We start from the raw sequence: 60,948 nt of genomic DNA on the forward strand, positions 1-60,948 counted from the left end.
CCAAGCCGACGCGGTAGCCGCTCGGCCATCGCGGCACTGTGAATTTTGTATAACCAATTTATACTCTTGTATTACTTTATACAAAATGTGATTGATATTATATTATGTCACTAACAAACATTGAAAACACTTTTTAAACTTTAAATTGCCTGTGAATAAGATTGGCTGGGATTTTAGGGCCTTAACTATTTTTGCTGACGCGATTTCAGCTTGGCCGATATTTTGCAAGAAACAATGTAAGAAATATTTATACCCACTTAGCTTTATCGTATAATATTATAATATATGGTGGGCTGACTTTGTTGCGATATCAGCTACTATTACAAGTTATTATAAGTGATAATTTGAAACGTTATGTTAATCTGATAATTCAGTTATCCGGAAATTCATTTTATACTTTTTACAGTGTGTGTAAACACAAAAGTTCATTACTATGAATATTGAAGAATAACATCGACTGCCTCATGAAATAATACACTATGGCCGGTTCGGATTAGTCGAGTAATTTAGTCGGCTGGCGAGTAATTTAGTAACTAATCATAATGTATGAACAGACAAATTTAGTCGAGTAATTTAGTAAAATCATTATTTAGCCGAGTCGATCCATTTTGTTCTAATTTTTCGGTCGAGTGGCGATCCCCACTACCTCTCACTAAATACTAAATAAGCCACGAGACAAGTCTGAACACGTTATCTTTAGTCAAGTTCATTAGTTGTCATAGAATTTATTCTCCAACTCTTCTAATATACCCATTATAAATGAAGTTTTTAACTTATTCATTTTTTGAACGTACATAATTTGAAAACACTTCGAATCAGATTTTTTTCTAGTAAAATTCTATTGGTTATACATTTCTCAGAAGTGTTTTTAAATTATATAGTTATGTTCAAAAAAAGAATGTTACATTCTTAAATCTTCTGAATTATTCGTTGAATAAAAAAATAGTTAATTATTTATATTTGCCTTGTTACGTTGTGCTCTGTTCATTGAATCACAATTAAATTATAGGTAAGTATACACTTACTCAATTAAAAATTTATCCAAATATTTTTGATAGTCACTCGCAAGTTTTGGAAGTTGTCAGGTGTATTTTTAAATCTATCTGAAACCGTGGACTCGCAATATTGTCCATTGAAGCAGAGATTGCATTTAAATTAGATTTAGTGGTATATATCTCTTTTCGAAATGTATCCATACAACACATTTATTAGTTATTGGTGTCATGAAAGGATGATAAAAAAATGGGGTGGCATTTTGGCGCTGCCTAGGAGCTGCATTTTGTCTTGGGACGTCACTGATCACATATAAGTATTATAGATTTATATTTCTTGTCAATAGTAATTGAGTATTTTGTTGTTTGTTTTAAATTTGTATAATCATTGTTTTCTTTTATTTTTCCCTCTAAATTATGGCACATTGGTCGGTAACACCGTTATAGTAAATTACGATGATACTGTTTTTCTGAATACATAAATACGACAGCATTCTAGGAACAAAGAAACTACTAACGGACGACTGAGAAACTGATGTTCGGAAATAGGAATAGTGGCGGATTTCCATACAGATCTGTAGATGAAGATCTTAATTATTATAGTATAATGTACATTTTTCACAATCCAAGTGTTAAAATTAATATTAATGATTATTATATATTTTAATAATTACGGGTGCATAAATATTGTGTCTAGACTGAGAACTCGTCACAGAAAATATTTCTATGATATTTCTTCAAATATTTACTATGTCTCTGGGGTTGATCCTACAATGGAGAAAAAACCCTGTAGACACAGCTCTTTATACATCTTAAAAATTAAACCATAAAAATAAAAAAAAGTGATTTCGATACAAAAAATAGTCCCCGGAGCAAAGAGTCGATGTAAACACACCACGGCAAGAAAATACACAGCCATAAACCCGACTGACTGCTAATCTCCGGAGGCTTTTTTCCCCAACGGTATTTCAAAACTGTTTGTTTTTCATTTTTATTCTGAAATATGCTTACATATTTTTGGTCACATTATTTTATTGTTTGCAATATTTTACCTAGTGGTTATATGCAGGCCTACCCCGTTTATATTATATGGATTGCACTAGGCCATAGTGACTAGGGCGACCAAAAAAGTATGATTTTTTTTCCGTTTTCTAAAATAAACATACAACTGACATAAAACTACAATGGAAATAAAATGTATCAAGCGTGAAATTGATGATCTTTGTCGATTATTATTCACATTCTCATTGACACCCTGTGGACATCATTCGACAGATGTAGGTCACTTGGCATAATCAGGGTCGTCATTATCGTATAAGAAGAGAAGTATCGGAACTTTTTGATATTTCCTTCAAAAATAATAATCATGATATAATACCAAATTTAAGGATGAATATCAAACATAATTTGAAGCAAAAAAAAACAATAATTAGGTGCAAATTTTTTGAAAATATCATTGATCTAATCTCACCCCATTTCACGCTACATATTTACTACGGTATGCATTAAAAATAGTTCGTGATACTGAACATAGTAAAAGGGTTGAATGTTACACATCGTCTCAAAACAACTATTGTCAAAATATTAACCTCAAAACAGTGTAGGTATTTATATATATTACAATTTACGTTATATACTATAACTATATTATTTTATTGTCGAACAAAAAAATATTTAAAATCTATCTCTGAAAATAATGGTTTAATTATTGCAAATATTTTGATGCATTGTCATCGTCAATCAGGATTTAAATATTGCAACTATGGAAATGTATCGAATTATTCGATACTGACAACAAAGTATCGATACCATAGAGACATATACATATATATAGGTACTACACGACGACTCGTTAGTAATAAAAGTGATCTAAACGTCCAAATGCCCAACCAAATTGAACGGTCTGGAATTGGTAGGTATAAGAAATAATATTAGAATAAAAAATGTTCAACATAAATGCGAGAAGCAACGGATAAGAGGCTGAAAAGTTTGGGGAGGCCGACATCTTGTGAGAAAATGTTAAAATATATTGATCTCTTCGTATAATCGCTGGTAAAATACTGTAAAAGAATTTAGTCAATAATTTTATATATACATATATAATACCTAAAAAGAACTGGATTATACCTATCAAGTTTATCGATTTGAAGATCCTAATAATATCATGGCCACCACATGGGGAGGGGGGGGGGCTGACGGAACTCGAGGCTGAAGGCCCGTAAATAAGTCGCCCGCGGCGCTATATTACTTCACACTTATTTATATTAAAAAATGTATATTTGTGCAATGCAATTTGATTGATATAATTAAATTATGATCTGTATAGTTATATTTTGTAATAATTATTTAAAGTGCGTTGCCTGATTAATAAAAATGGCTATTTATCCAATAACACGCATGGTCGCAAGCTACTTGGATATCCGAAACGAGGGTCGCGATCATAATATGAGGCCAAGTGCCGACAACTCAACAATTCAACTGGATGTATTTAAAAATACAAAAAACACTTAAAGAACACTACTGTGGAACATCGCGATGGGTAGGGGGGGCGCCAAACATCTTGGCCTGAAGGCCCGCTTCAGGATGTAATATATACTTTAATAAACTATTAATTTAACTAAAACTAAACTTTAATTAAAACTATTAATTTATTACTTTTCAAAATATTACATGACAAAAATAGATGGAGATCGATTTGTAAAAGATAACGTGGGTCAGTAATTAGTAGGCTTACAATTATTATTGGCATAGCAAGATTTTAAAATTAGGGATTTTTATGAAATAAACTTTGAAAGTGATCGGTGACATGTTTTTAACGTTAAAATAGAAACGCGAGGATAATATTAATTATTTGTCTGAAATGGTACTGAAAAACAGTTCTAGAAAGACTTTTATTTATAATATGTTGATATATCTGGGGTTTCCGCGCTCATGAGCACATATACGCAAGATACAGAACATTGAGAAACGAATAAATTATCAACAACAATATAAATTGTATTTAAAAAATTAAATGTATTTGTAAAGAGAGGTAAAGAATCCGTTTCTGAAGGCTTGGGACTCAAATTTAATCCCATTCCTGTTATATTCAGATGCAGTTTTTCAATTAGCGATACCTACCAAATAAAGATCTACCTAATGTTTAAAGTATGTAAGGTAGAGTAAGAGGGCGTCAGTCAACAACGTTATTTTACTGTTATCGAAGTTTTCTCCATATTATGTATGTTTGTTATAAATTTAAAACAAAATGCAATCTACTATATGAGTTTCCTCAGCAATCAAAGGCGAAGGGAGAGAGTTGAGCTAGAAGCGTGCTTTCGCTTCCGTCATTTATTTTTTTCGATTTCCGCTGGCTCCACACAACCGTAGCGGCAAAACACGGTAAGTACTTACTCGCTTTTACTTGCATGTAATAACTTCAAACAAAACACTTACTTAAGTTTCTAAATTAAGTTTTGAAATCTGTATTTTATTATATTATATATTCTAATAATATTTTGTATTAGTGGTAAATTTAATCTAGTAACTTTGGCTTGGTCGTATATTATAATATAGGTACATACAGTCTAACATGGTTATTACGATCACAGAAATAGCGAGATCTCGGATATAATGAGGAAACAATCGTTGTTCTGTTACAGTGTCAAAACTGTTAATGTGTCAATCGTTTAAAAAACAACATTTTAGACCCTAAGCAATAAAATCCGACCGGGCAGTTAATTAGACCGATGCCATCGGGATCGGATTACGTTTATGACACTAGTTAAGTGTCTTAGTACATAATTGGTGTTTTCGCCGACAACATTGAAAAAGTATCCACGCATATAGTTGAAATTGTATGTATCAAATTCAAGTCAGTAGGTACCTACCAGTGTCGGCGGCTCAGCACTTCATTACAATAAACAACTTCTTTTGTAGTTTATGAATGCCATGCTTGTTTCGAGGACGATGATTTTCAGATTTTTTATGTTCTATGCTTAAATAGAACGTGGCGCAAAAAATGTTATATAACGATATATCGAGTAATGCTTGTAACGAGTAAATTCAGTCGGTCCCATCTTCCTCGTAATAACCAAGTTCGACTGTATTTAATCTCTGCCTTTACAACACTTTGTTTTGTCGTTCACAACTCATTCAAGAATCCAAAATAAAATTCAACGATATACATAATATGAATTCAAATTTATTTGATATGAATTAAAAAAAAATCGAAAATTGAAATTACCAAACCCACAATTGGACTAATTTTGTTGTATACCTACGTATTTTAAATTACTAAATATTGGATTTAATTATCAAAGTGTCACAAAACTGTCGCATGAGCTGTGAAATGCCATGGAATTTTCATCCAATACCAAATAATTAAACGTATATCTGAAAATAAGGTACCTCTTACTTAGGTAGGTACTTACGTTATTGATAGCGATATTAATATTTTATGAAAATCTAATAACGAATTATACTTATCTACTCGTAAAACCAGTACCCATTAACTTTTATGGAGATTAAGCAGATAGACAGAGAATTAGCGTAGTTTTCAGGCATTTCTTCTAAGTAATGTAAGGCCTCTACGCGTCTACGATCCGCTACGTGGCGTAGAAGGGTGGCGCACGTGAGCGCGTCTGGGGATATTACGTGTTTTCAAAAATATCTTAAAGATATCTCTATCAAAGAATTGTAAATCTGCACGATATATTATTCAATAGTGGGATGAGTGCTATTTTTGATTTGTGACATTATGTTTAAAAAACATGATCAAGTTTTACTAATTTACCCTCAAGACTCACTTTTCCCTGCACCATCCGCCACGTCACCACACTGTTATGCAGGCGTATACCGTGGCGTAACTAACGTTAGGCGCCCTCAAAAGTTAAGCTTAGAGTGTCCCAGGAGCAACTTCTCAAGACATTGCTTAGTGTGCACTAGAGTGATATAGTAAATTACAGTCAATTCTCAATGAAAAAAGTCCTTCTCGCTCGCCGTTAAATGCCGCAAACTATTTGAAGGTGAAAAAATTTCCCTTCTAAGTATCAAGCCGCAATGGCCGATCTGTCTAACTAAGGATCGCACTGACTTGAGAAGCTCTTCGCTTTCAAACGACATGATATTATGGAGATACTCTCAGAGGATATGATTGGCATCGTGCAATTCGCCAATTAGGCCAAGCTGACAAAGCTTGGAGGCAAAACCACTGTGTTCGGTAAATAGTTAGGGAGTTCAATAATCTGGAGCAAACTGATTATCTCCATTCGCCACTTTATATTTGGAAAATAAATGCGTCTGCCCTTGGAAAATAAGGTCCATCACCCCCTGCCATGCACGCAACGTACCGGCCAAGCGACTAGAGTCTGTCTTCTATAAGCTGGCGTGCCGGTTTCCCTTCCGCTTCACCATCCATCTCGTTCCCCTCCCATTAAAAACTTGAACAGTTGAACGCGATGGCACAATGATTTACGTGTGACGTGTACGCCATTCACGTATTAATATTGACAGGGGCGGTAGGTAGGTACTTCATTAAAAATAGTTTCTGTAATTTTTAAACTACTAAATAATTGATATGTATTTAAATATAGAATGATTTCAATGAAAACATCACATACACTTGAAACCAACATCTTCTATACTATAATTTCGAAAATATATTTGGATATTTGTATGTACCGTCGCGTTGGTTTTTCTTTATACAAATCCAGTCGGATTTCGACAAAATTTGGAGAGTAGGCGGAGGCCGACGAGCCGGAGTGCGTGGTGGGGTTCTCGAATTTCAGATTTATCCCGCTTCTTCTTCTTCTTCATTCTATCTTATTTTATTCGTCCGATTGCGATGAAGCTTTGGTGAGTTGTTGTGTGCACACCTACGAAGGTTTCTGAATTAGAAAAACCATCATATTCTTCTTCTTTATTCTATCTTCTTTTATTCCTATGGTTCCTATACCATTCATCGGATTGCAATGAAACTTTGGTGAGTTGTTATGTGCACACCCGCAAAGGTTTCTGAATTAGAAAAACCATCTTCTTCTTCTTCATTCTATTTTCTTTTATTCGTATAGTTCCTATGCCATTCATCCGATTGCGATGAAACTTTTGTGGTTTGTTGTGTGCACACCCGCGAAAGGTTTCTGAATTAGTACAACTATCGTCTTCTTCTTCTGTTCGTATGGTTCCTATACCATTCATCCGATTGCGATGAAATTTGGGCAATTGTTGTGTGCACGCCAGCAAATGTTTCTGAATTAGAAAAACCATCTTCTTCTTCTTCTATTCGTATGCGTGCCTATACCATTCATCCGATTGCGATGAAACTTTTGTCAGATGTTGTACGCATACCCGCGAAGGTTTCTAAATTAGTGTTATATAAAATACAGTTTGTTTGTTTGTTCCATCCAATTTTAAATTTTTTACTACATATTAATATCATTTAGGTATAACGTTTGCATATTTTGATTCGATTTTAATTTAGGGTTCTTTTGTTTTCTGTTGAATTTTCGTTTGTTTCCCGTATACGGAGACTTGAAATTCTGTGAAGTAGGCACTAATACGGTGATAATACATTTTATTAAAATTTGGGGGCGGTCTAATACTCCAAACATCGAGTCTCCATAAAGCATTCAACCAATCGATCTCAACCAGTTAGGAAAAAATGGGTGTCCTCGATATAATTTTCGAGATAATGAAACCTAAACATTGCATTAGTGCTATTGTAGCAAAGAGAAAGTAGTGGGTAATGGTGGGGAGAAGGGAACGAACTACTAAAGGTGATTTGATTTTCATAAAAGGATATTATAAATTCAGTATGTCAAAATAAATCATTGTTTTTTAGTAGGTACTAAAATGGGTCTTATTTATAAACAGAAATATGGGACCTACTGCACTGGTCTACTTCACTCTTATCTTACAAAAAATGGTGGTTTATCTCAGAGGCGTAAAGTGATGGGAGGAAGCGTGCAGTGATAATTGGATTAAAAATAAACTTTTCGCAAAAATATATTAAATTATTTCCATAAAAAGATTGAGAAAACTTTTAATTAATCCAAAAAGTGTCAATTTAAGGCACGCGGGATTGAGTAAAATATGCTAATCGGAAGCGAAATATACCAAGATGTAACAATTGATTGGAAGCTAATCAAAACTTTTTTAAATGAAGGAAAGAAAAAAAATCGATGTTTAAAAGGGTGTTTTTAATTAGGAACTAATGTACCCACTTCTTCAAATTTCATTATGTAAGCAGTGTTTCCCAAACTTTCGACAACATTGTGTGTGTACCCCTTCTATAATTTCGTAACACTGAGTACCCCTCGTCAAAAAAAAATGCATATACTTTAATAACAATCAAAATATATTTATTTTTTCCTTTTTTAGTACATAAACAAAATAATAATAAACGAAAAATAAAATTCATTCATAATAAAATATAAATAACATTCATTCTAATCAATGAGAAGGATGAAATTGTTTATGCTGAGACAGATCATCATAATTTGGTTCCCTGGTTGTTAATTTTAATCTGATATGTGTTCCACATCCAAAAGCCTGTTCCTTTTTTTTTACTTAATGTCTACAAATGCTGAAATATCAACTTCACATAATAATATGAAGTTGGAAAAGGCAAGATGTATTTTAGGACTTTCTCTGTTAAAACTAGTTACACATGTTGTATTTGCAACCAAAATGATGTTTAAGTACCTACACTCCTTATATTTATTTTTCAAGAATCTGTCTGAAGCTAATTCTAACAATAATTGCTCTTCTTCCGCATGCGATAAACCTTCTAGCATGGATGTTGTATTGATGTTGCACTTGTTGCACTAGGCGCAGCCAAAGCCCGATACAGCGTGTACCCCCACAAAACTCTTCCCGTACCCCAGGGGGTACGCGTACCACACTTTGGGAAACACTGAAGGGAACTAGTTAAGAATAAAAGAAAAAAGGTATTGGTAAAAATCAGTAATAATTTATTATATAAGTATATAGTTCATGGTAGGTACATAATATTATATAAAAAGGCATTGATCTTAACATAATATAAGAATAATTGACAGAAAAAACAGATTTCATTGTACTTATGTACATGATTATAAAACAGAGCACCATAGCTATTCTAAATTTAAATTGCGCAATACACAGATTAATATTTTCTTACAAAAATGAAATGCAAAAACTGATTAAAAAAACAATTATTCAAAGTGGATCATGGCATCAATGCAATTAATTAAGTCTTTCCTTCAGAGGGAACACATATTTTTTTTCAGAAGACATCTACGAAACGAGATCTGGCTACAATACGTTTTGCAAAACACAGAGTAGTATTAGACAGAGTAATATTTTTTCATTAAATTGTTTTTTTAATTTTCATACAGGTATCCGTGTATAATGTGTCATGAACATCCATGAAAATTATATTTTTATCATTATATTAAATTTATTAAGTAGTACATAGGCATTTCATCGTTTGTTAAAAATATAAAATCGGTAAAAATGTTGTTCATGTTAAAATCTAAAAATATAAAAATGCAAAGATACTTTCAAAATATACAGATTGAGCTGAGAATAGATTTACAATGGTGTAACTAGACACATGGCTTTATGAGAGGCAAACAAAGATTGTAATGAGCCGTTTTGTCCCAGAAATCGTTGGTCTTCCAGCTGCACCAGCCTTTGGAGATGATAATCGCTATGTCTTCATCCCCCGTATAATGAGGGTCCAATATTAAATATCGAATGTCCCCCGTGTTACTGCTGTATTCAACTCCAAGAATTGTGTGAGCCAATACTCCACCACCTAGTCGAAAACACATATAGATTAAGATCTTATAATGCATGTTATTTTCATAACACTACACAAAACAGCTTAGGGCAGAGGTGGCGAACCTTTTAATGCTTATATGCCAAAAACTAAAAAGATATTTGTGATAATGGGTGGCATGCCAAAGTATTTATTTATTTTAAATTTACCCAGGAATCTATAAAATTCTTTCAAAGTTAGAGTGGAGAGCATTTTTTTCTACTTCTAACCATTCTTTTTTTACCAAGGAATTTATAAATTCCATTCAGAAGCTTTTCTTTACCTCTTCCGGGGAAATTGAAAAAATTTCTTCCCAATCAATCATCCGCATTTTTTGGGTGCTAAGTCGACCAGGACATTCGGCGTGCCAATTGATCAGGTTTTACATGGTTCTACAATTCGTTCACATACCACCAGAATTCCCCCGGGTGCCATAGGTTCGCCATCACTGGCCGGAGATCAAATATTGTCAACCCTAATATTCTTAGTTTCGAGAAGAATCAAGTTTGAACTTCGTTCAAATCTATGAATAACCAAAATGAATCAAATAGGAATAATTTAAAAGCAAACATAGAAATCCTTTGCATAATAATATATTAGTTATCAAAATTGGAGTACCCATGTGCACAGTCTGCTAGAAAATTATTTGTGATTGACATTATTTAAACCCAAGATAGGTATAGAAATATCTTTAGGTGAAACGTACCATGTCCTAAGCCAGGGATGGCGAACCTATGACACGCGAGATGATTTTGCATCACGAGTGAATGTTTCATTTTGAAGAGAAAAGAAATTACTATTTTTTATGTATTTAAAAAATAATGACGACATAGCCCTGTGTATTTCCTTCGGTTATTCATATTATGTTTACCAATGCGCAAACGGAAATGATGAAATTCATGCATAAATGACAAATCGCATTGTATAAAAAATAGCAGACAAATCCTGTTCAACAATAGTCATTATGTTTAATGTAAATATTCAATTGCATAGGTCGGTCCCTAGGATCGGGCAATTAGAAATAAAAATATTCAATCAACAAACCTTATGAAATTAATTATCGGCAGTCATTCAAATATAATAACTGTTTGTTATTTTGCTCAAACATAATCTCTAAAAATGGAAAACAGTTCAGTGATGGAGAATATAATATGAAAGAATAGTGGTTTAAATGCTTCCACAATCTCTTTAAAACTTTTGAAAACAAGGAAAAAATATTCAAATAATAAAAGATATGCGTACGGCTAGAAACACTGTGTAAGATAGAATATCAAGAACCCAATTATAATTTTAAATATAACTTTTTTAATGGAATTCGGAAAAACCATTTTTTTTTCACCATAAAAAAACTGCTGGCATGTCTGGCAACTGACAGCCGAAAAATATTATTTGGGAAATTTTGGCACGCATACGTAAAAAGGTTCGCCAACCCTGTCCTAAATTGTTCATTAGGCACGATTTAAAATTGTTTTTTTAGGTATGAGGTGATTTAAAAATGTTTTTTTATGTATCAGGTGATTCGCATAGTTGTTATAGATAGGTACTCATACTGATGCTTAACCAAAATGAAAGTTGACACTTTATTGACCAAATATGTATCGCATGAATGATAAACATTATCGAGGCAGGTTTCACATTAAACGCCGGATTACAGAGCAGAGAGCCATTCGCTCGGCAGTTCGGTGCCCGATTTTTACTGTGCAAATATGTGATAGAATTATTTCCTATAGAAATCCAATAATCCGGCATTTCCGACAATCCGGCATAGGTGAAAAAATATGGGTGCCGGATTACCGAGCGCCTACTGTAGTATTACTTACTTAATAAAAGTGGAATCAGTACGATAAAATTTGCGTTTTATTTAAATAATAATTATGAATAAAAAGTAATTGACTTAAGTGATAGGTACCTATCATGATGGGAGAGCCGTGCCTCTGGAAATGAAACAAAAGCTCAGGTCCGTATGATTGCAATTCACTTCCAGAATTGGCAAAAATAATTTTGGGCTGGACACCTAAAAGAGTCTCCAAAACGAAGCCCACTTCTGTGGAGCCGATCCATTTCTTGGACCCTATAAAGGAAGACATCTTGTCCTTAATGTTGACAAGGCACTGCTGAATTTGTTTATGTGTAGGAATTGGTTCATTTGTATATCCTTGGAACCTAAAATAATTCAGTGTAGTTAATTGAATAGCAAAACAATATGGATACAATATATGGTACATACATATATGGGACTGTCAGACAGAGATCTTCACGAACTTTATCATTGCTTTTCTTCAACAAAACGTCACAATTGAGGATCTCCTTCCTCTCCCCTCATCATGAACACTTGTTCTACCACTCGAAAACTCAGCACAACACTTCTTTACATTCCGCTGGGTCATCACATTACCATAAATGTGAGACAACGATGGATTTCAACACGGTGGACTCCCTCCCGGTTGAGAAAGCGAATCATTGTGACGCATCTCGCAGGCGGCGGGATTCGACAGCGGAGCGTCTATCCATAACATCCACGTCGCCGAAAATGAATAAAGGTCTATAATTCTTGGACAACCCTCGTAGTAAGATGAAACAATTTAATGACAGGATTTGTGAAATATAACCTATTTTGAATTGCTTATAAATTTTATTGCAAATAAAAGAATAAGACATTCTTAACCTTTGTGTATATTCAGTATTGAATAATAAATAATAATTTTTAACACATAAGTTTATTGAGGCTTTTTCGATATTTATCTCATTGAAAGTGATTGGGAATCCAAGTTATGTACATATAACGGTTGGGATGTTTCAGAGATAGGTTACAAATATTGAATACAGAAAGATCACACACCTAAACCAAGAGAACAATGTTTGCAACGATCTGTATGCGCAGCCCCAGCCATCATCATCAAAGTCATCCTGCATGTAATGATGGTAAGTATAGTTTCCTCGGACAACTGCGACAGTAGTGTCCGGTTTCACGCCCACTCGGGTAGTCACAAATTCATGCGGGTTTAGCAATGGCAGACCTGCTGCTTGTCTCTCAAACCTATGAGCGTTCCCTCTGCGGAATGAAGGCCATGTCTTCGGGATAGCCAATTGATCATGAAGCAACTCACGTTCTGGTGCTAAAAGAAATCGCAATAAACAAATTGAGCATAATATGCACAATTAAACTTACTTCCAAATGTCATATACCTACCTATATGCATGTAGCAATTATGTTTACAGGTCGGCGAGCTTTTAAGACAGAAATTTAAACATAAATCAGTGTATGGTACGTTAAACATCACTTTGTGAGTGGTTAACAACTAATTAGAGTAAATAATATTTATTTCACCATAAATTGTTTTACTGGGTTTGGTTGTCATATCTCATACTCTGTAAGCCTAAAACAGCATTACAAAAGATTATCCACATGCTACAGGAATGCCACATAAAGAGTATAAGATATGACACGACAATGAACTGAGAGAAAAAGTCCCTGGTGCTTCTTGTTCTGTGCCCTGAGGCTGGATTGTAAATAACTATAGCAAAAAACCATTTTCACTTCAAAGTGGAGCATAATATGTGCCTTTACAGCCTGGAAACTATTTACAGAGTTTACTATGAGAAATGGTTATTGACCATTCAACCGACCTATTGGGACTTTGCTATGAACCAAACACAGGTTGAAAAATACGTTCATTTTGTCAGACACAGGATTCAAACCGGTACCTGCAGTTTCAGAGGTTAGAGCTCTGCTACTAATCCACCATGGAAATAAGGAAGAAAACATTATTATACAGTGGAACCCCGATCTACCGTTTTCGCATAAATCGTTTTCCTGCACGGATCGTCCATTTTTGAAAGTCCCGCCAAACACCCATAAGAACAATGTTAAATAATCCCGTATTAACTGTTCCCCGATTTATCGTTTTCCTCGAGCTATTGTCTAAATATTATGGTCCCGTTACAAATATTATCCTGGTTGACCGTTTTTGTTGAAAATTGTTCATTTCGCTTTCGTAGAATTGTTTATGATACATACAGACCTTTCAGTTGCATCGCTTTGTTTGCACAGGTCGGTTGGCGCTCAGGCTTGCCTCGCATCTCGCATCACGATTTTTTATAAGTCGCAACTAAAATGCACCCCATGAAAAAAAATTGAACTCGTAACTGAAAATAATTCAAGCCGTCGAAAAAAATCCAGGAGATAAATGAAGTTTTTTTTTATATATATCCCGCATTTATCGTTTTTAGGGCCCCTTGAAAACCGTAGAATTGGGGTTTCACTGTACCATTATAGGCAGAAGGTAAGGATTAAATAAACATAAAAAACGTTTAAATTAAAATGTTCTGTTTGCTTATTGTAATTACTTGTAAATTCTTCCGAAGCTCCTTTTGGAATGATTCTTGTAAAAAAATGGCCACAACCACTCGGTAAGAAATGCACAGTTTCTGGGATTTTTAATCCACCGCCATCACCGATACCTTCTTGGCCTGAAAATATAATTAGGAAGTTGAAACAACGAATATCATTAAAGGTGTGAATGGTAATAAATTAAATTCACATGAGATCTCACCTAATTGTTCTAATATACTGTGTTCGACAAGTCGGAGTGATCGGCACGCGCTTTCAACCAAAACATTATATATTGGGATGAGTTTTGATTTAATATGCGTCATTGCTAGTCCATCAATATTTAACGGAACCTTTATACAGTATGCAGCTGCAAAAGTATGAAAAACATATTAAATATAAAGCCCAGAAGATAAGAAACACATTTCAACAGTTAAAGAAATAATCTTACGTTTCCCTTGAGTTGACATCATTTTTACTGCTGTTTTTATAAATTTGTCTGATATCAAATCTCTTGTTGTTTTCAAAATTAAATTGACAGGAATAATTTCCTAAAATCAGAGAAAAAAAGAATTATAAAGTTGAAAGTATATTATTTATACGTATGCAGTAAAAATAATTTTCCGGCAGCTTACAATCTCAGATTGATTTTTCTTCTTCTTTTTACCGCTCTGTTCTGCATTTATGTGATTAATGAGGTCCTCAACTGAGGGATCTTCATTGAGTCCACATATTTTCGCTTCTGCATCATCTCCGACTAAGTAAATAGTTGTCCCGGGAACATGAAATGAAACTTGACCCGACGCTATCTGAAATAATTAATGGTTACCGTTCAAAATAGAGCTGTAATTGACATTTATATGAAAAGGTATACCATAAATTTAGTCCCTTTTGAAATTTTTCAGAAATTAATTCAAATTTATTTACACATAAACCCATCACTAAATATTGTCAGTGAACTATTGAAACTCCCGTAAGATTGTTTGTGTAAGTGGGAATTCTTATTGATTATCCATTATTTCCATAACAGCACTATCAAATTAGATTATTTACCTTTTTTCGTTTCGATTGCACAGCTTCCTTGACGCCACCGGCTGTGGCTTCGCAGAACAACGGAAGAGTTGTTTGCAACCGAATGTGTACAAATTGTTTCCACAAATCATCATGCGACACTTCTTCGTATACTGTCTCTTCGAGGCGATCATGAATCAAAAAATGAGCTTTCAAACTTTGACCTGATGATGTTAAAACCAATGGGTTATCTGTCATGTCCACATTCTGCAAGAAATATAGTGAACTAAATCAATTAATATTTATAGCTTCCTACTAAGTACTTGCGAAAAGATCTGTAATTATCTGCCAACACAATGAATAGTACACAATCAGATGAAATGTTAAATAATGATATTTCATGTACTAAATTTAAACTACTACTAGTTTTAATGCTGGGACAAATATTTATCGGAATGTTTACTCAAAATGACTATAAAGTTGTTTTGGTTGTCACACTAAAATATTAAGACTAAGAACCTCTTGTTTTATATTTTGCCGTGTTTATGTAACTGAACAATTACACTGATTTTTGATGAAATACGAGTTTGCATCCTGCCGACTAGTTGATACTGATATCTTACAACATCCTCGTAGATGAATATTACCATCAAATGAAATTACATACTTATTCGAATCAAATTGCATTAATTAATGTGGCAACTATTTAATTTGTGGGTGAATTAAGCCAAATAGAATATAACCGATATAGTATGCCTATCCTTCTGACATGACCGAAACCAGTTGAAATGTCAAATCATTTAATCACCAGCGGTCGAAATAGAAAAGTTTACGAACCGGAGCGCTCGACAATTTTCTGAAGATATTTACATAGTTATCAAATTTTATGTGTACTTCATAAAAATAAATGTGTTACATTTTCTATTATATGGCCTATCTAGCTCAGACGGTCAAATATTTTTTCCATGAGACGGAGCGATAATTTTATCGATGTCACGAACCAGAACGGCGCTCCGGTCCATTTCGAGCCCTGTTAATCATATTAGATATGATATTGTTATAAATAGATTATTTTATAGATAATTATTAACTATCTATAGCCAAAACAAAATTCTCCATTGCGCCTACACAAAGTTAGGTTATGTTAACACTTAGTGCTGTAAGTATTAAATTGTTTGATTGATGTTTATCAAACCAAGTTTTAACTAGATATTAAGAATGAGTTGACAATGGTGTTGAGTCGACAATAATTACAGAAGAAGACAGTTTTTTTATAGATAGCATTGTATGTAGATTTATAGGTACAAAAAATCTAGTGATTCTTTTCACAGAAGTATCGTTTACTAACCTGAAGGATACTTTTGACGCGACTCTCCGAAGATCCATTATTACCAAATTTGATAACACCACAAAGTTCTACTTCTGTTGGAAAGTTAAGTTGAATTTCAGTGTAGGTCGGTTTGCTAAGCTCTTCATCGAGCTCTAAATTGTAGCCGACAACGAGTAATGTACTGTCATACATTAATCCAAAGAGGCACCCATTGTTAAAGCTCGTGTCCAGCTTCAACAGCCGCTAAAATATTATGTATTAATAGAATTAAAATAATAATACATTTTTGGTTTCAATATGTCAAAACTTTCACGGGCCTTATTGTCTACGTCTCGTATTGCATCGACACACTTTAAAAGTTTACGGATATACTTTAAGTGAAAGGTTAATGATATTTAACAAACCACCGGTAGACTTTTTAATTTATATCACTCAAAATCATTTTTATTTACCTCAATAACATAACTTGATAACTTGAGACGTGGTGACATTTTGTGATACTGTTGCCAGCGCATATAAAAGAGTCGGTGCTGCCAGTACTGCCAATAGAATTATTTCATCTTATCAGGGTTACTCAAACACTGTCTATAAAATTTTATCTAAAATATTTTACTGGTTGTCTATGAACCTTATGTTGTTTTTTACAATTCGAGTTCTATTATTACAATACAAATAATATTATTATGCTTTCTCTTCACCATCCACTGTGTCGTAAAACTATTATTGGCGTTGATCGTGTCGTAATAAATAAGAAAAGGATTTGATTAATGACTGGGAGCGTCTGAGTGCCTACTGATAGGTAGTCGGACACAGTGACGTCCGTAAACAAAATGCTGCCCCATTTTTGTATACAATATTTTTTATCATCCGTGTTCATGTCGTTTCTGGTCACCAAAAACAAAGCAAACTAGACATCACGAACCCGACAAAAAAAATACAGCCCTGTTAAACGTTTTACGTTAATTAATGCATTTTTTTCCAACCGGTGAGCTTATTTTTCAAATGAAATATATTTTCGTTATAAAGTACTCAGTTTAGGTAGCTATTTCTATATATCGCTCATGAGAAAACAATACCTCGTATGCCACAAAACACGAGATGAAGAAAACTCTCTCTAGTCACTATCAAGGCATAAAAATTCTTCATTTTTTGTATATCACTATTAAGATTAATAGTAGAATACGAAAAATACGTGATAAATTTGATGGAGTCATAGAGAATATAGATATATTTTCATATCATCCACAAAAAGTGTCATGTAGCATACGACGTAAGCGATATACCAAAAGATTCTCCTCGATTTGCCGCCCTTCGATTAACTGCCGCCCCCAAGCGACGCTCAATCTGCCTACCCCCACGGGACGTCACTGGTCGGACAAAGTTAGGTAAGTATATTAATAAATTATCTGCGTTTACAATTAAATTTAAAATCAAATTTTATTAATTTTTACATAAAGTGAGCATTAAAAATTATTAATTTTAGACGTTCACAACATGAAATTATTAGAAACAAAGAAATATTATTAAAACAGTAGGTATTACATAAAAAAGAGAGATCAGTATTAAGTTATTAAACAGTTGAAGAGTGTAAATCCTTTTTTTATAATTAGAGTACAAGGCAGTACACCAGTTGAGCAGACCCTATTTTAAGAATTTATAAAACAACGTCCACCTATAGCTACTCATCCTCACGTAGGTGGAATATATCAATATCCGAAGCGATGTTATTAAACATGGTTATTGCCCTCCCAATAATTGGCATCACTAATGGCAGGTTAGTTCTGCATCTTGGGAGAACAAACAACGGATGCCCTCGATTCCTAAGGTAATTATCAGAGACACAAGACAACACCACCAAGAATGGCAGAGTTCACATTTACGCCGCGTTTAAGTAGGAAAAAATGTGTAGCTAAATAACAACATAACATGAATAAGTACACTTTTATAGGATGTCATTGGTATCATGCAAATCGCGACAAAGTATAATATTATTATACGATTCTAATCGGCCAAATTGACGGAGCATGGCGTGAAACCCAGTTACGTCCCGTGGACTGTGGTAGGCAAATAAAATTATTTGTTACATAGGAACGGAACAAATTGAAGAAAGAATGAATCGCCGAATATGTTTTCAATTAATATAAAAATCAGCTTAGTTACTTTTATGGCAATTAAATGTCGAGAAATACCTATTCCTATTTTTTTCTGACACAAAATTTGTCATTTTTTAATAGTTTTTTATATAAACCTACTCTGGCAAATGGCAATATAATAATAAAACGATACATTGCATATTCTTATGAGATAGACCACCTCTGAGTAGATAGAGTGGTCCTCTTTTCAGCTGTCAAAATCAGATCCCAGATTGCTTGACATATTGATTCGCCCTTTCTCGTTTCAAATTATTGAATTATAAGAAATTCTCAAATCAAATATATTAACTATCAATGTTATTTATAATTAATATACTTTCCTGTTATTCATCAGCTGTCAAAGTCAGACTAGTCCTTGACACAAAAACCGGTGGTAATATCGATTTTATAAAAATATGTAGCATTGATCTGTGCTTTACATTTGTAGAAGGTGTGTTAATGCTAGTGTATTATTTATCATGTAACTCATTTATCCAAATCAAACCATTCCCTGTGTGAACACGACAGACGCGTCAGTATGAGCACTCTATAGAAAAATCACAGGTCATCCGTTTCGTAGACAACAACGGGAGGAGCGGAAAAAGTAGGACCAGTCGTTGTGAATGTATCGGCTTTCTACTTGAGTCGGCAATGAATATACTCAAAAATATTTTGATGCTGATGCGATTGTATGGGAATTCCAATTAAGAAAATGAAACCAAATTAAACTAAAATTGAAATTAAATTAATTCAGGGTCGATTTAGTAAAAGAAACCAGAAGGGGCGAAGTTTTCAGTTGTCTGTGGGTGGCATTTTGCCTAAGGACGACATTGGACTTTGGTGTCGATAATTTTCTTTTGATATGACGACCTTACACTGGACACAGGACGTGATACCACTGTTTCCGATTAAAAACAGGAAAGGGTGAAAAATCAAATGGTTTGTAGGTAGTCAATTTGGATAATATATTATTATATGTAAAGAAATGCGATTACGTCATAGTCTTTTCCTGTCCTCGGTTGATGAGATCCAATGCTCTTGCCAGGCCCGCAACGCGGCGTCATAACGCCCATTGCGTGAGTTACCGATTAAACGTTAAACTGGCGCATCGAGGCCGTGGTCAATTAATGGTAACCCTCCTTTCATATTATACGGTTTGGCCGTACGACAGAAAATCGAACGGTCAAAACCCGAATCGGCAACAAGTTCACTCTCTTTTCTCACTACCTATACGGTTTATGCACGGCTTTTTTCCGTCACGAGCTCAGTTTGTGGTTGAGTGTTCTGCTGCTGTTTGGTTACAGCCGTCTAATAATAATATTATGAAAGCGTGCATTAAGTCACCTACACCGCTGAGTCATGTCTGGCAGCCGTGCAATGCAGTGATGATATACGGCTGCTACACGCGCCGTTTCGGTTTTTAGCCGTCGCCGTGTAATGTGAAAAGGGCCATGCCCTTCTTCGCGCCACTAAAAGAATCTCGCCGTTCGATTTTTCACCGTACGGTCAAAACCGAATAATGTGAAAGGATCGTAACAGCGAGACACAATTCACTGAGACGGTCTGCCTCCTGCCAGTACAGCAGTGATAGGGCTGTATTGTCAGTCGTATAGAGCGCAGAGTCCACAAAAGGCAGCGCGGCGGGGCGGAGGCACGACCGCTCAACCAAAATGGACTGTGACCATTGTTCGCCAATGTGTAGATAGTGTCATGTCCATGATCATTGGGCCTCTCCCAATAGATAAAATTAATTATTAGGTATAACCATGTCACCTGACCTCCTAGTCAACAATGGGCGTACGTACGTCCATTATTCCTTGATTAACTGTCAAAATATTTAAATTGTACTTAGCACGTAAGAAGTATTTTATTTAATTAATAGTAAGGAGTATGTGAGGGAAGGGTGGCAACACTGCCAGACAGTCTATGGTAGCGAGCCAAAGGGTTGACATCTGACTCTCGCGACTCGTAGCGTGACACAAATAAAATTCGAGAAAAATAATAATTTAGTTTTTAATTATTGTGAATCCCGGGTCCCACCAACATCCCGAGCTAGCCACGGGCCCCACGTTGGGCGCCATTGACATTTCTCGGGGGAGTCGGATAGCTCAGGTGGTAGTGTTTATCACCCCTCGATAGTACAAAATTAAAATTATTATTCTTTAGTAACTTGTTAACTGTCACTTAATGTTTTTTGTAAGTTAGATTTATTTTTTATTGGTCTTTCAATGCCAAATCTTTATCGGTCCACTTAGTCGACACACAGCTAAACCCGCGTAATTTTTTTTCACAGTATGGAGAAGGTTAAGGAAAATATATTTAGTAATGAAACACTCGGAACCTTTCGTATTATTGTTTATTCAGGGCACAATTAACTCCTACATAATATAATATTGTAATTCGGACGGGGAGACAACACACAGCTAACGATACTATAAATTATCTCACGGCACGTATACTAGACAAGATGGCCACGATATATTTATCTTATTTTTGGCGGAGACACATACGGACGCGGTGTCCCTTCGAATTGGAAATTTATAACTAATAGTTACACCCCGGGACCTGGTGGCTAGCTCGGGATGTTGGGGGACTCGGGATTCACAAAAAAATAATGACTAAACGGGTATTTCTTTTCTCAAATTCTCCGCGTTGCTCTGAATTGAGGAGGCCAGATGTCAACTGTTTTCAGTGTTGCCATATTTTAAAAGTGGAATTATAGTACAGAGCCTCCAAAATTATAGTATTTGGAGATAAAATATAGTACGCGTTGTCATCTGTTGAAAATGAAAATTTTCCCAATTTTTCATAGTCGGCTCGTTTTTATTAGGAAAAATATTTCGCCGCGGGCCGCAGGTTCCCGATTTTTCATAGTCGACTTGTCTTTTTTAGGAAAAAAATTTCGTCGCGGGCCGCAGGTTCCCTATTTTTCATGGTCGGCTCGTTTTTTTAGGAGAAAAAATTTCGCCGCGGGCCGCAGATTCCTAAATTTTCAAAGATGGCTAGTTTTTTTCCCGGCTGGTGGGAATTTTGTGAAATGAAGAAATATCAGTAGATTTCAGAAAATATCAGTAGATTCAGTATATTGCCAAAAATATCAAAAAATATCAGTAGATCTACTGAAATTTCAGTAGACATGGCAACGCTGTTGCCACCCTTCCCTCACATACTCCTTATTATTAATTAATTAAAATGCTTCTTACGTGCTAAGTACAAGTTGAATATTTTTGACAGCTAATTAAGGAATAATGGACGTACGTCCGCCCATTGTTGACTAGGAGGTCAGGAGACATGGTTATACCTAATAATTAATTTTATCTATCGGGAGAAGCCCAATGATCATGGATATGACAATAGATACCTATGTTGTATATGTATTATGATGTTTTCACACGGATTTATATCGCGCGATTATATTCGCTACTTGTGAAACGCGGGTGAATGTGACGAGGCGGAAAGGGTGCGCGGATTGCTCACTTTACGCTGCTAGAGATTTAAAATATTGCTATACTCGGTCGTATCGATAATCGACAATCGAATCTTCGAATATTTCCCTAGACACCTACCCTGGCAGTGCGGCGAGCTTCTGATTTATGTATGTTTAGGTTTTAACCTGCGTATCCACTATGTTCGCGAACCAGTAGCGTTCCGCGAAACTGTAACCGCTCAATAGGAGACGTAATGTATTATGTATGTAGGTAGATCTTATTGAGTGATACCAACGCATAAAGTTGTCCACATGATTAGAACTTACGACCAAGCTACACAACGCTGAAAATTTATGCAAAAATAGGTAAGAATCAGGTAAGATTGGTGATGCTATACCGCAGCTTACGTGAATTTGCAACGCCGTATGGCTTGACTTTCAGTGTAGGATTGCAATACCGGATAAATATGTCAATACCGGTTTTCGGTATTTCTTATTGAATACCGGTATTCATTATAACATAAAAAAAAAACTGAAGTACTACTTATATCTATTTATCTAAAAACCGATATACATACAGTTATTATGTTGACATTTAAAAATATCTATTGTTCATAATATTGTAGAACTGGTGATTTATACAAATAATTTGATGATATTGATGATTTTAATTAAAGCCCTCAAAAAGGCTAGTTCATCAAGTGCAAATAAATGCGGCTGCAGGAAAAACTTCTTAAATTCAACGCTTGTACAGTCATCAATATTAATAATAGAATAATTGACCATTTGTCTTTTGTTTACTATTTCGAAAATATATTAAGATAATTCATGGCGACAATTATATAATTAATATTATGTTTGATAGATTTTGTTTTTTCGTTATTTCACATCTGTTGCATTTGCATTTTAGCACACATAACTTATAATTCATTTTCAAAAACGTAAATTAGTGTGAATGTGTATCCGAAAATTCTGATATTTTGGAATTTTAAAACCGGTATTTCGGTATTGATAAATAATGGAATACAGATTTCAAATACCGGTATTGCAATCCCTATTTCAGTGTTATTTTTATCTCATTGAAGGAAAATTAACCACAATGTAATAATTTCTTAATAATTATTATGCACTGATTCGATGCGTTGGGTGATGCTCATTTTGCTTGACCGCTGCTTGTTGATGTGTTATTATTATGTAGGTATGAGAGAAACTAAAGAAAAAAATAACACTTCAATTATTGAGATTGCATTGCATTTTTATTTAGTAACTTAAACAAACATGACATAATTAATAAAAACAATGTGCAAATATACGGTAAATCTCTATATAAATCTTTCTATTTAAAACTCTGCTTGTGGGCTATTATTACATTTTTAAAATACACCTTTTTAAATGTAGCCTACTGTCTATCACAATTTTAAATACATTTATTTTTTGACTACATAGTATGTAATAATAAATGCATTATTCTACGATTCAGTGAATACAAAATTGAAGAAAAATGTTATTATAATAAAAGTAGACGACATAAAGAATGTCTAAATACCTACATCTATTATGTAGGTACCTGGATAAATTCGTACTAATTATTTTGTCAACAACAAAAATAATGTATCACAATAAAATTACTACTATAAAATAATATATAAGTAAGTACTAATTATATAAGCGAATATTATACGAATTTATACGCATGGACCCTGTCTGAATGATTGTGCATTTTTTATTTTATAATAATAAAAATACGTAAGTAGATATATTTTTATTAATTAATAATACTAGTATTTAGGTATTATGAAAATGTGTTAAATTTAATCACCAATATGTAGGTATAACTTCTTAAAGTAAGTAATAATACTATATTAATCTATACTCTATAAGGTATTCATTAAACATGTAATTAAAGATTAGTGCACAATCAAATATGATTATAAATAATTATTGTTATACTTATTACGATAAATATATTATTACTCTGAGGGCATCGCGTAACTGCAAGTTATGGAGCGTGGATTTATGAAAAGCGAAGCTCTACGGAAAACTTACTATTCTTCTTATTGTGCCATCCCCTAGCGGAGGTCGGCCACCATCAAGGCGATCTTATATTTGCCGTCTGCTACCCGGAACAGTTCGGTGGAGCTGCACTCGTACTAATCACGGAGGTTCTTAAGCCACGAAATGCGGCGCCGTCCTCTGCTACGCTTCCCATTGATCTTTCCTTGAATGACAAGTTGGGGAATGCTGTATTTTTGTCCTCTCATAATGTGGCCGAGGTATTGTAGTTTCCTGGTTTTGATACTACGTAGAACTTCTCGGTCCTCACCCATTCGATTGAGAACTTCAACATTTGTCACCCGGTCAGTCCAAGGAATTTTGAGGATGCGTCTATGCAGCCACATCTCGAAAGCTTCAAGTCTCCGTGACATCTCTTGGTTTAGCGTCCATACTTCCATACCATAGAAAAGAATTGAGAGCACATAACAACGTACCATACGCAGTCTCAGACCTACGTTAAGATCTCGATTGCTAAGGAGGCGTCTCATTTTGAGAAAGGCGCTCCTTGCGATTTCAATTCTAGTTTTTATTTCCTGAGACTGGTCCCATTTCTCATTGACCCATGTATATTACTACATAATATTATTATCTTAATAGATTTTTAGCTTTCACCGCGTATTCTTCCTCCTTCTACCCTCAACGTTTCGGGCTCGTTGCAGAGGCCATCCAACAACTAATTCATCCGGGTCATAATCCTCAGTCATGAGGTTATATTATATTTAATTAGGAATGGTGATTGCTTCATATATTTTGGTGTTTATTGTAAGAGCTTTTGATGGACTTACCATTTAGAATACTAAGTTCAATATACCTGTATATATATATTTTTTAGAATTATTAATAACCATATCCTTGCTTTTTCGTACAAGGTAGTTGTTAGTAATTTTGAACTATCACAACACACAGGCTTTGATTAAAACACATAAATATTGTGTGTCCTGACCGGGAATCGAACTCAGGAACTCTCGGGTGGAAGGCAAGCGCCTTACGCACTGCACCACAAGAGCCGCCAAGTTTACTATATTATACGCCAATGACTTTTATAATCTTTTGTAGGAGGTATCAAGAGAAATCACTAGTTTCGGTTTAATTATTTTCTCTTTGCATACATTGTTGACATTTTCAGCAATAAAATTGATTGTTATATATATATATGCTGATGGTGCGAAAACTCAAATGGGCCGTTCGCGTTTTAGGCGCGATGGATTTAGAACTCTGCATAAGATTAATGAAGGAACCTTAGTATCCACTAGGTCTCCGGGCCGCACCGGAGGACATATGTGGACAACATCAAGAGGGATGCAGAGAGGCTGAGTGTGACCGACTGGAGAGACAGATATCTCGGGATAAAAAATCCTGGAGGACGGTTGTGTAGTCGGCAACGAACCTGAATGATCTGTATCTGTAGTGCCTGCTTAACTGAGTACATGTGTAGTGTTTTATTAATATAACGTGGGATCTAATCGTACAAATGATTATTAATTTATTATACGACTACCTATGCAAGAAAATTGTTAAGATCCTGGCAAAACTAGATTAATATGGAAATGGAATGGTGCTAATATAATAGGTAGGGAGTTAGTTTATATTTTAGCATGTGGATATAGGATACAGATGTTATCTAGTCACTTGTGAGATTTAGGTACATAGTAATATATTATGAAGTAGGTACATAAGTGATATGTAATATTGCGCGGTCAGCTAGGATGGCCTCATTTGGAAAACAGGGCATCGGTAATTTTGTTTATTCTAGCATGTTCTTAGGGATGATCCTTTGCAGTGGTTTTAACCCTTTCGACGTAATTACCCCGGGATTAAAAACAAAACCGTACTACGTTATTAACCAAAATGCTGTGAAACGTTTTCCAATTAGGTAGGTACATCTCCAGGGTTTTTTGTGATACATGATCAGGGTGCTTCCAGGGCTCGGAATGGGCGGGATCACACCGGAGCGGCGATATCAGATTCATGAAAATTATAATGCAAGCAAACCTTTCAATTCTGCCATACATGATATTGTATTTGTCCATTTTTAAGAAACGTGACATTCTTCGTCCTAATTAAACGTTTTGTAACTAAAAAAACATTATTATTTAATTTCTTAAATTGTGTTATGTATGTATTAATACATGTTTATCAGGAGAATAATTGTTTACTATACATCATGTTATGCATTGTGTTGTTATTTTGATACGGTATAGATCGCTATAAATGCCTACGGCTTATACTATCGTGGGTCCCAGGTTCGAATCCTGTATCTCACAAATATACATATTAATTTTCAATTTCCGTTTGGAGTCAGAGTATCGATGTAATAAGTTGAGCAAGTGGAACATCCATTTCTCGTAAAAAAAAACATTAATACAAACTTACACTCTGTGGAGGCCCATATGATCTTATTAGGATCGGATATGGTAAACAAATAGATTGAAGACCAGAAAACTTTGAGAGATTGAAAGTTTAGGTCAGTGTACCAGATAAAAGAAGCAGAAGGAATGAAAAGAACATTGGGAGATTACTAGTATCAATCTGGCAGAACAAAGAGTAAAATAGGAATACGTTTTACAGATTAGCTCATTGGGGAAAAATATGAAGAAGATGAGTGCATATTTATTGTTTTTCTCGAATTCCATAATAATTATATTATAGCAATAACTTTTGAATCCTTCCGTCAAATAGTTTTTTGTCTGGCAGAATAAATATTTTTGATAACACGCTTACAATATAACATTGTTACATTAGAAGTTTTACATAATGATATTTGATATAGATACGAATAAAAATATTATTATTCATTATAATGAAATCATTATGTCGAATATTGACTAAACAACTATTATTTATTTTCAAAGAGTTTTCGTGAAATAAAATATTTAATCTGAATCGTTCCGTTTCATATAATTTTTCATATCGAGCCTTGTGTACTACGTTGATTTTTGATCAAACATAAAGATAAAAACACGCATTGCTATCCAAGAATTGGAAGAGATAACAAGTTTAACTTGAGTATTGGAATAAAAATGCTGATGGGGTCCTGACGGGAATGAGCCTGGTGTCCCCTCCCGGGATCTTGACGACCCAATAGTCTCTGCCGTTGATCGTGTGACGCTTGCTCTCGCTATCGTAGACAGATCCGTACGGTTGACCAAAGATGGACTGATATGGAGGAGGGCCGGATGATATGTTCTTCCCTCCCTTCGGAGGAGGTTTCTTAATGGAATCCTCCAATTGGTTTTGTCTTGTGAAAGGTAAGGAGCACATTCGATTCGAGTACCGGTAGAATATCTAAAAATAAATAAAAACATGTATTTTGTAATATGCTATATTATTTCACATTTTTTCTTTGTTCACGATGTAAGTCTTTATTGAAGATGCAATTTAATAATAAACCTCAGAGGATTTAACCTTTTAAACAACCCGGATGCAAACAATATCCTAAATATTCTAACCAACTACCCCAAGTTTGCACAGGGAAAGCTCTAAGAGTTTTGGGACTTTTCACTTTATCGTTGGGGAAATTTTATGCCTTCAAACCCCAGTATTTTAATGATGTAAATAGCGGTATTGGATTCTCGATACATATTCAGTATTAAAAGTTTGTATATACCGGTGGTGGCGAACCCATGGCACGTGTGCCACCAGTGGCACGAAGATGATTTTGCATGACACGCGTTTGAAAAGAAAAAACATAATAATAATAAATGACAGATAGCATTGTATAAAATAAAGCAGGCAAAAACTCTTCAAGATTAATCATTACGTTTAATTTAAATATATAAATAATTGCATAGGTGGATCTTTAGAATTTATGTGTCACATATAATATAATCGCATTAACATCATCAGGCGGCGGGGAAACCTCTAATTTCAATCGATTTACAATAATTGAGACCACTTTAGCGAGAGAATGCCTCATCTGATCGGAGAAATTCTGTTGTCAATTAGATAACCAAACTAATGAATACATTAACAAAAACTCATGTCTACCTTAAAAAAATGACTGCAGCAAATAATAAGCAAATACTGGCAGACAGTTTTAAAATTAGTGGACCGAAATGTATATCGTAATTAAAAAAAGTAATAAAGCTATGATTATAATATGTGCTATGTTCTGTGAGTGGTACATAGGTAGCCGTTTATATTTCGGGAATTGGCATCACTGGTGTTGCTAGGTGCAATTTGACTTCTTTATTTTGAAGTTTGACATTTTTAACGGCAAAATACTCAGAAAGTTTTAACAAATGGACGCTTTTTGTTTTTTTTTTTGAAAAATTTATCTCGACCAAAAAATGGAATTAACTCGTGAAGATTTTCGTGTGATTATTTTTCACTATTTTCGATGTGGATTATCACGGGTACAGTACATCGCTGAACTTAGTACTTCAAATGGCAATGAAGCACCATCAAAAACTACGGTATATTGCTGGTTTAACGAATTTTATCGTGGCCGTCGTTTGCTCACAGACGAGCCGCGTGAAGGTCGTCCAAAATCGGTTGTTTCTCCAGAAAACATCGATGCTGTGCGTGAAGTGGTAATGCAAGATCATCATGTGACATACCGTGAGATTGAGGCATCCCTGAGCATTAGTAACACTAGCGTGTATATGATCTTGCATGAACATTTAGACGTGAAAAAGCTATGTTCGCGTTGGATCCCGCATAATTTTACAATCGAACAAAAAAGGCACGTGTCGATTGGTGCAAGGAAATGCTCAAAAAATACGATCTAGGTGCTTCAACAAACATTTATAAGATTGTTACATAATATGAAGAATTTTGGATCTATACGTATGAGCCTGAAAGTAAACAGCAGTCGACCGTATGAGTCTTCCAAAATGAGCTTAAACCAAAAAAAATTGCTCGCGCTCGAAGCACTTCGAAGCAAATGGTCCCCTGTTTTTTCGGAAAAACGAGCCATATCGCATCTGTGCCTTTAGAGAATTGTAGAACAGTCAATTCTAAATGGTACGAAACCATATTTTTGCCAGAAGTTTTTGGTGAAATAAGGAAAAGCAACCGTCGGCGTCAAATCATCCTTCATCAATACAATGCGAGCTGTCACACATCGGCTCAAACAAGCACCTATTTGAGCATTCAAAACGGTGCTTGTACAGCCCGCCGTACAGCCCCGATTTGGCATCGAATGGTTTATTTTTATTCCCGACAGTCGAAGATAAATTGCGTGGTCAACGATTTTCTACACTAGAAGGGGCGGTTGATGCATTCAAAAACCATGTTTTGGAGTTACCTTCCGCAAAGTGGCAAAAATGCTTTCCAGATTGGTTCAAACGCATGGAAAAGTGTATAAATTATCGTGAAGAATATTTTTAAAAACAATAAAACTGTTTTCATTTGTAAAAAAATCGTTTTTGTTTGTTATTCCCGCAATATAAACGGCTACCCTCTATTTTTTCGTTTAACTGCTCGGCACGTCAGAAAGTTGAAAAATAATATTTGGGAAATTTTGGCACGCGTACGTAAAAAGGTTCGCCAACCCTGGTATATACTAATCTTGAAATATTTTTTACCTCTAGTCCAAAGACTAGTGAATAAAACTGTTTTCATTTGAAAAAAAATCGTTTTTGTTTGTTATTCCCGCAATATAAACGGCTACCCTCTATTTTTTCGTTTAACTGCTCGGCACGTCAGAAAGTTGAAAAATAATATTTGGGAAATTTTGGCACGCGTACGTAAAAAGGATCGCCAACCCTGGTATATACTAATCTTGAAATATTTTTTACCTCTAGTCCAAAGACTAGTGAAGATGTGATTATTCCGAAACCTGCCAGTGCATACGTCATCGCCAAGTCGCTGTTTCTCAATCTTCTATCTTTGGAGTTTAAATCAAGCGGACAAATGTTATTTCCGGGGAGGTCGTACCGCGATTTGTATCTCACGATCCCTGCCTCCACTAAAGCAAGAAGTCTGAAAATATATTATCAAACAAGTTGAATATTAGCGAAGGTAATACATTTATTATAAAGTATAGCGACACGCAGCATTGAAAAGAGAAATAAATTATTCTCTATCAGCAATTAATACTCAATCGAACAGTTATTCTAAACACACAGTGCCCATACGGGATTCATATAAAGCTAATAGTACCTAAGTAGGTATATAATTATAATTATATAGATACTTTTATATAAAATAATCTTTTTAGTATATAAATAATTTTAAAGAAATGTGTACGCATTCCTGTGCAGAGAGAACAATACATTACAATAGGACGAATCTCTGCACGGCAGAGCGTAGACTTGGCTCATTTTTTTTTTATTTATTTATTAAGGAAACAAACAGTTACATATTGATTACAAAATTTTAAAATATAATAATGAAAAGTTCTTGCAACCAGCAAAGTTTCCTTTAAGTTAATAACTTAAAGGAAACATAAACTTAACTTAAAATTACTTTTAAGTCGCAGATTACTCCATTATTTAATTTTCATGTATTATAATTTTTACGTACTTAGACTTGCCAATAATTTTAATAAACTGTTACATTTATTCAACAAATTAGACACAAGATTTCAGAATTTAACATTACATATACTGAAGACGGGACCTGAACCTGTATCTGCTATCGGGTGGCGTATTTTTTCTTCTACAAAACGATTTTTTATAGTGTGTATATGCATGAGATGTTTTCAAATTATGTTTATTCATATTATATACTTAGGTAGAAACAAAATGGAAAAACAGATTGAGATTTTTTTCCATGAAACTGAACTTACACTGGGTCGAATAGCTCGAAAAGGCTGCTATTCCTTGGATACGCAAAACCCCGCGATTTTGTCATGAATGTAAATTTGGTGACGACGTAAGTACATCTATTTTTTTCTTCGATATTCTGTTTGGTTTTGTTTTTATAGTCATCGTACATTAGGTGTTCCACCGCCGGCCTGTCGCGCACATACACGAAGTCTTTCTGGACATAGGGTAGGTAATCCGCATCAATTGGCTCTGGTTGGAATATGGCGAGGTTTTTCGCAACCATCTTGTATAGGATGTATAGCTCTTCTTCTGGCTACAAATATAACACAAACAATCTTAATTATTTAATCATCCTCATCAGCCTGGACAAAGGTCTATCCAAGCGGAATCTATTCCTCTCGGTCCAATATATTTTTACGTTTTGAATTATACGAACTTCCACACTTCAATATCTCGACGTTTCACTTACTTCTAGGTCTACCTTTCGAACGGTTTGTACTACTATTAACACTATTGACCGAGGGCACTTGATGGAATTTGAATTTAAATTCTAATGGATTTTAAATGGTAGTTTTTCTAATAATTATTGATTATACTATGATAGAGTCTGTCTTCTATAAGCTGGCGTTAACGACTCTAGTTTAGACCGATTCAGTTGGATATTGTCAGCTTTTTATACAAACTGATTTTAAATACAAAGTTATTTATTGAATAATCTAATATTATAAGTATATTATTACGATCAATATAAATTATATAACGAATATTACGAAATATTTCATTTATACAGTGGAATAATTTACCAATAATTGCACATAAATACTATTACCTAGTTAATAAAAATGTCTGATTGGATATCAATGTTATCGATATCAAATTAATGTATAAACAAAGAAAAATTCGAAATATTATTCTACTTCCTTGTCAAGTCAAGTTAATTGAATGTAGAAAAAGATGATAAAAATAATACTTAGCTAAGTAACTGGACACTACTAGAGTTAGTGATCCACCAAAATTCTGGTAGAGGTACCTATGTCTTACCCTAGAAATATCTGTAGGTAAAGCATTCACCTGACGCATTATTTTTCACACCAAAACACTGCAATCCTTTCGGCCGTGTAGGTACCAACAGGTCCGGGAAATAATTTCAAGACGAAGAGGTCTATAACATTTTCGAACATTTCTCACGCAGTAATAATTGTCTTTTGCATAGAATTAGAACCTGACGACGTTGTTATTTTATCTTTAAATTGTAAATAATTGACAATTTAAATGTGAGAGGTGCGATTAGTGTCTAAAGTGCAAACACAATTCCTTGGCTGAAAAAGTATCATGTTACGAAATTTTTGGTAATCGTCGAATTTATTAGGTTATTTATTAAGGCCATACTTCAGCTGGGGCACGGTCTAAAACGATCGTGACTAAGCGACGCGAAGATTGTGCAAATTACGCGTGCAGAACAAAACATAATTTGTCATAAAAAGTCAACATGCGTCCATTTAGTGTTATGTCTATTGTTCTATTACTAATAATAATAATATATTCATTGACATGTTTTCTTTTTCAAGTAAATGGGTAACGTTTTTTAGTCATCTTTACATGACTTAAAAATTAATTCCCCCGTCGCCATCACAAAATATATTGACGTGTTCACAGCTCGACTTTCGCTCTCCGATTGCCAGCCAGTCCGAAATTTCGTCGCACCTATAGTTGAAAATTATTTGCCGTTTCACTGAAGTACCGTCTTAAGTATTTCGAATATTGTTTTATTGTAGAATGTAGGGAGTCTTGGTAATAGTGTGACAACCAAAATAGATATCGACTTAAAAAAAACATCTTGTATAATTTAATAAAATTTATAAAATGGAATTCTACCTAGTGTAATTTAATTAATAGGGTTTGATGTAACTGTCATACGCTATCTTTACCTTCATAGTATTTGACATAATATTATTTAATCGATCACATAAAATTTATTAATATCATAAATGAGTATTAGATAGAAACGTCGCGTCAGTGAAATAAAACCATATTATTATGTTGGTAAATTTAATAAAATTTTTATTATTTTTTTTCAGTCAAGTATACTTACTAGGTAAACTTTACATTGAAGTTTGCATTTGTTTGTGATTTTTGAGAAATTGCAATGAATTTTAGTTTAATATAGTATTTTCTTATTGTCATATATTTCTCATTAAAAAAAGTCTAAAATTAAATGAAACGTTAATTATTCATAGGATGAGAAAATAATATAATTATGGTATTGCAATGATATAAGTATACATTTTTTACAGAGATTACAGTCTGTTTATTACAGCGTTTTTCTTAGCTCGTATTCTTATTTGATCGGTGGTTCTTTGTCCGGTACAAATCTTGCAATCAATTTTTAACTAACTTCCCGACTAGCTAGACATTTGAAACTTTTAGAATATATTATAACATGATGCCAATGCATTTTTTAATACTTTTAGCCATCTTTAAGTATAATTGAATTCATTTTCAGTTAATTCTGTTTTGTATGAAAAGTTATTTCGACATCATTATTGGTTGCTAGGGGGTCTGGTGTCCTAGCAACTAAATTAATAATATATACGTGCGTTACTTTGAAAATCAATATGATATGTCAAGTACAAATTTTTTTGATCGTTTAAGCAAGTCAAGTCAAGTTTATATGGTTCAACAGAATTTAAAAACGTTGTATTTAAAAAGTTCTTTTTATCTTGTAATTATTTTAATTTACGGTCATTAAATGACACTAATAAAAGTAGTGTTGGTTAAGAAAAAAAATCAGCGGGAGATATTTTATTTTACTACACCAGCGATGCCCTTGACCTAACATTTAATATGTACATAACATTACTAGCATTGTCTAAATGTGATATAATTTTGACAAATTTGTTAATGTGATGGATATTATGATTTTTAATATTGACAGACTTTTATGGTAATGCAAAGTCATACAAAGTAGACGAAGGTCGCTTAAAGCGTTCGTTTTCATTGGCGGGATGACAATGGCTGTACGGTTTGTTGGTTTAGCCTAAGTAAAATGATGCTTTCAGTAATCGTGTGAGACGAAAGCTGTTATCGACGAGTGGACATGCGAACTTTGTAAACAAAATATTGACCGGTTGGTAAACATTTCAGGTTTGTGAGCTTTTTATAGGTAACGTTCATATCAGAGGTCTGCTTGTACAACATAGTCTATGTGTCCAACCTTGCTGCTATTTATTACAATATGTAGTGCATAAAAATATTTCAAATTTCATTATTATTTATTCACTGGCTTGCTGAAAATCTGTATATTGTACATCGATACACTTGCGCTTAGTGTGTGTGTATTGTATTCAGTCAGACATTATAACGAAAGCCCACACTCTTACAGTCTTACAAAAACCTTCCTAAGAATTTGGACTAGAAATAGATCGAGCTTTATACTTTATTTGTGTTCTTCTTCTTGGTCGTACACTCATGGCTGAGGATCGTGACCACCTTTTAATTTTGCCATCCTTTGAGCGACCAAGATTTTCCATCTTTCTCGATCTTCCGCTTTTCTCAGGGCAGAATGAATAGTGCCCCCAGTCAGCTTTTTCACTTAGTCGCTCCAGAGCTCAGAAACTCTTCCTCTGCTTCGCCTTTCTTGGAGGCCACCCAAAACTACCAGTCTCTCCAAGTTGTCCGGTCCACGTCGGACAATATGTCCAAAAAAAACTGCAGAATTCGTCTCAGATATATTGTCGAGAGCCGTTCCTTTATCTGCAGTCTCTGAGTGATTGACTGGTTTGTCCTGTGCTCCGTCTAAGAAATACGAAGCATTCGGCGCCAACACCACATCTCATAGGCATCACAATGACTCGACTCCGTATTTCTGTTATAGCATTTGAAATTATATAGCAAAGGTGTGTGGCATGCTTAAGTTGGAAAAATACAGAATTATTTAGTAGTAGTCTGAAGTTCGCTGCAAACAAACCTGCAATATAAAGTCACTCGTAGCTACTTTAATTGGTAGACCGGTGGTGACCTTTTTTGCTTGAATTTCACACATCTCTGGAAACATATTATCCTGTCAATATTCAATAAGTAGGTACTATACCTATATGAAATGTATATTATATTATAGTACATGAGAAATTTCTTACATTAGTGACGACATATTCAACGGCGCTTCCCTTCCTCGCGACCCATTTATTGTTCTTTTTAAGCAGATCGCTGGGTGTGGTAATGGCAAGACTGAATTTTGACAGTGTCAAAAAGGCAGTCAAGTTTGCTGTGTAAAACGCTGATAGAAGGGTGATGAATATCCACCAAGTTGCGAATAAAACCCGTGTGGTATCTACAACATAAAAAATATGTCATTTTATGTCATAGTCTTATTTCTCTGATATTTCAGCAGCCTGGTCTTACACAATTTTGAACCTAAGCTAGTCATATTATATTGTATTATATTATTATAATATAAGTCTTATGAACACGTTGCAAGCATGCAAATACAATTTATGTAAGTAATCCACAATCAATGATGCTGTCTGTTTATCGAATATATAAAATTTAAGCAAACTATCGTAATATGATATTTGGCACTATTGGGTGATAACAGTGACGTCCCGTGGGGTAGGCAGATTGAGTGTCGCTTCGGGGCGGCAGTTACTCGAAGGGCGGCAAATCGAGGAGAATCATTTGGAATATATATAAATAACTACATAAACTTAGTAATAACAAAAATATCTTTCCATTAAAAAAATTATCTCACTGGTTTTGTCGGGTTCGCGATATCTAGTTTACTTCCGTTGTCCTACGACGTCCTTGGTGTTCGGAAACTTTCAGATTTGTGAATAATTTGTCTGATATTTTGATAGTAATGTATCCATACAACACATTTCTTAGATATTGGACTCATGTAATAATGATAAAAATATTGTATAAAAAATGAAGCGGCATTTTGGCGCTGCCTAGGGGCGGCATTTTATCTATGAACGTCACTGGGTGATAATAATTATCTATATATACTAACAAATTATTAGGGATTGCAATACCAAATGACTACATCAATATATTAGATATATAAATTATAAATAGATATTAATACCGGTATTCCTCAAAACATTAAAGAAGCAAAGAAATACCTGTCAATAAATATCACTATTAAAATCTATTACAAAACACTATTTTATAACAATCAAAATTACCTACCTACATATTTTATTATGTTGACCTTCGTAAATATATTGTATAAGATCATAATATTTTATAACTGGTAACTAATTTTTATAGATAGGCCTACTATAAGTCCGGGTACAGAACAATTTCTGAAATTTGTTTGATGTACTATCAACGTTGGATCAATAGTTAAAATAAAAGAAAAAAATTGCCACGAATGTTTTCTTTTTCGAATTATGCAATTCATCGCAACAATTCTATAAGTATATTAAATTTGAGTAATTTTGTTTTAATATTATTTAACTGTTGTTGGTTTCAGTTAATATATTTGCGTTTTGGTGGCATAAAACTTATACACTAAATGTATTATATAATAAATAGTACATTTACTTACTATGTAATGAAAAAATTACATTAAATTCATTTTTGAAACACATATAGATACGCGTATGCTTTCTTAATACGGAAAATACCGGTATCGTGGATTTTTGAAACTGGTATTTCGGTATCGATAAATAATTGAATACTTGTTTAGAAATACCGGTATTGCAAACCCTAGTAATAATGTATATCTATAACACTTTGAACAACGTCCGTATACTTTCTATACCTAACCAAGTTACGTTACATAAGACACTAGACTGGAATTGGTTTGGATGAAGAGCTGGTTCTCGCGGTCCATAACAAGAAGCATTTATTCAGAAACAAGAAATTAAGGCCTGAATTGCCAGATGCAAGCAACATAGAAAAAATACCATAATATACAGCATAATATCACTTATACAAGTGATCTCAATTGAAAAATACATATCGAAAGCCTGTATAAACAAAATTTGGCACCCCCGTTTATCAGGAAAAAAATTCTCTGATTATTCCTTAAGTTGATAAGCAATAACCAAACTAAATTCAATAACCAGTTACCTATTTATGTTTTATATATTCTTTGTAACACTACAATGATCTTGGTGCCCAATGAAAGTAGTGAATTTAGTAATATAAGTGAAACAATCACAAATACTAGGCTTCAAGAAAATCACATAGATATATTGTGACCTCACCGGGAATTAAGCCTGGAACCCTCGGATGAAAGACCAGCGCATTACGCCTGGATTACGTGGGCCGCCGTATTATCTACAATATAGTATAAACAATAATGTCACCCCCAGTGCAAAGATAATCTAATAAGTTGAGCGAATGGTTAACAGCGATTTCTCATAAAACTCTACATATAAACCTCTTCTTGCGGCAGCCAAAATCAACACAGGATTATAAACCTAAGTATTTAATATGTTATACGTATGAATAATATCTAGGAAGTGTAATACGATTCTTCGAATTATGTAAAAAAAAAAAGTAGCTAAGTATTCACTAATGTCTCTCTAGGCACCTTACTCTTACTGAACCAATTTTAAATATACCTTTGAGCTTATACCCTTACTATGTATATAGATTATAAGATATAGATAAAACAAAAAAAATATTAAATTAGGTACCTATGTAAAATCCAACATAAACAACTATATATATTATTATGTAGGATGTAGATATTAGAGAGACATAGATATTTTCGGTGACGTGCTATGTATTTTGTATTCGAAAATTTATTTTTCTGTATAAAATTGTACTTAAGCAGGTACCTAAGTATGTTTTTATTTTTATTTTATTTCGTATTATTATTATTATTTTATATATTCTCTTCTTCTCTCTTGTGATGATAATATTTGTTATAATGTAAATCTCATGTTGTGTACGTCTTGAATCTAGATTTGTTATGTCCATAATATTTTGTTTTCTTAAATAAAATAAATAAATAAAAAAGACGTAAGTCTAAAAGCGCTATTAGGTAGTCAAACGAAACATTAGACATTTAGACAACTTTGTAAATGGAGTTCTATGCGTTTGAATGTAGTTTACTAATTCAGCAGTGCAGCATGCATTGTTGTATATTCAACTCATTTGTATTTTTTTTTTTTAATTGATTTTGGTTCACTCAGTCAAATTAAAAAATTATGCACTAATTATGGATTGTATTAATATTGAACATCAAATGATAATTGGTTAAAACACAGTGTTGTTAACTGAACAAATAATTTCTGAAAACCATTGGGTACTTACATATTTATTTTTATTTTTGTGAACAATATCGCCCTCTATGAAAAATAAGTGACAGGGTTGCTCCCTGATTACAAAACGAACAAGATGAAGAGAGCATACAAATATCCTAATAATATGGCAAGTTCAGTGTGATGGGGGTGCGAGGGATGATTTTTTTTAGAATTTCACATTCAATATAAACTGTTATCTTTCGGAATATCTGAAACCCACTAAAGATCGTAATGCTCCAAATGCGTGAACGACTAAACACCCTTATATTCAATTGAGATAAAGTGGGTAAATATATTGATTCATATTATAAAATGATTTCTTCTTATCGCATTACTCGTCAGAGCCTTGTTACCGTTAAAGCATTGTATACTTTGTTAACTGAAACCTAGAATAGTTTTGTGAAGCTGCAGTATTACTAATCTCTGAAAATCTTAGGTAATCAAATTCGGGGCCAACCTCTACCAAGTATACCGTTAATGTCATTCGATAATTACCTGGCAGAGCCGTTCCTTTGTCTTCCAATAATGCGGCCAAGGTAGAACGAGAAAATCTTTGGTTCACTACAAAAGCGAGCTGTTGTCTATGCTATTGTCACAGAATTACGTTTATCAACGAAGGTGAGATGAATGATTTATAAATCATAACATAAACTTCCGGAAAGATTAAAATCTCATGGAGTTATGCACGTAAAACGGACGCCGAAACACAGTTATCGAGGTTCGTTTCCCATCATCCGTCTCACCGACACCATATCACTATTAATTAATGGTGGAGTTAATCTTAATATACTTTAAATGAAGAGTAGTTATAAGCTATTCAACCAGTTCATTAGATCCGTGCGCTAGATCTAAACACATTCAATTATATTGGTTGAAAAAAACAACATTTTGATTTGTTTCAGACACGAAATTAAAGTCATAAACTATTTAACAAGAAAAAATATGATGTCTTGACCCAGAGTGAAAAATAATTCTATTTGGTACAATAAATATACGGTTTTAGTACCTACTATGTGAACCAAATCCAATTAATATGCAGTATAAAACTGAACGTCAACTAATCAATCTGCTCAGGTAAAAGTCCAAGTGCACAATATCCTGGGTATATGATCGCTATTATAAAATAATAATCATTTACTTCATAAAATTCAATGCCAACCTATCGTCTATCCGTTACTCCACATTTCGCACATCCCCCTTATATGTGGGTATAATTACACCACACTTCATACATTCCACTTGGTCTCTTCGAAATAATTTCGATCAAAAACTTTTAAGATAAGAAAGCTCTTCGGTGACATCGATCTAATTCCAAAAATAAAATTTTAAACAAAATATAGTAAGTACACAATTTTCACAAATACCAGTATTTATGATTACGGTTTACAATGAAGATGGGAGAACTTTACGCTAATAGGAACCTGTACTTGACTTTTCTTAAATAAAATGGCTTGCTCAATTTTAATATCCTGTCAAGTCTTACAATAAATTAATTCAAAAGAAAAACATTTCAATATGACTACCCACCTCTCAACCACATGACAGCCCGAATTCTGATTTTTAATTAAGATGTTATTTTTTATTTTTTAATAAAATATACCTACATTCGGAAATATGAATCAACATTACGGTTGGCAAATTTCTTTGAAAGTAATTTTAATTTTTAAAATGAGAAATGTAAATAACAGCTGAGGTTTTTTTTTAAAACGAAGAAAGTTAATTTGGTAAACGAAATTAAATGTTTTTCATGTTTAATTATTAATATTAAATTAATAATAAGTACCCATAAGTTAAAAAACCATAAAATATTTTGCTGGTAAATTTCGAATCCAATTAAAATATTTTATAAGCCTTGAATAAAAATTAATTTATCAGCAGCAGTTCACTCCTAGTTACCGCGTATAATCTTATAACATACTCGTAGCACTCCAAACTATAATAAGTTACTTTTCAAGCCAAAGAAAAATCAATATTTTAGAAATTTAAATGTATAAACAATATATTTTAACTACTTTTAATTTTGTTCTTTAATTAAATATGTTAGGCAAACTTCTGATACATAACAGCCAAATATGAGTGTAGAAGAACGATATAGTTTTTTCAAAAGCCGAATATATGCTTCGAGAGATGCTTAGTGACAGTGTCGACTGGGGAAAGAGAGAGATCGGGATATAGACAAATCTATATACTCTGTAGCGTCAGTTTAAATAAATTAGTATTGGTAGATTTTGAAATAATAACCCTAAAGTTACTATTGAAATGAGCCAAATTAGGTAGTTTGCAGAACAATGCTGAAGACAGTAAATATATCTAAAATTGGCGTTGCATAAGTGGACGGGTTAATATTATTGTTCACATACGATTTTTGTTAATTCAACAATAATTTAAAGTGAATTCATAACAATATCTATTTTTTTTATCAAATTGAATAAGATAATAACAACGGAAATCCATCATATCATCTGATATTACTGTGAATCCAGAAGGCATTTAAATTGTTTAAGATCTTTATGTACCTACATAATAATATTTTCTAGTACCTAACACACTTATATTGTAAAATCAGAACGCATTTTTTACTTTCTTCATATTTTGATATTAAATACCAAAGAGTACAAAATATAAAGTTCTATATCTGTTTATTCACTCCAATAATTAGTGCCTGAGTCAATTATAAATGAAGATGAAAATTTAATTGGTTGACATTGGGAGAAATTGTAACAAAAATTTAAATCGCTTCACTATTATTTCTGAATTCAAAAAAATCTTCACACAAAATCCGTCAGGTTTTAAATAGCTGTCCTGCAATAATAAATGATAACAGAGGCATTTTTTCTCGGGTATATTTTGACCAGTTTAGAAAATATGGTACTTAGTTTAATTTTTACTTTCAATATTTTTAAAGATGTGACTCGCGAGCCGCGGTTTTCCGATCGCTTGCTTAATTAATTGTATTCTGTATTGATATGTTATAATATGTAAATACTCACTCGCATCTGGCGATAAAGTAGTTCCCTGCTTGATTAAAGCTCCATAGACAAACCAAAAGCAGGGCGACAACGTATATGGTTTATTATTGTCATCCTTCGTGAGGTAATATCTGTACCAGCTCAACAAATAGATGCAAGGGCCAAAGGTGAGGACGGCAACTAGGATAAGGTACCAGACATTTTGGTCGAACGGCGCCAGGAGTCCGCTCCCGCCGGCTGACTCCCGAGGACGCTTCATCAGGATTAACCATTCTCCTTCATCAAGACTCGACGAATAGCGGATGAAGTCCATGCTGTCTGTGAGCATCGGCAAAAACGCGGCAGCAAGATCGATTTCCTGTCACGAACATAATATAATATATTTTTAAATGTAAAGTCATCTTGAAATAATTTATCTGTGCATATACTTTATAATATTACAGTGCACAATACGGAACCTACGTGGGTACTTCCACCGTAGTGATTTGTCTATGTCAGCGCTCGAAATAAAAAAGTTTATAAAACGGAGAGCTCGATAATTTTCCGAAAATATTTATGTGTTTTTTTAATTACACTATAGTCATTAGACGGGCAAATTTAATAATATGCTTTAGACATCTGATACGCAATACTACTAAAGATTAGGGCTGGGAACGTTTTTCAGCATAGCAGGCGATAAAAACTTATTTTTACGAAATATGCAGCTAAAATTTATTATTTTTCGTTACTTTATCTGTCGCATATAAGCACTGCGTGGTTTGTCTACCCCAACGGAACGCCACTGCTTTCTACTTATAAAAAAAGTATTATTTCCGAATTGTTAAACATTAATTGCTTAAATTTGTCATATTATCGGTCTTAATCAAGCGTATCACGAGGCCCTACGTTTGGTGTAAAGTATCAGCAGTTATTTAATATCTCAGGAGAAGATGCCTAAAACTAATGTCGCCACGCAGTTAAGTATGTAGTGTACGACATGTAAAATTTCTTATTAAACTTTATTAAAAAAATGTAAATTTAATGATTGTCATAATAATTTCCGAATGGGATCGCCATTTGTAATTTCTCCACGAGACGGAGAGGTAGTCCCGGGGATGTCACGAACCGGGGCTGTGCTCCGGTGCGTTTGAGTCCATTTCAAGCGATGGTCTATGTGGGATCTCGAATAAACGATGATAAAAATTCGAGGAAAAAAATAGATGACATATCGTAATTGCTAAAACACGGAAAACAGAGATATCTCAATTTTGACTTAACTAAATTTCATACAGTGCATGAAATTTTCTATAAAGACTCATTTAGACGAGTCACTGCGGATGATTATCCGCAGTCAATTGAATGCAGGCGTTCATTTTTTATTTACACGTGTCACTGAAAGTGGAATACACAATTCATCTAAAATAGCGTCAATTAAAATTACGCTGCAGGTTGACTTCAAACAATTTGTGATTGTTTATTATATGACGAATAGGAAAAATGTCGATGGTGAATGAAACATGGGTAATGCGACGTAATGGGGAATATGATGACAGTAATCAGGGGCGCTGGATTTTTGGAATCACCCGCATTGAACACAAATGATCAAAAAGTTTCAAAAAAGTTCATTCACTTTCGATGATTCGTTCATGAGTGTGCGTATACACGGGTCACTGGGAATGATTCCTCCACGATGATCCTCAAAAGTGAATCATGTAAACGGGACTTAAGCTTTAACATAGTCAAACAAAAAAGGATTAATGGATCTGAGATGTGTTAGAGGTGATTCTTGTACATACCAACAAAACCGTATTATAAAAGTTAAGGATGAAAGGCATAACCTCAATCATTTGTCTGAGATGAAGAACTTTCCAGTTATTGCGTCACGTGACTGGGATGAGGAGAGGGATTACTGGCTGGTTACATGTAAGTTTTACGTATTACATTTGGCATTAAGACAATTCGCCGTAAGCTGTCTTACAGGAAAGAGATGGTCGAATAGCGTCGAGATCAAATTTGTAGTTGACTAGTGTCAAATATCTGATGATAACGCTGTCATTATTATCATATATTTGATTGGTACGACCATATACTTACGAGTACCTATCATAATTTTATATACATTATACGATATGATTGTATTGACAATTTACTTACCTACGTAATTTCTTTTGTCTTTCCTTTTTATTCCAGTGGTTATATTACGTATTTTTAGTGTTTTATTTAAACATTAATTTGTTCTCAATACTATACGGCCATCTGTTTACTATATAACATCTCAATGTGAACTGTGATATGGCCAACTGCTTATGTTAAAGTTTTTGGACACGTGACTGATTATGATTGACTCCGTTATCAGTGGAAGAGGAAGAGAAAAGCACCCACATGCTGATCAAATAAAGAATGCGATATGATCTTTATTAATTTTAGTAATTTTCAATTCTCTTAAGTAAGTAAGTCGGGGGATAACTGTAGGATATTTTTATGGCTCATGAAGATCACGATTCTTAAGAATGAGGCATCGACTGGGAAAACATACTTACTATTTGATTCTGTATTTAGACTGAATTGTGGAACATTAATACACCAAGTGATTATTATTATCTAAAAAAAATGGTTTGAAATTTTGATATCAAAATATATTGACTGATTTTTATTTTTAAGAGTTTTAAATACGGCACCATTACAACGATTAAATTGCGTACACATTAAAATGAAAAAGCAAATCCTCGGTGAAAATTATTACAGGTGTACGAAAAATGTAGCTTGACATATTATAAAAAAAATCATAATACCTACCATACAACTATTTTTTGACACAAAGAAAATATAATAAAGAATTTGTAATTGGATATACGATGTTCCAAACCTGGGGAGATGTATAGATAAGGTAAATATAAAGCTAATCGTTAAGAATTTAAATCTCAACAATGTGATTTTGAAAATTCATTATAGACTGACAGATAATCTTGGAACAATAATCCAATCTAAAAGGTATTGGATACAAAACTAAAATCCCAAATAGAATATAAGCCTTGTGGATTTTCTCATATTTACCTAAATGGATAGGTTCTTTGTTCTGGCATATTATAACAAAAGAGCTTACAGCATGATATTTTACCCAATTATAAAATGCTATCTCAAATAAATATAAAACGAGATATTAGATAATATAATATATAATATATTATATTCATATTGTTTAAACCAATGGATTTAAAGGCATTTTTGTTTTATTAAAGTTAAAAAGCCAAACTGAATAGTATAAAAGTGGCCGAGAGCATATTTTAGATGTCAAATTGAGCTTTGATAATAAAATTACACTTAAATTTACTATTTAAAAGTATTCAGAAAAGGTTATAGTATAATAAGAAAAATATAATACTTAAATATACATTTCAAAAGTATAACTGCAGTTTTTCGCCCTTCCTGTAAAAAACATCAAGGTACCCTTGACCCACTTTGATACTGGGCGCCTCGTATATTAGTAATATCTTAATATTTACATACAAAAGGTAATCATTATTGTACGTCCGGATAATATAAGTGTATCTATTTTAATTAACGATGAGTTTACACGTTCAGTTACTGAATTATCAAACAGTTACTTAAGTAGTTTTAATACGACAATGTTATGTTACAGTATATTTTGATACTTACATTTTGAGCGAGTAATCCGATAAGTGAGTTTTCCAAGTTGGTGCGGCTTCCTTCTAAGTTTTGTCTCGGCAGAACGACTTGATAAGTAAAATTAAATCTTTGTTGGAGAAGATTTATAAACTCAAACGCCACTCCATGACCGACCAACGTGCCGTTTGCATCCAAAGTAGTATAGCTTAGCGGGAAGTTCTAGAAAAAAACAGAAGACCTCTGTTCCTAAATAATAACATCCTGATAGTTCTATTTTTTGTGTATATGTTTGATAACATTTTATTGGAAATAGTACATTCGTATTTAGGTATAAAAAAACTACAAAATTTTCTACTCTACTATTTTTTATTATATATAACACTGTCGCTATAGCGTCGTGGATCCCAGGTTCGAATCTTGGGTCTGACAAGTACACATATTGTTTTCCAATTTGTGTATGAGTCAGAGCAGTCAGAGTATGGACCCAATAGGTTGGGCAAATGGCTGATATCTATTTCGCATTAAAACAAAATCTGTCAATACAGACCTCCACTTTGTGGAGGCTCATATTATGATCTGATTAGGATCGGACATGGTCGGAAATAACACTGTCGATTTAAGGGGAAAATAATGAATTATAATAATAATTAGTAATATTTTAAGATACATTTTCTAGCTTTTCCCAGCTCCCAATCGAAACTGTCCCTATTATAATTAGAGCGTGAGACGTTTAGATAGTAACGAGGTTTCGATCTATGCAAATTATTTTATTGGGTATTCTTTTTTTAAATTTTAAATAAAATTAATTTCTGTAACCGAAATAAAACGACACGACATGTTTTTTTAAAGAAATAAATCTAAAATACTGTCCTCTAAAATAAAGGACAAATTTTTATTGTAGACATAAGATTACATTCGTATACAATGGGGGGGGCAAACTTTTCGAATGAAGGGCTAAAATTCAGGCGAGAAAAATGAATAAAGTAAAATATCATTTTTATATGTACACTATTTTATTAAGATGAAAAAGAAATATTACAAAAAAACAATCTAATGAGAGCAATGGAACTATTTTACGTCTTTCAACATTTTTTTAAATTCAGGTGAAACGTGAATCTTTTTCAAAAATATAATATTAGGGCCGCAGAAAAATACACCGCTCTGCCTGGTATACAATAGTCTATCATTGTTATCGTATATGAGACCATTGAATTAAGATTATCTGATTTTTTCTTCCTAAGTAATTACTCGATTATAATGGTTTTGAAACAAAGTTAATATGTGTATATTCTACTTTAATTGATTCATTTACATTGACAGCTTATTTTTTGGGCAGTAAACATATCTTCAGATATATAGTCGACCGTTCCGAAAATGGGTTTATAACCCAAAGCAGCTACCAGTGTAAATAACTCAATTAGAGTAAAATTAACAAAAATAATTTTGTTTCAAAACCACGAAATAAAATTTTTCTATCATAATTTTCATCATCATTGATAATAAAATATATTCAGCTTGTGTGTAGTAATTATGATTTAAACAAAATATTCAACTAAAATAAATGTGTATATCATTTTGAACAATGTAGCATCGGCCAGAGAAGATGATATAGTCCTCCACGGAGTGGAGGTTTGTATTAACAGATTTTTGTTTTTACGAGAAATTGATATTAGCCACTATTATTGCTCAACCTGTTAAGTCCATATTCTGGGTCTAAATACAGACCCGGGATTCGAACCAGGAACCTACGACATTATAAGCTGACATGCTACCGCTCGATCATCGTGGGATTAAATATAAACATATTGATATCCAAAAAAAATAGATATAAGTAAATTTAACAATGAAAAAATATACGAATATGCTATAAGTACGTATATATAAAAACTATATGTAAAGAACAAAAGGATCGAGTCAAATGCTGAAGTATTGGTAAATTTCTCGTAGAAACACAATTTCCCATTCTAAACTGTCCAAAACTAATTCTTCTTTTGACTTTTCTGAAGAGTAGTGATTTTAGACTCCTCCCTTTTCCTTTCGCGCTTAGTAAGACGAATTCTATAACAGAAAACAAGCTTTTGATGAGTCTCTTATTCTTAAAATAATAATTACATTCGCAAAAATAAACTTTTCGACTAAAATATCAAAACGGAAGCAAAGGAAGCGTTTGCAGATGAGACAAAGAGTTGACGAGAGAGAATGAAATCCGTTCGTTTGTTTTAAGTCCTGCTGACGCCAATGAAGCATACAAATTTTCAAGCATCACCGGATTTTCCGGATGAACACTCCAAACGGATAATTGTCTAATCGGATTAGCGATACGATTTAAGCTGCCCAGACTGGCTCACTTCTGCTTTCAAAGAAATATTACTCGAGCCACTGACGAACAATAACGAAATCACTCTATAACACAATTTACATTTACTTTATAAAACATTAAGAGATTCTTGGAATCATTTTTTCGTAAAATGTAAAATTTATTAAATGGTGAAGGAAAATAGAAGTGAATAAATCTCATTACAACTGCGAATATTTGCATACTTATTTATTATCTAAATATTTTATTAAACAAAATAATATTATATACGAAGCAAAAAATACATATTATATATTTTTTTAGAATTATTAATAACCATGTCCATGCTTTTTCGTACAAGGTTTTGACGATATATTACGTATGTATGTTATTCAAATATTTAAACATGAAGGAATAATAACATTTTTAGTTAATATTTTTTTTCAATGTTAGACTAATTTAAAAGAATGTATCAATATTTGTTTTAAGTTGTGGATGGGCCCTAGAGTGTGCGAAGTGATTGGATGCAATAATTATAATGCTGTCATTGTGTTTATTTTGTTTGATAATAAAACAAATCGATAAAAGCTTAATTTAACATGTAGGGATGATTGTAACAATGAATTATTTTTAATTACATATTTTTTATTAAATTCAAGATTTAAGATTTTTAAGTACATAATTGTCTTTAGTCTCAGAAATATACATACCTACATATCATAAAAATTCGATAAAATGTTATAATTGATCTCTCATTTATTTAAGCGTACATTTTCTTTAATACGGATTAGAAATTAAACAATTAGTTATTCTACAATTTTATTTTATTTTTGAATTACGGGTTACAACAATGTTTCTTCAGAACAATATGTCACTAACTTGTCGATATATATTGCATAATTAGATAATATTACTCAATCAGAGACTATCCTTACTATCTTACCCAGCGGTTCTTAAACTACGGGTGACGACCCAAAATTGAGGCTATTGGCATATTTGATGGGTCACAAAATATTCTCAACAAATCGACATAGGTACATAATTATTATAGCATACTTAAGTCAGGTAGTTGTCTCGTGGAAAACTCATAAAATCAATGCGCTTGAAATTTTTTTAACGAGAAAAATCATCTTCTGGTACTAAAATTCTCTGATTCAAAGTGAATTCTTCAAATAGCCTATCTAATTTCCCTCTTTCCTGACCATTAATCAACATATTGAAGATGAAAACATTTATTATACGAATTTATATACGAATTTTTTTGGTTTATTGCTGAAGGAAATCTGTTTAATTTTGGTGTAAGTGGCTTCCATAAAGATTTTGTCAATATTAATAAACTTGAAGAGCAATTCATTGAAATACAAAGTGTCGATGTACTTCACTACAGTTTTAGCAAAAGGGCTAAGTCTTTGTGTGCATTTTGGTTGAAATTAATAATGTAAAGCCAATATTGTAAACGAAGCACTGATCATACTACTTCCCTTTGCAACAACATAAAAGTGCGAGTCGTTATCAATCGTTACTATTTTTTAGGACCTGCTAGTTTTATGTATTTTACAAATCGTTTTTAAATATCTGCTCTACTTCGAATAACTGATGAGATTTATTAATTGCCCATGCTTATTACACTTATAAAGCAGATAAACGCCGTCATTTTTGAAGCACGGTATGGGTATAATATATTAAATGTAATGACTATGAGCCTCTGATCTTAAAACATGATGAAATATTATGGTACAGCATTTTTTTTTATTCCATTTTGTGCAAAAGCACCTTTGTAATTAAAATATTGTGACCCTACTTAAGAAATATTGAGAGCATAATTACCTGGACCGTCCCAATTCTTAAATGCCTTCCATTTAATTCCCTCTTTAAATTTGCAAACCTTAGTTGCTTAGCTATTAAGCTGGCTAAAATTAAAAAAAAAATATGATTTAAATGGAGATTATAATTTTAATTACTCGCTCAATAAATTATAATATCATCTTTATGCCTTCAAAACTGGCCGCGATGTTTGCAAAACGATATATGATAGACGAAAAAACAAAATATTTTTCAAAAATACCATTTCATATTAATTTAGACCCCACTGAACAGTTTTGCAAAAAAATCATAGCCTGTTTTAATCGCACGATGACGATATGTACACTACCTTCGTTCGAACATCTGTCTGCGATCGTTAAAATGACATGTTAGTTTTAAACATGAAAGCAAAATAGATATCAATACATAAGTATACATTATATATTATTATTACGTGTTAGACGATTCACACCATCATAATGTACATCACATGAGGAATTAATAGTTTTACATATATAATAGATTTCATAAAATGAAATGTGTTAACATTGCTGAAAAATGTGAAATATATAAACTAAACTTACCTTTGATGAAATAAAATTGGGGGAGAATGATACATGTTTTTTGTTACTTCATATCTTTTTTAATACAAATATTTTTTGCCTTGTTACTAAGTTCAAGTTAAAATATGTTGCGAATGTTCTACATTGCTGTTATCAATATTCTGTACATGAGATGTTACTATCAAAGAAAAAATAATTTATATTTTCTACTTGTCAGAAAATAAATATAATAAAACAATATTTTTAAAATATAAATTTTGTTTCATGCATATTATTGATATGGTAATGTCAATACTGCCTTCAACTCATTTTAACTATAATAATTATGTTACGTGTATTCGTTCTATTTTTGGCCTGTCGATTTTTCATATATATTTATGAAACAATAATTACTAAGTATCTTTTACTTAAATCAATACGTTATAAACTATGTGAACTAATCCAATATGCAGTACCGAGGTACTTTGACATATTGTATGGAGTTGGTACGACATTAATGCAGATATAGAAATTGTTTATTTTGGTGATACCTCTGAAAATGTGATTTCTAAGTAAATGGAACGTTTAATAATTCTCATAAATAATTCAATGACTACCATGAAAATTCTTTGTAAAGAAAATGTAATATTATAGTAGTTAGTAAATGTATTTATTACGTATCATGCACATGATCATTAGTTTAAATACCGATATGCCCCGATACACTTTTTTTCATTTAAACTGCGAGATTATATATACATATATGTGTCGCTAAACTACTGCTTTCTAACATTTCTGCATTATCAAAATGTGGAATTTATTAATTTTAAATATTCTATATTCGAAATAATATAAACTTTCACCCTTGTGACTGTGTATTTGAGAAAACAAAAAGCTGTTTTTCTCCTATTCATCTATTACGCCGATGATGCTGTCCTATTCGACAACTCAATCGAGGGCATTCAAGAGACAATCGACAGGTTGCATAACAACTCCTCTCGCGTTGGTTTGAAAATCAACGCGAAGAAAACCAACGTCTTGTGCAATAGCACCTGTCCTGATCCAGATTTCCCTCTGATTAGCGATGGACAGAGCATCGAGAGCGTCGACAGCTTCAAGTACCTGGGGGTACACATCACGGGAGATGGCATTTTGCAGAAAGAGCTCGCTATCCGAATGGGAATGGCTGGAGCAACATTCAACTCGATGCGAAATGTCTGGGACTCACGATTGTACTCGGTCAAAACCAAATGCCGCCTATTCGACGCTTGCATTCTGACGGTGCTGCTTTACGGTAGCGAATCATGGCACCTTACGAAGGCTCAGAGCAACCGTATACTGAGCTTCGAAAACAGATGTTTGCGACGAATACTGGGTGTGCGGTGGTATGACTTTAGGAGCAACGAGGAGATAAGAGAACGTACCAAGCAGCCTCTCATCACGCTGAAAGTGAAGAGGCGACGTTGGACCTGGCTCGGCCACGTGCTGCGGATGCCAGAAGAGAACTTTAGCCTGGCTTGCCTGTTCTTCAAGCCGACCGGATTCCGGCGTCCTGGAAGGCCGCTAAATACAATCTACAGAGTGTATACGGCGGAGCTACGGGATGCTGGTTTGACCTGGAACGAAGCAAGAAGACTGGCGAGCGACAGGGATTCTTGGAGGCGCCGCGTGGTGTCCATATGCTCCAGTTAAGGGGCGGATATGGGCAAAGAAGAAGAAGAAGAAGATTTTGAAATCTAGCCACACATATATTGTTCTGATAACAATGCTTTTGTATATAAACAAATTATCCTTTAGACTAACTTTAGTATAGATTTATCACAGTTTTCATTGAATATAGCTAAAAGCAGAACAAACACATTTAAGCCTTAGAAATACATTTCATATAGAAAGTCATAGCATAGGTAACTAACTGAACAAAAAATACATTTGAATGCGAACATAAATACCCCTAATTATATTTATTGACATTAGTTATAATGTTGTAGGCTTTACCATACTGAAGATAATAAGGGTGTATCAAGGTGCCTTCTATATATCAATACTCTCCTATTCTATCTTCGTATTTAATTTTCAATTGGTTACATCTATATATTATATACATTTTGTAAAATAATTATCACAGATTCGTTCAAATACAATATAAGCGAATACTGAATATCTTGAAAAATTAACAGTAGGTACATAAGCGGTGCAGTTTTTCTATTTGCAGTAAACAGATTCTACAGAGAATATTACTTGGTAGTTTGAATTTCAATTATATTGTTTCATTCAGAAATATAAATATTGCGCAATAAAATAAATGCACATAAAAATCATCTAACAAATTCTATGTTGCTGGTTGAGAGTTCTTAGTACATTCGAAATGATGTTTTAGTTATGATATTATGCAAGGTGAAAAAACAAAAGAAAATGCGTGCCATGAATAAGAAACTAACCTCCCGGCGACGCCGACGGTGAAGTGGCAATGTCATCTGGACACATCGACGCGTTCAGACATAGCGTTGAAAGTATAATTTCGACTAAAGCCATTTTCAAACGAACAAAAAAAAATCACTTCGATTTTAGCAAATATAATTCAATTGTCAGCAGAGCGAATAAAAATAATTTAATTTAATAACTTATCCCAGGCAGACGTCGCTTTTACATGTTGAAGATTTTCATTCTTAAATAATGTCTCTAGGATTTTGAAGACGAAGTTTTAATGGTTTGAAAAATGAACAGTTTATTTTTAAATGCAGACTTTTCCGAGGGAAAATCATGGTGGAAATTTAATTTAAGCTTGCAGTAGAACAAGCATGCGAACGGTTCTACCGAAAACTGTTTAAAATAAACCGTTTTAAAACGGGATGGTAAGAATGTTGAAAGTTGTATGGAAAGTGATTCAAAGTGTTTGTAATGAGGGCGCGGTGGTTTTAAGTTGTCGTTGTGCCGGCCGCAAGGGAGACTTTGCCGGCGGAAGGATACTTTTCCGGTGCCTTTTGCCCCCTCCCGCCGCCCGCAACCGCCGCGTCCCGAAGTCCCAACGCCACTCGGTAATGACCCTCAATCGCGCTTTTGTCGCGTTGGTTACCACCAACATAAGTTGCAATGTTTTGTAACAGGGGTACCATATTATAATATGTTCTACAAATAATATTATTTTATAAATATTGTCCGTATTAGGTATTTATTCTCTAAAAAATATTAAAATACGTTACTGTCTCACTTACGAAAGTGTTAAAGTAAACATAATAATAACACTAAGTATTAAGTATATTTCGTTAATTAATTAATTGACTATCCAAATAACTTTGCCCTCCATTCTCAGATACGCTGTCGTCTATACTAAGTGAGTTGGAAATATTGTCACCAGTTTGTGTACTCGAGTCTCGGATGCAACTACACATACTCAGTACGTGTGGCCCAATAAACTTGTTCGAACGCATACGATGATATCATGATGATACATTTTTCAATACTATTGATATTAAATCCGCGCGAGCGAGAGAGCACTTGAATACAAGTATATTTTAATTTATTTGTCTATGCACTCGAATGGCATAATCTTATGTATGAACAATAGGTCATAAATTTTGTGTAATTAACAGCATTGAGCAGCACATTCCCTCAGGAATGTACATTCATTTTATGTTAACAAGAATATTATAACTTAACATAAAAACAACTCATAAATTTAAAATTTTAAAATAAATGGGACATTTCGAAAAGCCGAGCTCAGTGTATTTTTAGCGATTCTATTAAAGTCGGTATTTCAAATACTAGTAAGTATTTTTTAACAAGTTTCGATACTAGTAAAATATTTTTTATATTGGTAGTAAGTATACTTAGTCTTCAAAATCAACCAGTTTTCCCACCTCTACTGTCGTACACTTTAAGGAGTTTTATTTTTTGTTTGAACGTTTTTTTGTAACACTCTTGCGATCGGTGTTCGGCTGATTTTACCACAATTAACTCGACAAAATTCAACAGTTAAGATATAAAATCTCAATTTGATTCCATCGCGTGATTATAATCAAGTAAAAGTCGAATTAATTTAAAAACATACTCGTAAGAAAATGTATCAATTTTCATATTACAAAAACATGTATGGTTTTATTATATTAATATATTCGCTATATATATATATATAATAATTAATTATTTAGTCATATAATTCAGTCAATTTTAATCAATTTAGACAAGCACGCGAAAGTTGTCTTCTGATACCTGTTAAATAGTCGGGTATTATCCGCTTTCGACGAAAATCTTCGTACCTAAGTACTCGTGTTTAATATTATTATACGCGTCTTCGCGATTATAAGTTCTTTGACGTGAAATTGTATTTTGTCTACTAATGGAGATAAATTATCCAAACTTTGAATGAAGAAAATATGTATTTAAATAATTAAATTAACATAAGGATATTTTCATTATTAAAGACGGTGCTTACGTCATAATTACATTACATAGATAATATTATTATTTAGATTAATTTATATATTCAACTAAAAAGGTATTCTAGGAATAATAAAATATTCCCAACAGTTAAGGCAATTCATTTTCATAAAATTGTGTTATATATAGATAACATATAATATAATAATAATCTAAATACGAATTTTCCTATTTTAATATACGTAAAGAGAAAAGCAGGCTGTAACAAAGATTTCATTATCAACCCTCTATGAATTAAGCAAAATAAGATATTTGGCGCCAGGACAAATGGACACTTGTCTTGCAGACAGGGAACCGTAAAAAAGTGAATGACAAGTGTTATAATTTGAAATAATAAATAACTAATGAATAATTCTGAAAATAAATATAATAGTTGACTAACCATGCTTAATTATTATCGAAATCGATTTAATACATATATTATTATCAAACAGTTTTTTTTTTAACATGGATCCAATCAAGCTTATTTTTGAAAACTTTTTAAAATAGTATCGTACGGATATTTCTTTTTACCAGTTCTGATTCAGCAACTAGCACTGCACTCGCAAGGGAGTACACCTACTGAGTCACCAACATAATTCAAGAAAGACTTCAACTAATTTGGTATATTTCACGCAAACAACACATACATACGATTACACGATGTTGTAAAAATACACCGTCCGGTCTATAATAATATATAATTATGTATTTTTTGTAAACATGTACATTCATTTCGGCGTACCGGACTGACACCGAAACAGTATCGTGGTCTAATCGTCCGACTGCCATGAAAGCACTATTTTGTAGCCTGAGTTCGAATCGCGGTTGGGTATTACTTTTCTTTAACATAATATCGACTCTAGAAAGGAAAAAGGGCGTAACCCTCAGTTTTTTCAAAATAGTACACGACTACGTTGTGTCCAAAGGATGTAAGCTGCAAATGTTGATTTATTATCTAAATTTAGCTATAAATTATAAAAAAAAATGAATTAACATAGGAAAAACGACTTAACCATCATTTTTGTTGGTTTTTTTTAAATAAACTCAATTCATATCAGATTAGAGATATAAAGACCAAATTATTAATTATTATGCACTTGAAGGTAATGTCTATTGTGTATTTTAACTTTGACCGAAAACGTTTTTATGCCTCATATAAAATTTGATTTGTGTGAATTAGGCCTTTTTTCCTTTGCACAGTCGATATAATATGTTCGCGCTTGTTGTCTTTATTCAGCATCGATATAATATTTTTTGTAAATGTTTTTTGTTTATTTGGATCATGGTCACTTGCTCTGTCAATGCTACAAAGGTGTAAGTATGTGTTTCGTTCAAACATAATACACTAAATTAAAATCGAATCCAAAATATGCAAACGTTATTAATGTTATTAATATGTAGTTAAAAAAAATCAAAATTGCATGGAACAATCAAACATCAAACGTTGTATTTTATATAATACTAATTTAGAAACCTTCGCAGGTGTGCGCACAACAACTGACAAAAGTTTGATCGCAATCGGATGAATGGTATAGGGACACATACGAATAGAAGAAGAAGATGATTTTCTAATTCAGAAACCTTCGCGGGGCTTGGCACAATTATTGACGAACGTTTTATTGCAATCGGATGAATGGAATAGAAACGCATACGAATAGAAGAATATAAAATAAAAGATGAAGATGGTTGTACTAATTCAGAAACCTTTGCGGGTGTTACCACAACAACTGACGAAGGTTTCATCGCAATCGGATGAATAGTGTAGGAACCATACGAATAAAAGAAGATATAATGAAGAAGAAGAAGAAGATGGTTGTACTAATTCAGAAACCTTTGCAGGTGTTGGCACAACCACTAACGAAAGTTTCATCGCAATCGGATGAATGGTATAGGGACCATATAAATAAAAGAAGATAGAATGATGACGAAGAAGACGAAGAAAAAGAAGATGGTTGTACTTATTCAGAAACCTTTAAGGGTGTTACCACAACAACTGACGAAGGTTTCATCGCAATCGGATGAATGGTATAGGAACCATTCGAATAAAAGAAGATATAATGAAGAAGAAGTAGAAAAAGATGGTTTTTCTAATTTCGAAACCTTTGCGGGTGTGCGTACAATAACTGACGAAAGTTTCGTCGCAATCAGATGAATGGTATAGGAACCATACGAATAAAAGAAAATATAATGATGAAGAAGAAGAAGGTGATGATTTTTCTAATTCAGAAACCTATGCGGATGTGCATACAACCACTTACCGAAATTGCATCGCAATCGGATGAATGGTATAGGAACGCATACGGGACAGATAGAAAGACAGACAAACAGATAGGCATACAGACAGACAGACATTCATTTTTATACACAAGATATAGCCTATACTCTTCGCGGAAGTGCAAGCAATAAGTTAACAAAGTTTTATCGCAATCGGATCAACGGTATAGCAGCGCATACAATACGAACAAACAAACAAACAAACAAATATTAATTTTTATATACTTATTAGATATCATAATTTTATTAACTGTTTCGTTATACTATTACGATGGTTAATTATTGATGATTAAACAATAAACTGTTTCGTTTTTTTAGTTATAAGTTATGGTGGTTGCATTTGTCTTGTCATCGGTCATAATATGATCACTGTGCGATCGTGGTTGCTTTGAATAATGCATTGTGCATTTGTTTGAATGTCAATACATGGTATTAAACATAATGTGTCTGTATTTTTCCTAAATGCATACGAATGACAATTTTCTAAATTAGCTCGATCAATAATGTATAGGACTTTTATTGGCTTATGAAGAGTCCCGGTAAATATATACACAATGTTATATAACTCATAGCTGATAAATTCTATATATCGTCACCTTACTATTAAAACCTCGTAAGTCTGTTTGAGAAGAATGTTGAGGGGAAGGAAAAAACGTAATAAAAACAATATTTTAAATACTTCTCTAATCGATGAATCTGCTAACACTGGTTGTGAAATACGAGGTTTAAATTCCATGTTTGAAACCACGAGACTTTTTTAAAATTTGTCGATAGATAGGCAGCATACTAGTCTAGAGAACCAAGGTTTTGATATGATTTAAATTGTTTTTTTGATTAAATTTTATCGAACAAACTTCATTTTTCCATAACATTGGACATAAGAGGTCTTAATAGTAAGGTGACGATATATATAACTATACTTTTAAATATGTACAGTGCAATATAGTATAGATGTTATCAAGATGTTTTAATTGCGATCTGTACCAGTTTCATTCATTTAAATAGAAACTGTGGCAATGTCTTGTTAGTATAAATTAGTGATTGCCATCCTTGAATTGTTTTTTTTATTCAATCTGGAGTAACCCATATCTGACTGATGCATACACAAAAAATATGTGTAAACAAAAGGGTTAATAATATATTTATAGCGGTCAAAGACTTTTCAGCATTCGATGTTCGGAGTGCAATAATGCAGAGGGCAGCAGATTTCTCAATTGGAAACTTCATCAACAAAGACTCGCAATTTTCCGAATATCCATGCATATAATTAGCAGGCCTTAGTTGATGAGTTAGTCAGTCTAAATACCTATTCGTATCAATCTTTATCTCAGTCCGATCAGTAAGCTTCGTGTCAGTCGCTCCGGAAAGCATTTTATTCCACCGAGCTCGGACCTCGGAACAGTATCATAAGTATTGTAACATAACGCTTTTGTGACATACTCTTGTACCGACTGTTTACGCTGCAAATAAAACTCGCTCCTCCATTCATCAGAGCAATCACCAAATCTCGACTTTTCATCTCTCCTTCTGCCGACTCTCTATCTACACCTCCTGGTAATCCCCAATCACAGCGGTCTCGTCCCTCAACAACTAGACCCCCCAAATATTCTTAAACCTTAAAACTACTTTTTGTTTAAATTATTAAGTGCCTTTTGCCAATTTTAGATTAGTTAGATAAATTATAATTAGAATGAGCATTAATTAAATTTAATGTGTGAAGTTAACTTCGAGTACAATTGACAGGTTGCATGACACCTCACTCGCGTTGGTTTGAAAATCAACGCAAATAAAACCAGCGTTTTGTGTAATAGTACCTGTCCTGATCCAGATGTCCCTTTGATTACCGACGGGAAAAACATCGAGAGCGTCGACAGCTTCAAATACCTGGGGGTACACATCACCACAGGTGAGTGCATTTTGCAGATAAAGCTTGCTGTCCGAATGGGAATGGCTGAAGCAACATTCAACTCGATGCGGAGTGTCTGTGACTCACGATTGTACTCGGTCAAAACAAAATGCCACCTATTCAACGTTTGCATTCTGACGGTGCTGCTTTACGGTAGCGAATCATGGCACCTTACGAAGGCTCAGAGCAACCGTATACTGAGCTTCGAAAACAGATGTTTGCGACGGATAATGGGTGTGCGTTGGTATGACTTTAGAAGCAACGAGGAGATAAGGGAACGCACCAAGCAGACTCTCATTACGCCGACGTTGGATCTGGCTCGGCCACGTGCTGCGGATGCCAAAAGTGAACCTCAATCTGGTTTGCCTGTTCTTGAAACCGACCGGATTTCGGCGTCCTGGCAGACCGCTAAATACTATCTATAGAGTGTATACGGTGGAGCTACGGGATGCCGGTTTGACCTGGAACGAAGCAACAAGACTGGCGAGCGACAGGGATTCTTGGAGGTGCCGTGTGGTGTTCATATGCTCCAACTAAGGGGCTGATATGGCCGAAGAAGAAAAAGTAGAAGAATTTAGTTTGCGAATACTTGAGAAGACTTTTTAATATCCAAACATAATACTGATATGCAATTTCGATTTTTTCCGGACAGATGCTTGAACTTGGAAGTATTTCATTCCTGAGAAATCACCATTTTCAGTTTTAAATATCTCAATGAGTCATCAATGATAGTTATGAATAAATAATACAAATTCCTACTTATATTGATTTTCATATGATATTTAAACTGACAATATAATAGTTTAATAGTCGATTGGTAGATTTATTGCGGTCTCATTATTTTTATACTGCAGACTTTTTTATTGGCGTCAACTGCACTTAGATTTCAACCTTTGCTATAGGTATTTACTGTTTTAGTTATGATAACAATTAATAGGGGACATAGACCAGATCGCGTGCAAAAAAAAACGGTAAATTTAATATTATTGACAGCGGCTCGAGCGATAAGCATATACATTTAAATTTCAAAAATAAAATAGAGAAAAAATTAAACTCATATTTTTTACACTTCTTTTTACATTTCAATATAACATGTTTAGAAATCTCTTTATTTTACAATCTACAAATTTCTTTTAAGATTATAAATTGTCAATAATATTTAACGCATTGATTTCATAAATTAGTTGACTCGCTTAGAATTCGAGGTATTTCAAAAGTCCATTCATTTTGTTAGACTTTAATAGTAGCGAAAAGCTAAGAAGTGAATCGTGCAACTTGTCGTCAGATTAAATTTGGAGGAGCGATATTCGACTAGACTCGGCGATTTCTTTATATGGATGCTTTTAGAGCAGGGATAGTCAACTTTTTTATACCTAACGTCCAATTTTGCATCTCTGTTAGTAGTAAAATTTTCTAACCGCCTACCGGTTCCACGGTAATGGTAATTTATAAAGTAGGGAAGTAACTTCACTTTATAAAATTTATAAATCAGAATTACAACAAGTTAAATCATATACTAAAAATTACTTACCAAATAGTTTGTCTGTTTGGCAGTTTGGCAGAACAAATTTTATAAAAAATTTACTGTAGTTAAATCTATCTTTTTATTTATACTTTGCATACATATAAGAATGAAGTGTGTTGAAATTACATTTAATTAATTAAATTATTAGTGAGATCCCTAACCATAGCCCCTACCGCCTACCATGAAAGCTGGAACGCCCACTAGTGGGCAGTAGGGACCAGGTTGACTACCCCTGTTTTAGAGAGTCGACCTGGTTAACCTTTTCTTCAACCAATCAGATTCCGGCTTCCTGGATGACCGCAAATATCATCCATGTGGTGTATAATATGGTGGAGCTACGGTATGTTCCCGTGTTACCGTGAGATGTTCTATCGGAAACCGACGACTGTATGGCATTGAGATCAAATACATGTCTAAATAACATACTTAAGTAATAAAAACCACTGGAATACAGGGGAAAGGTATAATAAAATATGTATCTAGTAATGTAATACGTATAATTTACATAATTATAACCTCCGGAAAGATTCAAGAAGACTGGAGAGCGATAATGTTTCTTGTAGGCACCACACCGTGTTGTATCCATATTCTGTAACCAATAAGTTAACAACATGGAAAAAGGGTAAGTAAGTTAGAAAAAGGAACAGTTTTTAAAGACAAATACGCCGAAAAACCTTAAGAACTATGCTACAAAACGGTATTGGTAGAAATAAAAAAGAAAGAGAATATAGAGCATTAAATTGAGCAGTAAACCATTGTCAGAGAATGTGTGTCAAAGAAACTGCGATGGGGAGCTTTATAGTGAATGATGCCAGACAATAGGATAGCCGAAATAATAACCATAGGCAAGCGCACACTTAAGAGAGAGTTTGTTGGGTCCGGATTCCCGTCCTCATATTTTTTTTGTATGTTCGTCTATCACCGGCTACTCCAGAGGAAGAGTGTAAAAGGAAAAACTAAAATGGTCGACTAAATGCTTAGAGGACGGAGGCAATTTAGAGTTATCATGGAGGAGTGTTTCCATGGTGAAAGCAAAAGAATGAATGATATTATTATATTGTCATAGTGAATGTGAGAATATCATATTTTTAGTAAAAACGGTGAAGCTTTGTGAAAGAAAATTTATATTATAGCCCTCTCTACAAAAGTATTATCAATTATTAGTATATACATAATTTGAAAACATCTCTTGCTAGAATCTGTAGACGAAAAAAATACGAACCCTAAGGGACTGGAACCTGTATCTTCTGGATTCGCGCCAGTATAATAATAAATAATCAGCCGATAAAGAGAACAATCGATACCTAAGTTCTATAGGAAAAATTTCAAGATATTGAATTAACAATGTCAAGTATTTCTTGAATATAATTGTCAAGTAATTCATTAAGGTGATTAGATAGCTGATAGATCAACCAATAACTGCTACAATGCTTGTAGTTTCTAATTGGAAATAAGAAACTTTATATAAGGACATATGGAGAGAACTATTATTTTCATGAAGTGAACAACCCACCCCGGGTTGTTACGTTCCTATGACAATGATGACTGTATCTAGGGATTGCAATACCGGTATTTGA

The 60,948-nt window shown here is 33.5% G+C and overlaps 2 protein-coding genes across 2 annotated transcripts; both read right to left on the minus strand.

Annotated features, from left to right (window-relative positions):
- Positions 1–8,921: 8,921 nt before the first annotated feature.
- Ufsp2 (UFM1 specific peptidase 2) lies at positions 8,922–16,947 on the minus strand. The gene is made up of 10 exons (XM_085958812.1): positions 16,898–16,947; positions 16,464–16,688; positions 15,158–15,382; positions 14,740–14,913; positions 14,556–14,655; positions 14,328–14,474; positions 14,122–14,244; positions 12,614–12,890; positions 11,684–11,937; positions 8,922–9,771 (listed from the first exon to the last, which is right to left on the minus strand). The coding sequence occupies exons 1-10, from the start codon at positions 16,934–16,936 to the stop codon at positions 9,560–9,562; spliced, it is 1,776 nt and encodes a 591-aa protein (XP_085814938.1). The 5' UTR covers positions 16,937–16,947; the 3' UTR covers positions 8,922–9,559.
- An 11,570-nt stretch (positions 16,948–28,517) lies between these two features.
- Positions 28,518–51,779, minus strand: LOC147063802 (ionotropic receptor coreceptor Ir76b-like). The gene is made up of 8 exons (XM_085959069.1): positions 51,697–51,779; positions 48,730–48,808; positions 44,637–44,825; positions 41,022–41,358; positions 34,909–35,102; positions 30,793–31,085; positions 29,801–29,984; positions 28,518–28,577 (listed from the first exon to the last, which is right to left on the minus strand). The coding sequence occupies exons 1-8, from the start codon at positions 51,777–51,779 to the stop codon at positions 28,518–28,520; spliced, it is 1,419 nt and encodes a 472-aa protein (XP_085815195.1).
- Between the last annotated feature and the right edge of the window lie 9,169 nt (positions 51,780–60,948).

Source organism: Rhyacophila brunnea, unplaced genomic scaffold (genome assembly GCF_057557595.1).
Source record: "Rhyacophila brunnea isolate RB1 unplaced genomic scaffold, BYU_Rbru_1.0 scaffold_8, whole genome shotgun sequence".
Taxonomy (NCBI): Eukaryota; Metazoa; Arthropoda; class Insecta; order Trichoptera; family Rhyacophilidae; genus Rhyacophila; species Rhyacophila brunnea.

What these genes read in the sequence shown, in the direction of transcription:
- Ufsp2 (XM_085958812.1), bottom strand. Translation starts at nt 16,936, where the DNA reads ATGTCACCACGTCTCAAGTTATCAAGTTATGTTATTGAG. An exon ending in AGAAAAATCAATCTGAGATT is followed by an intron (nt 14,656 to 14,739) that starts GTAAGCTGCCGG and finishes CTCTGATTTTAG; the next exon opens with GAAATTATTCCTGTCAATTT. An exon ending in AGCTTCGGAAGAATTTACAA is followed by an intron (nt 12,891 to 14,121) that starts GTAATTACAATA and finishes GATTTCTTTTAG; the next exon opens with CACCAGAACGTGAGTTGCTT.
- LOC147063802 (XM_085959069.1), bottom strand. Translation starts at nt 51,779, where the DNA reads ATGGCTTTAGTCGAAATTATACTTTCAACGCTATGTCTGAACGCGTCG. An exon ending in ATTGCCACTTCACCGTCGGC is followed by an intron (nt 48,809 to 51,696) that starts GTCGCCGGGAGG and finishes AATTTTAGCCAG; the next exon opens with CTTAATAGCTAAGCAACTAA. An exon ending in CACTAGTCTTTGGACTAGAG is followed by an intron (nt 28,578 to 29,800) that starts GTAAAAAATATT and finishes CTTCACGCACAG; the next exon opens with CATCGATGTTTTCTGGAGAA.